At 41.5% G+C, this 72,089-nt stretch overlaps 2 protein-coding genes across 3 annotated transcripts in view; both read right to left on the bottom strand.

The window, feature by feature from the left end:
* Positions 1–22,007: 22,007 nt before the first annotated feature.
* On the bottom strand, positions 22,008–56,928 carry RASEF (RAS and EF-hand domain containing). Of its 2 annotated transcripts, XM_077344691.1 has the most exons (17): positions 56,153–56,926; positions 46,047–46,193; positions 44,171–44,261; positions 40,852–40,947; positions 39,649–39,726; positions 37,929–38,044; positions 37,764–37,832; positions 37,192–37,276; positions 35,719–35,810; positions 34,023–34,257; positions 32,804–32,941; positions 31,622–31,769; positions 30,424–30,505; positions 29,357–29,471; positions 28,729–28,848; positions 28,334–28,410; positions 22,008–25,299 (listed from the first exon to the last, which is right to left on the bottom strand). In XM_077344691.1, exons 1-17 carry the CDS (start codon positions 56,569–56,571, stop codon positions 25,191–25,193), a joined length of 2,217 nt encoding a protein of 738 aa, XP_077200806.1. In that variant the 5' UTR covers positions 56,572–56,926; the 3' UTR covers positions 22,008–25,190. The 2 variants fall into 2 exon arrangements, with proteins under 2 accessions (XP_077200806.1, XP_077200807.1); XM_077344692.1 differs by lacking the exon at positions 37,764–37,832 and having other exon boundaries at positions 56,153–56,928.
* A 6,770-nt stretch (positions 56,929–63,698) lies between these two features.
* The window catches only part of LOC143841928 (uncharacterized), a 32,109-nt gene continuing 23,718 nt past the window's right edge, over positions 63,699–72,089 (bottom strand). The window contains exons 9-10 of the mRNA XM_077346479.1: positions 67,991–68,101; positions 63,699–65,150 (exon numbers count right to left, since the gene is read on the bottom strand). Of these exons, the coding sequence (XP_077202594.1) occupies positions 65,024–65,150; positions 67,991–68,101 (238 nt within the window). The 3' untranslated portion in view covers positions 63,699–65,023. The remainder of the gene's footprint in view (positions 65,151–67,990; positions 68,102–72,089) is intronic.

Here is a 72,089-nt window from a genome sequence, read left to right as displayed (position 1 = left end):
CCAGACCCTGAACCTCATGCCCATGGGGTCACAAATCCTGAAGCTGTTATCAGAGTATGACCCAAATTCTACAAATGGGCAACCAGGTATTGCAGCTTTTTGTCCATACTATCATGGATCCCAATTTTGCACCAAATTTGCCAATAGTGGTGGCTTCCCCTGTTTGCCTCCTGATGCATTGGAAGAAGAAGGTTTTTATATCCCACTGCTATCGACCTTAAGGAGTCTCAAAGTAGCTTATAACTGACTTAACTTCCTCTCTCCAGAAAAGGCACCTTGTGATGTAGACAGGCTTCATGTAGAGGAGTGGGGAATCAAACCTGATTCTCCAGATTAGAGTCTGCCACTCTTAACCACCACACAACGTTGGCATCCAAGCCCTCCATTTTTGTAGCTGGTTCTGATTCTGGGGGGCAAGGAGCAGGCCATTTATAAGGGAATGGCATGTAGTGCAATGACAAAAAAGCACCAATAGGCCCCTCCATCCCATTTTCAGATTGACAGAATTTTTTAGAAAACAGGAAAATGTCATAAAATAAAACTCCAGAGTTCCTTGTTTTTTTTTAATGAAACCCAAAGTAATTAAATTTAGAAATGGTGAAAAAACTGAAACGAACCTGAGCTCTCCAAAAGTAGACAGTAAGTAGAATTTCAAGAATCAGCTATATCGCTGCTCCTTCCATGCCAATATATTCAATGCATCTGCCAAACCTCTTCCCTTATTTTTCATATTATTTCCAAAGGAAATTGTTCTGTTCTTAGCTAAAAGGCAGAGGTCTTTGCCATGGATCCATTGCAAGAAAATTAACAGAATGTTGATTTCAATTAATTTTTGCTTCAAATATACTTTTACAACTTTTGGTTGATTCAGATTTGATTTTATAAACTTTAAGCATGGTGTATAGAATTGATATTGTAATCAAATGGGATGAACTTTTAGGTCTGATATAACAAGCAACATTTATTGTGCTTATTCTATTAAGGATATGTCACAGTATATATAAAATTTAACTCTAGTGATCCCTCAATCTGACTTGATGAGAATACTGACTTTTTCATCTCCATAATAACAAGGTCTATGTCACTGATAGCATGTGTCCTCTATTGAAGTAAACTCTGTGTCAGAGTTTACTTCAATAGAGGACTCTGTGTATTAAAAGAGCAAATTCTTTAGGATTTGAGGTAAAGCTCAAGGTCCTTTCTGATACAAATACTGATCTGGTAGCTGCTGCTTATCTCAAGTGCTTCACCTCTTCATCTAGCACAAAAATAGCACTAACTCTGGACTCCAGTTTATACATAGCTATACGAGAGGATTAAATGTGGATTAATAGTAATTCTACTATCTTAGAAGTTTTGGAAGTTTCCAGAAGAGAACTATAATAAAGTATGCTCACAACTGTCACCGAATTATTGTTTTATTTTATGGTATTTTAACATCAACATGATGGATACAGTCCCAAGATAGACGGGACAAGAGGGGCAGTCCTACAAGTCTAATTATAAATAACTCAAGCAAGCAAGCAATCTTAGGAAAATAAGACAAAAGTTTGTGTCAAACTGCTTCATTCTGTTGATGGCTGAGATTTCTGCTTGTGCAAAAGAGTCTCTTCTCCAGCATAATGGAGTTTATTAATTTTAAGAATTTTAACTCATATTTCTCCTGAAAAAGACCAGGAGTCTTAATAAATGCTAAGAACTCATAAAAGGGCAACTGAGATATTCAAAACTCAGCTATCACATCTACTAGCCAAAGTTCCTTCTAAACAATTCTGCCACATAACATTTCATCAAAATTAAGAGCAATTGTTCTACTGATGTGTTTCCTAGCTTTCCAGACACCTTCCAAAGCATCAGTAGAGTTGCTCTTTTGACTCTTAAAATCCCCACAAAATTCTGTAATCCAGCAAGATCCTCCGGGGTGGGGTACCATTTTTCAACTCTCCAGCCTCCCTGCCAGGTTGGGAAGAGGGTATCATGCAGCCTATTGTCTGTTCCACATGATAGTTAGGACTGGAAAAAAAATTGAAAACAGTGATGCAGGGCCCAAATGTGTGGGACTTTTGGACACAGAGACACAGAGCTCCAGAGTAACAGAGAAAAGTATTCAGTTATTATTATTATTCAGAACCTTTGTGGATGAGGCACAGCTCCAGACTCACAGCACTTTGAGGTTTAAAAGAGAGAATTCTTACTGGAAAGATTATTTACAGAAATATATCATATTCATCTGCTTCAGTGTCCTTATTGAAGCAGATTACAAAAGTTTAAAGAGTAGATACAATAGCAACACACTGCAAGCCTCTTGTAGCTAGGCTGCAGGCAGACTACATGCCAAACATCAGCAGATGGAGAGAGAAAACAGAGCCTAATGGAATCTGCTGCTCCTCCTTGCTAGCAGATCAAAGTGCTCTACTCTTTCTCTTCCTGAAGAAACAGGAAGTGGGCAGGAGCCCAGTTTAAACAAAGACATCTCCCAGGCATGTGCCAGAATTTTTCAACTGCTCTTGGCTGCATTCCCAGCACTGACCACCTGGCAACACTAGTAAGCACACAGTTGCAGCTTAGTTGATTAAACATCTTAACAATAGCCCTTCAAGGCTGACTTCACCTATATAATTGCTGATTGCTGTTCCAGCACTAAATTTGATTGGCGCAGCTTCAAACTGGGCACTTTACCCCATTTCCCCAATTAACTCATACCCCTCCAAACTGCTTAGCTTTGCAGGGGGAAATTAATTTATTATTTAATTTATATCCCACCCCCCCAGACAAAGTTGGCCTGAGGCGGCTTACAAAAGATAAAAAGGTAAAATACAAGAATCCCCATAAAAACTGAGGTTTCTAGAACAGGATATCTTTAAGTGAGGGAAACACCTCTTGAACTAGCACTGATGTTTTGATAAAATTTAGAACTTATCTAGTAGGTTTAAAATATTGGGAGACTGCATCACAGAATGTGCATTTTGGACATGTGCATTTTGCACATTTGTGAATTTTGGACATCAGTGCATTTTGGACATCAGTGTATGAAAGGGGGGAAACAAGCCATAATCAGCTTCTTGGTATAAGTATTTTACTATAAGATAGTGATTTACCATGAGGTTTTGTTCATGTATTACAATTTACTCATTTATGCTAGAACTAAGAACTACAACTTAGTTATTATTTTCACTCCAATATTTCTTTTTTACTGTTATACAGGAAAGAATAGATCTCTTGGAGTCAGGATCACAAAGACAAATAGCTAGAAGGAGGTGCTTTAATAAAATGAGATGCTTTCTTCAGGTAGGACAATCAAAAATCAATTAGGACAAGGCAGCATTGCCAGGCCCTGAAGATGTAATAAGTAGCACTTGGCTCTCCTCTTCATTATCAAAATAATCAAGAATGACACTGCTTAATTGTTTGCAATGATCCTACATAATTTGTTTCTGAAGTATGATATTATGCTGTTAGGCCACCTCTGCTTGCCACCACCAACAGCTTCTTTCCACACAGTTTATTCTAATGATAATCTAGAAATATAAATTAAGTTCTCTGCAAGTTTTAAAGTGCCTTGACTCCCCAGTCCTTGGCTTCTTTAAATTACAAAGAAGACATTTTAACAGGCCTGCAATGACTCAGATGAAACTAGCCAAAGAGCTGGAAAACCATTTACACACCTTAATAATCTTGTTATTAAGAGTAGAACCAGTTTGGTGTAGTGGTTAGGAATGCGGACTTCTAATTTGGTGACCCAGGTTCAATTCTGTACTCCCCCACATGCAACCAGCTGGGTGACCTTGGGCTCCCCACGGCACTGATAAAACTGTTCTGACCGAGCAGTGATATCAGGGCTCTCTCAGCCTCACCCATCTCACAGTGTGTCTGTTGTGGTGAGAGGAAAGGGAAGGTGACTGTAAGGTGCTTTGAGCATCCTTCGGGTAAAGAAAAGCTGCATATAAGAACCAATTCTTCTTCTTCAAGTGGGAGAGCTGTGCGGGAGAGAAAAAGGGCTCCATTGTTGTTCTTTTGCAAAAGTCAGTCCCCCAAGCTATTTTATCCCACTGGGGAAAATGTATATGCCCCTAAAAGTTTTCTTGACAAAGTGCCTTGTGGCTACCTTTTAATCAGGAAGACACAAGTCTTTTGACTGGCTAATCCCCCAATGTGTAATTTAGCAACCAACAGTACCTTTATTGGCCCATCTACCACAATACCAGACTATCTGCAGTTTTTAGCCCCCAAAGTCCATGAGCTACCAACTGTATTCCACTGCAATCTTCTAATACCTGTTAATCAAATAGGATCAGAACTACTAGAGCACAATGCCTCAATTGGAAGAGAACCATAACAAATTTCATCAATGGCTATCAAGAGGTCCAGAAGAACCAACAAGATATTGTTGTTTCTGTCCCCATCAAGGCAAATTCAAAATATACTACATTGCCTTACACTTCCTTTTTGGTTGTTTTGCAGTGGCCATATTTTAATTTGGAAAAAATATACACTTTTTTGTATAAGGCATTTGTAAAGGCCACTATGGGTCCTCATTGGAGAGAAAGACAGAAGGGGGGGGGGGAGAGAGAAGCAGACACTAGGGGTGCCAGTCTCCAGGTCATGGCTGGAGAGAGATAGACAAACAGACAGACAAGCAATGGAAAATCTCGTGGCCAGGAGCAAACAAGAGAGGCTTTTCCAGCCTCCCAAAGATGAAGCCTCTTAGAGAAGGGTTAAGAAATTCTTGGGAATCTGGGGTGGAGCCTGGGAAGCACAGAGTCTAAGGAAGGAAAGACTCACCTTTTAAAGGTGTGGTTTTCTTCAGGAAACTAAACAGGATTGGCCCTGCTCAGCACTAGGATAGGAGACCACCAAGGAAGTCCAGGGTCTGGATTACCCAAAGGCAGGCAATGGCAAGCCATCTTGGAACATCTCTTGCTAGAAAAATGCAGTCACAGCAGAAAGAGTCAGACCTCACCATTTTCCTACTGCCCCAAAATTCCTCACCACCCCCCTGGATCCTTCCACCACTCCTGGGGTTTGGAAATCCCTAAAATAAACTATTGGATCTAAGGAAGACTACCTTTACACAGCCACTCCATGCTTTAACACCTTGCCCTCAAAAAGTTGCTACCATCTAACAGGGATTTTCAGGAATAATTTCACAATCACATCCGTCAGTATCCACAGCTCCCAAGAAGCATTAAGTGCTCCCTGGACCAATCCACACAGTTCTAGCCAGGCAAAACAACCCTACATACTGAAATACTGAACTTCATCCATGTTTAGATTAAGCTCTAGTAATATGAGACTGACTGGCTACATTTGTACATCATAGTAAATATGTGTGATTTTTTATCTGTGAATCCTTGATGAATAATTACAAACAAGCTAGAAAAGCCCCCTCATCATCTGGAAAGCTCAGCTGGGGTATTCTGTGTAGATCCAATGGTGGCAGACAAGTATACATGGCTGTCATCACCACTCCAGTCTGTGTTTGGTCATATTCACTTGAGTTTTCCTCCATTTTTCTCTATCCACCCCCCAGTTTGTTCAATTATCCTAATTTGTTGGCGAGTGGAATGGGCTCTGCAAGATGAGACAGCTGGAGAGTGATTGCATTAACTTGTCTGATTTACCTGAAAACTGCAAGAGATCTTATTTGATAGGAGAACTAACTGTGCCAACAGAAAACTCCCAGAGAGTTGTCAGGAATCCATCTGGATCCATCAACTTCCAGAAAACAGACAACCTCAATTAATTCTGAGCTTCAATTAGTATGAATTTCAATTCATGACAAACATTTCCTGTACTGCCAGATGCCACCATGTGGAGTTTAAGATATTTAGAATAGCCAGTAGCTATCATTGTCTCCATAAATTCCTGAGCCACACCTGCTAAAAGACCTTAAGGTGAAAATATATAATGAATTTGTGGAGGAGAGGCTGATTCTGTGAAGGCAAAGGGGTGGCAGGTTACAGTAGATGAGCGATTGGGATGTGAGTGTCCTGCATTGTGTAGGGGGTTGGACGAGATGAGGTCCCTTCCAACTCTATTATTCTATGATTCTATGAAGGGCATTTCGAATAGAATATATCGCAGGATACCAAGGATCATTTATAGGAACTTGGATTGTGCTGCTTCCAATGAGCAAATTCCTTTGTAAATGAAGAACTTGGAACCATATAAGAGCTGAATGATAAACTTTCATTGGATGTCCTTGATTTCTGCAAGGATAAAGGAGCCAGCTTGATGTAGTGGTTTAAGACCAGTGGATTCTAATCTGGATAACTGGGTTTGATTCCCCACTTCTCCACATGCAGCCAGCTGGGAGTCCTTGGGCTAGTCACTGCTTTCTTAGAGCTGTTCTCACAGAGCAGTTCTCTCAGAGTTTTCTCTGCCTCACCTACTTCCCAGGGCGTCTGTGGTAGGGAGAGGAAGAGAAAGGTGTTTGTAAGCCACTTTGGTGCTCCTTCAAGTAGTGAAAAATGGGGTATGTAAAACCCAACTCTTCTTTTTCTCTTCCTTTTTAGAAGTGGAATCTTCGAATGCAAGGGATACTCTGTGGGCAATCTCTGCAGCATTCCCTGCCTGAGCTCTCTGATATCCAGAAGACTGAAAGATTATACCTAGATAATTAAAGATATTGGCTTCTTTGTCAAGTGAAATCTTATTGGAGAGATGGCCTTGAAGACTGCATCTTACTTTTGAGAAAGTTTTCTTCATAAAGCAAGTGAATAAGTATATATGGAGTCTTTGGTCTATTTAGGAGTTCTTATGCTTTGCCCAGGTCCTATTCCTTGGTATGCTTTCAAATGCTGCTTTGAAATCCACAAAAGCAACAGAGAGCCAATGGGCTTAGAGCTGTACTTCTCTGCATGATGGTACAATATCAAACAAAGGCCTATGGTAGAGCGGTCAGCTCTGAAACCTGCTTAATCATCCATTAGTATGTTATCTCAAATTACCCAGTCAAGGAATTTCCAATATAAGTATGGGGTATAATTTACTAACAATGCTGTGGAGACTGATGAATTGGTAGTTGGTGGGATTCAATTTTTTTCCCTTTCTTATATATTAGAACAATTGTTACAAGACCCCACTTGTTACAAGTCTGAGGAAATATGTGCTGACAGATCACTGTGAGTAAAGACTGCCATGAGCATTGGAGCCTACCAGTCAATATTAGATTTTATCAAAACTGGAGATATATTTTCAGGAGCCTTGCTGGATCTCACTTATTGATTAAAAGACTAATAAGTCTTTTAACTTCATTAACTGTTACCATTAGCCATACTGGAAGGCTTTATTGTTCAATCTCCAGAAAAGTATGTGGGTCTGTTTCAGATGAATAGAGCACACGGAAGTGAGATCCCTAAAGCCAGAGATATTGCATCTTATCTATGAGGACTCTGTATGGAACTCAGCCCTAATTAAGTGCCAAGAGGTTGGAGGGTTATTTGACATAAATGCTTGGATAATCTGGGTCCAGGACTCTCATTGTGCTCTTTGTTTTTTCTCTGCTAGAAGGTTTTTGTAGCATTGCTTTAGGGTTTTGAGCTCTCAGCGAGTTTTGGATACATTACTTAGCCTGTACTGCTGGAATTAGGCCACTAGATTGCTCTTCGCTGAGCAACTGTCTGCATCAAACCCCATCTTCGATTGGTTTTTCTTTAATCGTTGGCTATTGCAGTCATGAGTTTTTCTTAAGAGGGTTTGTATCCAGCCAAGAATAAGATGTTGAAATCATCATGTCTGTGGCATTTGCTGAGATCACAGTATTTCAGAGCTGAGATGCTTTGTCTGAGGTAAAGCATTTTTGGCATTGATGCTACACATTCTCAGAGCAAATTAATCTTCTGTCACTTGGAACAAGTTCTAGGACCTATAATCTAGGTCAACACTGAGTTATTAAGAGGTAGGCTCTTCTGGAAGGTTGCAGGTGTTAAGCTCCAGAGTGAATGTCAATACCCTACTTCTAGGTATTTGTTGTGGCTGAACAAATTGTAGGATGTCAAAAATAAAATCTATAATCACACTCATACCTGTATGTATGCTTCTTAGGGAAATCTCTTTGGATAGCCCCATTCAGAATGAAAAGTTTTAACCTAGATACAAACCACATGCAGTATCATACTTCTATGTCTGGGTAAAATTCTGCTATATTAACCAAATATCACTGTAGTATTGGATTTAATTCCTGTTATTACAGATCCACAGGAGATTTTCTGTTAGGGAATCCTACAGCTACAGACTTAAAACACAATAGCTGGCCTTCACATATGGCTTAATTCAGTTCTCCTTTAACACTACCTTAAATTGAGTGGATTCCATTCTTATTCAGTGATCTCTATAATTAAAATTCCATTTACGATATGAGCTGTAAACTTTATGATAATGGTTTATTAATACTTGACTGCATACTCCCCCAAGTATAAATTCTGGAGTTGTTTTTAACAGTGCTGAAGCTAGCACTATCTATTCAATGTATTTGTTTATTTTCCATGAATATTTATACAAAGTAAACTCTCAATAAATTGACAGTCCTAATGCCAGTATCCACTGTAAATCATTTCACATAAATTTACAGTTAATTTGCTAGAATCTGATGCACAGTCAAACACAGTAAATTAAATGTTATCTCTTCCAAACTATGTTTATGGCTTGCACTCAGTGATAAATGGACTTTAGAATGGTGGTATTTGGAAGGCGGAAGTGGAGACATGTGATGCTTATAAATAATCAGTACATGGAGAGAGTAAAAGAAAAAAGAAGAAACGGGGAGAGTAGGAACATTAAATGGAGACCAGTGAGGTGGGCAAGAACACATCATACTGGATCCAGTATTCTATGTCTCTTCACCTTGACTTCCAAGAAAGAAAGTTATTAAATATACTCCTGTTCCACGATTATTTCAGTCATTGATATCCTAGCTAAATTTAGGAAGTACTTGAATTGCGTCTGCACTTTATAGAAATGAAATTGTAAGAACTGCCATGGTGGGCCATCAAACTTAAGCTCTATCAAGCTCAGCACACTGGCAGATAGCTGTGGGAAGCAGGATGAGATGCATTAGTGATGTGCATCAATCCATTAATTTACTATTCATTTTATTTATTAAAAATGTCATTTGGATTTGTTAAAATCATTCTAAAAAGCGTTATTTTTAATTACTACATTTGTTTCCATTGGTTTCAATAGGAATGCCAATAAAGGTCATGAATTGTAATTGGAAACTTATTTCCAGCTATAGCTCCTCAAGTTTCTTCTCTGCTGAATTTTAGACAGATAAGAGAAAATGTCCCTAAAACTTCTCCAGTAACTGACAAACCTACCAACAGGAGGAAGTGCCATTTGGCATCACATTTAATAGGAAAATATGTGCCGCCTTTGGTTTGAGTACTGGATAAAAGCAGGTTGCTGCCACCCTACCTCTGTGGTACCTCTGAAAGAAAGAGTTTTGGGAAGGGGGTCCTTGGATATTTATCCTCCTGCTCATGCATCAATGTGTACATTTGGGGGGTGTTATCTTCCAGCAAGTCACTTCTGACTGATGGTGACCCTATGAATTAATGACTTCCAGAATGTCCTAGCATTAACAACCATGGTCAGGTCTTGCAATCTGAAGATTGTGGCTTCCTTCATTGAGTCAATCCGCCTCATGCTGGGTCTTCCTCTTTTCCTATTGCCTTCAACTTTTCCCAGCATTATAATCTTTTCCAGGGAGTCTTGTCTTCTCAGGATGTGACCCAAATACAATAGCCTCTGGTTAGACATTTTAGCTTCTAGGGAAAGTTAAGGTTTGATTTGATCTAGAATCTACTTGTTTGTATTTTTGATGGTCTGTGGTACCTGTAAAACTAACACCACATTTCAAATGAATCAATTTTCTTCCTGTCAGTTTTTCTCAGTAATGGGGGGATGCCATAGTATGAATTATTTTGAATTTTGTCTTCAGTGACATTTCCTTACATTTAAGGATCTTTTCTGGTTCATGGTGACACTTCCAAGTCTCAATTTCCTTCTGATTTCTGGCTGCAGTCTCCCTTTTGGATGATGGTGGAGAGATTTCAGTCAGGAACTGAAACTGTTTTACAGTTGAGCTGTAAAACAATATTAAAAAAATTATAACAAATATTTATTAAAGTGCACCAATATAATGTTAAAAACAAAGTAAAAACTATACAGATCTAACTGCACGTGAACAGACTATATGTGTTTTGACCCTCATGGGTCTTCCTCATTGGTCAATATTATTATACAATGCACTCCTATCTAAAACCAATTCTGAAGTTTAGCTGGGTGGTCAAGGGAAATCTGTTCGGTGTAGCCCCAACAAATACCTCTATAGTGTTTCTTTTTGGAGCCCACCTTCTAAGATATGTAATGTCTAGGACCACCACTCTCAGCTATTGTCCTATTCTGCATACAGAGTGCATTACATGTGTGTCAGAAAAAAGCTTTGTCATGGCAATGCTAAACCCAGCTAAACCTCAGAATTGGTTTTAGAGTGCATTGTATAATAATATTGACCGCTGAGGAAGACCCATGAGGGTCGAAACACGTTTGGTCTGTTCATGTGCAGTTAGATCTGTATAGTTTTTACTTTGTTTTTAACATTATATTGGTGCACTTTAATAAATATTCATTATAATTTTTTTAATATTGCTTTACAGCTCAACTTTTGAGCTCCTGACTTTGTAAGGTTGGGTTTCCATTCCCTTTTTGGTTTTGTATTGGAGAGATTTCAGTGTCTTCATTGTCAGTTGTATATTCCACAGTAGTCATTACTTTTGGCTTCTTAATGTTCAGCTATATTCCTGCATTGGCACTTTCTGCTTTAACTTTCATCAGCAGTCCTTTCATGTCTTTACTGTTTTCTGCCAGTAATGGGGTGTCATCAGCATATCTCAAACTGTTAATGTTCAACCAATTTTCACTCTACTGTCTTCTAAATCTAATTTAGCTTTCCCTATATGTTCTGCATATAGACTGAATTGATAGGAAGTTCAAATATATCTTTGTCTGACACCTTTGCCAAGTGGAAACTATACTGCATCTCCATATTCTGTCCTAACAGTAGCCCCTTATCCAAAGTACACATTCCACATCAAAACAGTCAGATGTTATGGCACACCCATTTCTGTTAAACCCATACATAGCTTTTCATGATCCACAACAATGGAACGTTTTCCTGTAATCTATAAAACACAGCCTCAACGAGGGGGTGGATATTATTTAAAGCAGGGGTAGTCAACCTGTGGTCCTCCAGATGTTCATGGACTACAATAATAAAAAACATGCTATGATACTGCAACATGAAATGGGGGAAACAATGAAAGAAAGTGAGCACTGTAAGACTCTGGAGAGCACTGTAAGTTTAGTGCCTTTTTGCTAAGTACTTGATAGTTATTTTAAAATAGATCTCCACTCTCCTACCTTAGATAAAAATGTGAGGACAACTGAAGAGAACACGTGCAAATTCATCCAATCTAGTTTGGACTGTAATTATGAACCAAAAAAGCCACTTCTGACTTATACCCTGTTATGGCTAACAGCACCTTGTGAAATGGATGTAACTTCTATATTAGAAACAGCATAGAGAAAAATGTCTGCCCCTCCCCCTCCCCCCACCAGTTTAACAATATCACAGTAAAAAATGCCTCACATTTTGTTTGGTTGACTTCAGGACTCTCGGCCTAATTGCAGTGCAGTTGCCAAGCATTATTGAGATGCTGCTTACCTGGTTGGTATCATCAAGGGGTGGTCCAAGCAAAACGTTCACTGTAGATGTGCCACTCATTACTGAGGCAGAGATTATAACATTTCCCTGCGTACCCTCCAGCTCTTCAGCAGTGTTTGTAAGCTACCAAGCAGAGCACCAGACAACAGATCCTCTCTGAACACATAAGAGTTAGTGATTACATAAAAACAAAGCCCTTCCCGCCAAGTTACTGAGCCTTCAGTTTTACTGGAGATAACCCAGATTAAGCAAACACCTATCAGGGAGCTTCTCTTCAAGGGCAAAGTCTGAATAACTCTGCTGAGAGGGATACATTTCTGTCAGTTACGTGTCTGTTGGATCAATCCTAAGCATCAGTGAACTCTAAGCCAAGCAGCCAGGCCCCAGAATACATGACCAGACGAGACAGTTTTCAGAGAGGTGTTCTTATTGTTTTGAAACTTATTTGAAATAATATTTATAATTAATGGGTAATTGTTCATTCATGCATATCCAAATGCACATTCCTAACTTCCACACCAGTTTTTTGGCTTTAATGTTAGCAACCAGATCCCACCTCAGGTTCTTTTGGCTTTATTTTGCACACTCTGTAAGTGAGACGCCCGTTCACCCAGCTGAAAACCCTCATCCATCTGACAAGGAATAGCTGGTCCCATCTAGGCTGCTTAACCTTGCAGACTCTCAATCTTGGTTCGCTTTTCTGTTCTATTCTTCTCCATATTTTAGGCAGACCAGAGTCCCCTAAAACTCTATAGAGGAGCTCCAATGGACATGGAATTGGTTCCTAAAATTCAGGAAAATGACAGTCTACTCTAACCAGCCAGAAAACTTTGCAGGAACATGAGCCCACTCAATGGCATCAGTCTTTTTTGTCCTAACTTCAGTGCCACTGGCCTTTTGCCCCCAAACAAAATTGACAGCTTGGCTGTCCTCATTTCTATCTGATGCCTTATTTATCAGCCCTGCAGCTCTGGCTGTATGGGCTTCTCTCTAACTACTTCTAAAGTCCCTATCCAATCTGCAAGCACCCAAAGCCAGATCCCACCAGCCTGCAGAGTGCATTCATTCCCAGGCATTCCTGGAAGTACTCCCAGGTTGAAGCCATCACTTCAACCTCCACCTGTCTACAACCAGTCCTGTGCAGCCAGCTGCAGGTCTCTCCCACAGCTCTCCAGACATGATCCTGGATTCCAGAGGGGGGAGGTTGCCATCAGTCCTCTTAGTCTTGGATTCATGAGGGTTGACTTAGGATGTATATGCATATTTGCATTATGACCACTTTGGATTCTGGGAGGAGGTTATCCCTCCTCACCCTTCCTTTCTGTACTGATCTCACTGAAGCTATTTAATGCATTGCTCAATTCATGTGTTTGGCTTGTTCTAATTAATTTGCTTTACTGCTCAAATGTTCAGTTATACACTTCCGTTGCTCAAGACATTTTTGCATTCTCTTATCTGTTACCCTACATCCAGTTAATTCTCTTGCTTTTTAAAGTTAATTCCTGTGTTTATTTACCTTTGTCTCTTTTTGCTATTGTTTAGCTTAGTTAATTCCCCAACTCTTTTGTTATTTAGTTAGTTCTGCATTGTCTTTTGTTTATGAATACAGAACCCTTACCTTCCTTCCCTTGGTTCATGGAGAAGCAGCTCAAAATCATTTTATTTTACACATCCACAAAACTATTCTTGATTTTCATTGGCTTACTTTCAAGTCTTTTTTATAGTTGATGACCGTCTACCTAATTCTCTTCCCTTATTCTCTATTATTCCTTCCTGCCCTCCCTATCTTTCTTAGGACCTGCTTCCTATGTGAACTTCCAATTACTGTGGTAAATATCCATTTGCAGCACACGGCCTGGCTGAAATTAATACTGAAAAAAATGTACATCTTGAGTACAAAATGCCTGTTCCAAACAGGACACATCATGGACACCAGCCAGATGTCAGTCTCCAGGGCACATCTGGACATTTAGTTTAGATTCTGAACACAGGGGCTGACTCACAAATTGATTCCTTCTCACCCTGGGGATATGTATAATTAGAACAATGGTTTTCTTGGGAACTGGCAAGTAATCTTGTCAATTTCTCAATTTTTCCCTTTCCTCACACCCACTTACCTAAATTAGCAATTCTCCACCTTAATAACTTTCCATCCAGTACTCAAGGGGTCATCAAATAACCTTTTTCTCCTATAGTTTTCCTCAGGTAACACAATTATATGTATTGTCTGTTTGCTGGGAACCAATCAAGGTTCCTCCCAGAGCAATGTCCTCACCCAACAAAGCCCATCACATGTCTCCTAAAGTCATTATCAAACTCAGGACATATCATTGTTTTAGGGGCTAGCATGTCATACTCTATAAGAATACTATACCCAGCTCCAGTAATGTATGTGCATTCTTGGATCCATACACGTATCCCTACTTGCATATAAGTCCTCTTCTCTCTGTGAAATGCTGGATGTTTTGCTGCTGAATTCATTATTTGTTTGTTTGTTTGTTTACTGCCCTATCCTGAGGCTTATGGACCTCTTTTTACATTGTGATTAGTAAATATTGCTCCCCCCCCAACAAAGCTCTCCCTTATTTTCCTAGTCAGTCTTGTGACTGTGTTTCATGTGCCTTGTGTGTTCTTTATACCTCCTTTTAATTCTCTTTAATAAAGAACATTTCTAGTTTATATCTGACTGGTTTAATTAGGTTTTCTTAAAAGGAATCATCCCCATAAATGCTGCTGGAGATCCTGTAGTTACCCCCCTCACTAAGTCTCCAATTAAAAGGCAATTTCCTTAGTTAAATAAGGAGACCTCCAATGTGGGTAACAGTACATCTGATAAATGGAAATATGCCCTCATGAGTAAGGAAGTTCCATGCATAGGTCACTGCTTGTGTTATGTCAGATGGCATCAACAACAGTGGTATTTGGCTCTGGGCTATCTGAGTCTTAACCTTTACCTGAATATGACCAGCTATGTTGTTGGTTTTCTGACTTAATACTTATCTCCCCTCAGTCCTTGCTTTTTGTATCAATCCTTTGTTGGTATATTCTACTTTCTTTTCCTTATTTCAAGACCAGCAGCTTTAGCATTCTCCAGGCTCCTAATGAAACAGAAAATTATTCTTAGACACAGATATGTTACCCTATGATACACTTGTACCATACACAAATGCATTTGACTCGTGTTGGTTGATGCTTCAAAGAACGAGGGTGGCTGATTCTGAAAGAGAGTTTTCTTGTACATAAAAGGCTGGAAAGAAAACTTTTTTTGAAAGGCAGCACGCTCCAAACTTCATTAGTCATTTCAAGGGAATATGGAACACTTCCAGCATGGAAACAAACAAGCAAAAAGAACACCAGTAATTTAATTCCCAGTGAAGCCTCAAGTAGTATAGCTCATACGGAAGTGAAGATGTTTTGCCTTTGAACCAATGTTGTCTGAAAGGGTAGGTGTGAAACTTCTAATTCAAAAGTCTCAGGCAGGCAGAAGTGGTATAAAGACATCCAAAGCAGTACAATTAGGAAGTCTGTTTTGACTGACAATATTCAGTCATCACTTAGACGAACCAGAGGAATGCTCTAGATGCAACAGAAATGCTTGCCGCCCCTCATCTTTTGATCCATACCATCAGCTTCCATAAAGTTATTCCTGTTCAAAATGACAATCAACTGCCTGCATAGATAACATGTGGAGACAAATGCTTAAAGCTGAACTTAGTGGAGTATCTTTGTGAAGGCTTCAAAATAAAATGGTTGTGTTCGCTCCATATTTATGTGCCAATAAATTCATGTTGCAAGCCCAGTGTGACAAACAGCAACATTTACATGTAAACAAGATTGTTCAGACTCATATAATTTTATATATTAAAGTTAAAGCCTAATTAGCCTTTCAAGTCAAGCTGATTATGTCTTGTTTGCTACAATATTCATTCAGAGACATAAACTATACTAAGCAGTATTCCATCTGAATCCTATCAAGCGAAGTTACTGAAGCATGAGGCCTAGGCATGCAGTGAAGCAGAAGACCATGCTATTACATGGATAAATGCTTCAGAGTTACTGAAGCAATACAAAAACAATCACGGAACATGCCTTGCTGAGGTCTCCAGTGCAACTCATTTTAAAAAATAGAGAGAAACAAGAAAAAAGGCATTTGCTACCCAGAGGCCTTCAGCTGCCCCTAATGCTAAAAGTGAAAAACAATCCTACTTTTTAATATCAAGTGGTACGAAGACAAATAGAAATCAAACATGCACAAGTGTTTTTCTTTTGTCCAGACCAATTGGTCTTGGCATAAAGCTATACACCAAAACTACAGGGCTGTGTTGAAAACGCAAGTTACATTCTGAAATGCATGATGCAAATGAAGCTGAAAAAGGAATAATTATCTCGGCCAAGTTCCCCTTGCCAGCGCATTAGAATATTTTCACAAATGGGAGAAAGATTTTTAGCCTCTCATCCTGTACTTTCAAACAACTGTAATATAATAGATTGTATACTACAGCAAAGGTCTGCAACCTTTTTGGGCCTGTGGGCACCCTTGGAATTCTGGCCCAGGATGGTGGGTGGAAGCACAAAACAGCTGCCACCAGAAGCAGGGGCAGAGGAGAAGAGGGGTAATTTTAAAATATACTGGGAGAGAGGCATCAGAGAGGGAATCATACCAACAATGCGGTAGCCATCAAAACAATGTTGTTTAAATCAGCATAGCCAATCAGAGCCATGTGGAGCAAGATCCCTACCTGGCCCCACCGACTTCCTTAAAACTCTCGACAGGGGCCAAGAAAGCTGTCAGCAGTACCATGCTCCCCATGGGCACCATAGCTAGAATAATAAGACTAACTTATTTTTTTTTAGGCTCAGAGTGGGCAACATCAAAGACCCATGTTGGAGACCCCTGTATTAGAGACTAATATAGAATCATAGCATTATAGAGTTGGAAGGGGCCATACAGGCCATCTAGTCCAAACCCCTGCTCTACACAGGATCAGCCCTAAGCATCCTAAAGCATCCAAGAAAAGTGTGTATCCAACCTTTGCTTGAAGACTGCCAGTGATGTTCAGTGTTCATCAGGAAGGAAGGGATGAACCTACCCAGTGATGAAAAACTGCTCAGGAGGGCCTGCTGAGGATACCCACACACTTCCCTGAAGTTCACTTTTGTTGCACCAGTATTATGCAGTGCCAACCTCTGTTACCTGTTTTAAGAACCAGGTAGAAACTTTCCAATTAATTTCCCCACTGAGTTATGCTGTTAAGATGGGTTTCTGATCATAGGTTAAGATGTTAAAATAGGTTTCTGATCTCATACTTAGGACTTCAAGTGTGGCCTCCGAGCACAAACCTTCTGAAATGCTTTATTAAGTTGGCCTCTGCCCTTCTTTCCATGAGGCAACATTTGCTGTGGGGCAATGGCTAGGGGAATGAACAGATGCTCAGATTGGACAGGTGATGGTGTCATCTGCAAAACAGATCCTGAAAATTCATGAAATGATTTTAATGAGAACAGCCCTTAAAACTGACTGCTCAATCCACGTTTCAATTAAAATTAAAGGAAGGCTGGTCGGACTGCCAGGCAACTATCAACACTGCCTCAATAAGGAATTAAAATAAAATAAAATAACAGAACTACCAAGAAGCCCCTGCCATGTACAAGAATGACAGACATGCTTCTGTTCTGCTCACATGTGGACATTCAGTCAAAGCTTAATCAGATTCCTGTAGCATTTTTCTGGTTTAATGAGCTGCTCTCCGTTATGGACAACTGGCCTGTAGCCATTCACATCCATAACAAAGTGTTTCCCTGTCCTCCATTTCCGAAAAGCATTCCAATAATGAAATATGTATAGGGTGTTTTTTTTTAAAATAATGATTAACTGTGACTAATAAGCCAGCCAACTTGATCAAATATGATTAAAATAGCTACTTTGTGGTTCAAATCTTCTATGACAGGTTTTTGCCTACAGCATCTTTGAGAGCCCAAAGCAAAAGTCCCTCTTAAAGTAGGATAGCCTGCCATTCTTTTAACTAGTTTCTTCAAGTGATCCTGTGAAATAACCTACTTTTAGAATTACATTTATTTTTAATGATTACTTTTCTTTTATGGCAATGAATTTTCAGATATTGTTATTGTTGGAAGAGAAGAGGGTTGAGCTGGACAATGCTGCCCTCTTGTGGCAGTACTAAACAAGAAGCACTTGATTTTCTGGGATTTCTTGTTGCCACCATCTGCAGTCAGACTCTTTATGATCACGATGCAAATTCTCTGTCAGAAAGTTGACAGGAGCTTTGGTTTGTACAAGCAATAAAAAAAGCAAATATGCAAATATGATTTAACAATTGCAGCATTATGACACAACTGGGTTCAATTGTAAGGGAGCTGACATGCAAACTATTCTGTATTACATGTAAGTAATTCCTGGCATTTCTGAAGACTCTCTTCCCCTCCCCCCCCCCCCAAGCATGGTTATTTTCATCACAAGCACTGCAAGGTGAGATTTGGGAGGTCTGATGTGCTGCTGCCTGAATCATAATGACAGAAAATCATTTGGAATTGATTGCTCCAAACTGCTGAATTACTCCATATAGTTTGATCTTTGATTTGAGTGCAAGACTTGGGGGTGGGAGGCAAAGAAAGGCATATAATCCACCATCCTCAGAGGAACAGTTTGCACTACGATGACTGCAGATTTGCAGAGCATCTGTGCCAAAAGAAATTATTCAAAGGAATCTAATAGAATGTACGTGTTATAGGGCTTCCAGTCTCCAGGTGGGGCTCAGAGATCTCCAAGAATTACAACTCATCTTCATATGACAGAGATCAGTTTCCTCTGGAGAAAAAAAGCTGCTTTGTCAGTATATCACACTGCGCTTCCTCCCCTCTCCAAACCTCAACCTCCCCAAATTTCACCCCCCAAAATCTCCCAGAATTTCCCTTCCCAGAGTTGATAACATTAGTGTGTACTTTGAGAGCAAGAAAAAAAAATTGTAAAGATGAACAATGAATCAGATTCCATACTATATTGGGAATCAGGGTGACAAACAGAATACACAGAGGGGTTTTGCATCACAGCTAAACCCACTACCGTAATATATTGTGAATATTGCAGCAACATGTGATAGTGCATTCCACAGCAAACTTGATCTTCGAGAAAGACTCTGTGCACTGCAACAGGAGCAAGTTTCTCTTAATGCTATGTTAATGGTAGCTCCTATCCTGCCTCAGTGGGGTGGTCACTTTAGAAGGTTGGCGGAGATGGAGATCTTCCTTGGAGGAGGAGGAAGAGGAGATCCCTGCTTATTTTTCAAATGCATGTTGCAGGCTACTTATGCCGGCTGGGAGAGAGCCTGCACATATGTTACCAAACACTGGTGTGGAGAAAGAAATAACAAATTCTTGATATTTAAAAACTCACATTTCTCTTCTTCATAGATTAGAGGGAGCATTTTCTGTTTAAAGAAACATTTAAAATACTAATCACCTCATTTGAAAAGTTTAAAGTAGGACACCCCCCTCATTTTTAAACCACCTGTTTACTTGAACTGTGTGAGTGAAAAACCTTTTTGTGCCTTTGGTTTCATTTCTTCATGGGGGTTAATTAATATGTAGATATTAAAAACTGCATCTACTTTGATCACTTTCAAAATGTTTAAATATTTAGAAAAATAGCTTCCCCCTGGGCTTAACAAGCACCATGCCAATCACTGTTTACCTTTTGAAAAGTGTTTTGAAAGACTTTTAAACATCATTTTAGGGCGGAGACATGAGAGCCACTGCTTTGGCATACAGAAGGTCCCTGGTTCGTTCCCTGATATCTCCATTCATTGTCTGATTACACAAGGAGCTGTCTGCAGTCAGGGATCAGGTAGTGGAAGGGGTGCTATCTTGTAAGTTAGAAGTGGTTCTGTGCTGCAGACATTTTCTCCCCCGCCCTTTCAGCACAGTCCCTCCTCCCCACCAAAACCCCAGCAAGTAGAATAGCACCATTGGGAAGATGCTGGAAATCACAGAGCTGCCATGTAAAGAGCTCCAAATCAAAGTCCCTGTTGTGAGACTCTAAGCAAATGATATGTTAGGTGTGTGCCAGGTGCTTTAATGCTATATTTCAGTTACTTTTTGCAGCCATGGCCCCCTTTTCCCAGGACTAATTCTGAATAAGGAATAGTTCCTTGAAAGAAGGAACAGGTTACAAGTTTAGTTTGTGGCATGTCCCCTCCCCCATTGGCTCAAATGTATTAAGGAATTTAACCCAATGAAATCAAATACACAAGGCCCCACTGCTTTTAATGCCACTTGAGCCACATCCAAACAACACCGGGGATTATGCAACTGAATTGTCTTGTTCACACAGGGAACTCCAGTTGCAAAATGATTGCAGTAATATGATAGTACAACATCTAATGATGTGCAGATGTAACCTTGGACACCATTATGTTCAGATGGGTCATGGTTTCTCATGAATCATTCACCAAACCTTCACATACCCCCCACCACACACTTACATTAAACTATCATTTTCTACTTTGCTTTTAAGCTATGTACTGCCTCTGGATTATGACCAAAAATAATTCATATACTTAAGTTGCCTGTTTGTTCAATACACAGCAAGTTCTTCATGCAGAAGAGTCTCAAAGTCTTGATTTGATAGCATGCTCTGTGGGGATATTGAATTAGACAAGAAGCTGTCCTCCCCAGTAGTCCCTTTCTTATGAATATGCTTCTGTACCCACTAAATGTGCAGGCCTTATTTTCTTTTTAAACAGGAAGAAAACCTTCTCTCTCAGTGTGCACCTATATCAAATGAGCCGTGTTCCTCTTTTAAGGAGCACAGATTTCATGCCCATCAAAGCACTTCACTCTTCAAATTATTCATGTTCCTCTATAAAGAGTGCAGTTGTTCTGGGTGGGGGCAGGGGTGGGGGATACAGTTCAAATGATCCATAAAGTCTTTGAGGAAGCGACTATTTCTTTTGGCTTTCTTAACAGGGTAGTTATCCACGCTGTCCTCTAAGAAGCAGCAGAAAGGCCTTTATGTCAAAAGAGATCCACATTTCAGTTAAGAGCACAGATCCGCATCACAGATTGCTGAGGTAGTTCTCTCCCTCTCCCTTTTTCCCTTCTTTCATCTTACCTTCCTCCATCCTTCTTTCTTCCTTCAAACCTTCTTCCCTTCATCCCCCCCTCATTTTCTTCCTTCCATTTTCCACCTTTCCTTCCATCCTTCTGCCTTCCTCTTGTCCTCCCACCTTCATCTCTTCTGCCCACCTTCCTTTCCTTCTTTTGCCTTCTTCCTTCCCTCGTCCCCTGTATCTCCCATCCCCACTCTCCCTCCCCATCGTTCCACCTACTTCCTCCCTTCTTTTTCTCTTCCCTCACTTCCTTCCCTTCTTGCTGTTTTCTCCCTCCCTTTCTTCCTTCCTTCCTTCCCTCCCTCCCTTCTTCCCTTCCCTTCTTGTTCACTTTTCTCCCTTTATACTTTCCTTCCTTTCATTCTTCCCTCCTCTATATCTTTTTCTTCTTGTCTCCCTTTTCTCTTCCTTCCATCTTCTTTCCTTTGTTCCCTTTCTTTCTTTCCAACCTCATCCTTTATTCATTTCTTGCCTTCTTCTTTCCAGCTGCTTTCTCCAGAGGAACTGGTGCCTTGAAATCAGTTGCTAGTCCTGAAGATCTCCAGGCCCAACCTGGAGGTTGGCAACTTTACTTCCTGCACACGGAGGGGGGGGTTAGGCCTGGCCCTTGATATTAGAATCTGCTACTCTTTAACCACTCTATTCAATTATTTATTGGGAGGGTCAATTCACAACTGAGCCATGGCACTTGGAACACAACAGTCCAAATTTGAAAGAAGAAATGGGGCTGTTAAGCCACAAGGCAGCCACTGTGGTGTCACGGTAAGACTCCAGTTCAAAGCCTTATTCTGCCATGGCAGCTTGCTGGATGACTTTGGGCCAGTGACATACTCTCAGACTCATCTATTTCACATGGTTGCTGAGAGGACACAATGGAGGAGGGGGAAGAGGGAACCACCATGAGCCGGCTTGGTTCAGGTGGCGCTTAAGAAATCAAAGAAAGAAAGAAGGATGTAAGCCACCATGAGTCTCCATGGTAGAGAAAGGCAGGGTATAAATGAAGGTGAAGCAACATGACCATCAGCTCTTCAGTGCTGACATGACAAAGAGATTGGGGGGGGGGGGAAGAGACAAGATACAGGGCATTGTAGTAAGCAACATTCAAAATACTGCCAAGCTGAAATTTTCAATAAATGCAACATCTACTCCTGTGTTTTATATATAAGTTTATTTCTAAGAAATTTTATGGAGCATATTTTGGCACACAAACTCATACCAAGATTAACCAGATGACTATCAAAGCACAAGATAGATATGTAAGAACACAAAGCACAAAGACAAAGTAGTATGTGCTCATATTTTAAAAGGAAGACAAAAGACAAATACAATGTGTTAAATGCATAAAAAATAATCTTATATACAGATTTCCCCAGAAACAAAAACATACAACATTTCCCTTTGAAAATAAATACACACGTATAAAGGTCACATGGCCACTAAATAAATAAAAAGACTTCGCTGATACTCAAATCAAAAGACATATCCTTACAAGTGACTGCTAACAGCCACTCATGCTGGCAGAAATACATTCAGGATCTATTCAGTGTCATTTGTGCCAGTCCAGAGCCCCACACATAGCCCCTTCAATATGTACAAGAACTCCCTGCACAAACTGGCTCCATACATCCAACCTTGCTGTAAGCAGGAGACTGCTCCTTCTATAACTCTTGGGAAATCCACATCCACCAAGGATCACTTGGTGGACTTAATGGCATCAAAAGTGCGACTAAGCTAGTTTAAAGTTTGTTGACTGCAGCAATGGTAAAAATCAAGCTAGTATTTATATAATTTTTCCTCTCATACAATTAAGTGCTTTAATATTGAAGGCATTTAAATGAATTACCAGAAGAACTCCAAACTCCATTAAATTAGTCCTGATACAGGCTAGCACTGTGAGGTTCAAAAGCAAAGACTGTACATATTATATATTACACACACATACACTCAGCAAAATTGCCGGCAACAGATATTTTAAAAATTAAGTACATGGTTAAAAAAAATCTCAGACTAGAACTATTAAAAATAGTATTTTGTCTGCAAACAAGACATGGATGCAGTAATACCTTAACTTTTCATCTATTGATACTTCAAGGTAATTTCTAAAATAGCAAGAAATAACGTACCAAACCATGAAATAGGGCAGCTTGTAGTGATGCCCACCTTGTAATATGTCAGCATTTGTATGCATTTTTGAAGAGGGAATATTCTGCAAACTACATGGGCATGGTTCACTGAAATGAGCATTCAGGTTGATTTAATTACACAAGCCCCATCTACCAATGCATCTCTGCTTGCTAAACCTGTGTTAAGGTTTGCAGTGCCTCATGAATACCCTTCCCCATTCTGTATTTGCTAATATGGCATGTTTTAGGATCAGCTTAAGACCTTATTTAAGAGTTCCAAGTCCCAGGCCTACCAGAGGGAAACCATAACAACCCTAAAAATGCAGAACTGAATAGTACATGATGGCTGATCCAGTATGAGCCTCTATTAAGTTACACTACACATCCTATTGTCACATTCAGGATAATAATAGGACACAAGAGCCTTCTCCACGACTTAGAGAACCAGGACTTCTTTTCAGGTTACTGTAAGTTGCATAGACAGCATATACAAGGGCAAAAGCTAAATAACCCATGTTTCAACAATGGACATTTTTTTCTGATTTCAAAACAAGTACTTTTCTATGATAAGAAAAAATAAAATCCCTAAATCTGTAAAAATATTCTAGTTTTATAAATTAGTTTCAAGGGGAAAATATGGATCTATAAATTTAATACATAAAAACAGCCCAAGATGCAGATTTAAGGGCCAACAGACCCCTGCACCTCCTCATTACTACCAGCTTGCTGAGAAATTAACAACCTTTTTTTTTCTTTCAGCATCAAGCAACAAATATTATAACACTCAAGCTCACAGTGCAAAAATCACAGTGCTAGACATTATAGAGAACGTACTTTTGTGATTGCAAATCTCACGTCTTAAACTCAGTATAAGCTAATGGTTTCAAAAGGGCCAGGAAAGTCTACACAAAAGTGGTCCTCAGAGAAGCAGCCAGAGTGTGAGACCCACCCTTGGATCCCCTCTCAGCAGTTCTTGAGGGGGCCAAATGACAGTGTGCCTCTTCCTCATCATCAGAACAATACAACAGGCTAACATACTTCCCTTGTCTGGTTTGCCAGCAGAGAGTCACAGCAAAAGCTCTATTTTAGGGAGCTGCTTGCAGTTACTTTATTTTCCAGTAATCCCTCTTTTAAGACCGTACACTTTTCTTTGGTTTGTCTAAACTAAGACCAGCCCAAAGGTATTTTCAAATGAGATTTCCATTTTGTCACACTTCAGGAGGTTAGGAAGGAATTGTTTGTGCAATACAGGCACCAGCTGACTTATGACGCAGTTTAAGAAACCACCAGTTAATTAGCCAGGACTATAGGCCAGTGCTGGTGTAGGTTCACTGCATACAGCCATCGTTTGCAGTGTGTCAATAAACCCAAGGATAGGCTATGCAGACTGAAGGCACAAGTTCACAAGAATAAATATATCTCTATGTGAGAAAAGTACTACATGTCACAGGCAAAGGTTCTAGATTAGCCTTTGGCCTAAGATACTTGTTTTCTGCAGGCTGCAGTGGAAAAGCTTAGACTCATGGTTCAAACCCAGTTGGATGTAGACTTATTCATCCCGTCGACTAATATGCACAGCTTTATACAAAGGAAGCAAACTTTTGTTAATATATCCCATGTTAAACATAGCCAATCACATGATTCCATATTTGACAGCTGCTCTCTGAAGAGGCAAAAGTTCAGCTTTGAACAGCGTCACATTTTTCTTTTCTGTTTACATTCAACTCCTTGATTGCAATTGCCACTGTGTCCTCCATGATTTTGGCACAATACAGAACACAGAAATTCAGAACTCCGGTAGCTGTCCCAAGAATGGTATGAGTGTCACTTTGATAGCGAAGTTTCTTGAAAATGAGACAATGCAGTCCAGCCAAAGTGGAAGCCAATGCTCAGTGCCAAAGTGGCACTGAGAAGTACCAAGCAGGTCAACACAAAAAGGCATGTATGGTTTGAAGCAGAGTGGACCTACATTTAGCAAATGATCTTAATGCTGCTGATCTTGAGATCTACCTCTTCTTTACTTGGTTTGGCTCAGCATTATTCTGGGGAGTGTGAAGTTGCTGAGCAGCCTGATGGACCAGGCCACTGTAGGGTAATGATCCTCGCTGTGCCCTTCACAAACGCTCTGGCATAAATCATGCCTGAATCCTTCATTTATTTCCTTGGATTATGTTAGATGAAGTCTGTTCCTTTGGGGCCCCCAAAAGTTTTGATTGTCTAAGCACTGCAGCAATTCTTAGTGAAAGCTGACCTCTTTGTTGATGTCCCCGTCAGGTCAGTTACAGACACGTTGTCATCTTCGCTATCGCTTCTTTTTCGCACTTCTCTATGAAACAATTATTAGCCATAATTAAACAGAGTAATATCAAGCAGAAATGAAGAAGGGTTGTTTTTAATACCTCATCTTCTCACTACACAAAGGAGTCTCAAAGCAGTTTACAGTAGCCTTCCCTTCCTCTCCCCACAACAGATACTGTGTAAATAGGTGGAGCTAGGAGAGCTCAGTAGAGCCTCTTGTGGCGCAGAGTGGTAAGGCAGCTGTCTGTAAGCTTTGCCCATGAGGCTGGGAGTTCAATCCCAGCAGCCGGCTCAAGGTTGACTCAGCCTTCCATCCTTCCGAGGTCGGTAAAATGAGTACCCAGCTTGCTGGGGGGTAAACGGTAATGACTGGGGAAGGCACTGGCAAACCACCCCGTATTGAGTCTGCCATGAAAACGCTGGAGGGCGTCACCCCAAGGGTCAGACATGACTCGGTGCTTGCACAGGGAATACCTTTACCTTTACCTTAGGAGAGCTCAGATAGGACTGCTCTGTGAGAACAGTACTATCAGGACTGTGGCTGGCCCAAGATCATACAGCTGGCTGCATGTAGAGGTGCAGGGAATCAGATTAGAGGCCTCTTGTATACTGCATATTATCAAATTTGAATAGCTGCCTGTAATGCTAATTTCTGGATACGGATGAGTTAGTTTTATGTAAGTTTTTTAAAATTAAAAATGCTTGGGTCTAAGTTGTGCCAACACTGTATTAAAATATATTAAAATGCCCCAGAGAAACAGGTTTCCATTCCAGGGATGAGCAAAACAGTTAAAATGGTAAAGTGAAGAATATTTTAAAATAATCGTTTAATCAAAGTTAGAGCTAAAGGCCTATTTCTATCCATTGTTCGGCTTCTATAATTGTTCTACAGAAATCCCTAATGCACTGGGTTATTTAACTGGGTGCATCTGAAAATTCTTGGAAATGAATCATACATGGCAACCATTAATTTTGAATGAACGTTTCCAGATAAATGGCTGTTTACACCTATGCTGCACCTGTTGCCACGGGGAGATAAGAGAAATAAGCAGCTATGCCTCTTTCCAGGAATCCATTTTCTTTTATTTTTTTTCCCAGTTAGGGCATCTGAACTCAATACAAAAACCACAACTGTTATGTGAATTTAAAATGGCTCCTCTCTCTCCCATTTTCTCATGACATACCCAGAAAAAGTCTTGCATCTGAGTAAATACAGCATGGTTAGTTTTGCCAAAATCGCTTCAGCATCACATAGTTTTGATTTGAAACATTTGATTTGAAACATCGTATATTAAAAGAGGAACTAATATTTCATGTAGGTTCCAGAAGTGAAAAAAACCAACAGCGAAGATTATGGCTTGCAAATTACTGAAGGCTTACTGAATGCGAAAAACACTCTTGCAGAATCCTACAGCTGCCTTTCGACTGGAACACATTAGACTTGACACGTGAAGGCCACCATTAAATCAACTTCCCTGTGAAGACTAATCAGTAGCCCCAGCATACTATCTACAATTTGTTCATACCATGGATCTCTCTCCGTCACGTGTATGGCTCATCTCCATTCTCTGCTGCCACAAGCAGAATGGAGAGAATAGGCTGTGCCCACACCTCACTGGATACCAGGCTGTCACTGTGCTGTAGAGCAACCATTTGCAACTGAATTGTCTTATCCACACAAGGAAAGTGTTGCAAATGACACCTGAAGCACAGCGATAGCATAACATACAAAGTAGTCAGCCACAGAGCCTCACAAGCAATGAAGGTCATCCACGTAATGGAATCTGTCTTACCACAAGATGGCCATTTTTGGTAGCATCCGTACAGGCTCTGAGAATTGAAGGTTGTCAAAAGCTGATTGATGTTACAATATTCCTTCACAGAAAACAATCCCTACATGCAGGGCCTGATGTGAAATCATGTAGTCATGTGAAATCATATAGTCATGACTACATATGTATTTCTTGCTCACTTCCCTCATGATATGCTTGTAGCCATGCTACAAGGTGGCCCATGGCCCTCCTGAAAGATGGCCCAATGATCTGCATAGGCTGGGGTAATACCAATAAATACCAATAAAATAGATTAAATTACTTCATGGCATATACATACTGTGAAGGTATATCAAGTCATGGTTTCTACATCATGAGCCAAAAGTGATGAGCAGATATAAACTCTGAACCAAATCCTTTCACTTTAATACAATATATAAAAATAGTAAAGCTAAATAAAGCAAGTACTCCGAAAGACAAGTCAAATAAAGTATTGAAGAAATATGAAATGGTCACAAATATATTTGAGAACTCTGATTCTCAAGGGTTATTGATCACAACTCTCAGAAAAATAAAACGTCACACATAATATGCTATGGGGCCTCTTGTCAGATGAGTTGTGAATGTGGAGTAAAGGAATGATGCCCACTCTCCTGATGCTTGCACACCAATGTCTCTGAAGTTTAACATACCCATTTGCAAGCTCTACATGCATGGACTTGATGATGAGATGACTACATGACCACTCAAAGATGAGATGACTACATAGAGGTCAAAAGTGAATGCAGTACAAAGAGCTTTATTTAGAGTCAGTTTGGCGTAGTGGTTTATTTAGAGCCAGTGGTTTATTTAGAGCCAGTTTGAAAACCAGTTTGGTGTAGTGGTTAGGAGTGCAGACTTTTAATCTGGCATGCCGGGTTTGATTCTGCACTCCCCCACATACAGCCAGCTGGATGACCTTGGGCTTGCCATGGCACTGATAAAACTGTTCTGACCGAGCAGTGATATCAGGGCTCTCTCAGCCTCACCCACCTCACAGGGTGTCTGTTATGGGGAGAGGAAAGGGAAGGCGACTGTAAGCCACTTTGAGACTCCTTTGGGTAAAGAAAAGCGGCATATAAGAACCAACTCTTCTTCTTCTTCTACAATCCCACATTACCAATACCTACATCTTCAGCTATTATCTGAAAAGAATTGTGCGTATTTTGTATTCATTTTGTGGCCTTTAGTGGACCTGAACTTTTAAAACAACAGTTTGAGACTAAATGTAATCAATTAATTTCAACAAACCGAGCAAGGTGAAGAACGGCCTCCACAATATTAGATCCATCTTTGGCACTTGTTTCACAGAACAATGCACTGTAAGCCTAAGAGAGAAAAAAATAATACCCATGGAAATTCAAATGAATTTATTACGATATATCAACCCAAAACCAGTTTGAAGAAGTTCTACTTCTCTATTTACATTTTATTTTGCATGTCTTCCTGTGCTTGACTTAAAAGCCTCCAACACGTTTCACAGGGGCAAATAAACATCCACAAGACAGTAATTCTTTTAAAACTAACCACCCCTTAAAAGTCAAATAAATACCATTTCCCACCAAAATGAATTATGCCGGTCCTTAACACGTTCTAGACAATAATATTGCCTGTCTTCTTTACACTGTTCACTCCATAGTTCTTACCATGGCCAGCTTTTCTCCATAATTTACTGGTACACATTTCTCTCCTTGTTCATAAGCCACTGGACGAAGGTCTGCCTTGTTTCCGACCACCATGATTGGGATATTTTCATGTGTTGCATCCTGCAAAGAGTACAGTTTTTGGCCTTGGGGGTTTGAGATTGTTTGTTTGTTGGAGAACAGCAATAAGACATGATATTAAAGTTAGTAGCATGAGAAAGAAAAGCAAAATATTAGAACTTCTGCTATCAAAACAAATTCACAGGTATATTCCAACCAAAACTATCTAACAAAATTAAGGATAAGGCAGGTTTCCCAAGCAACAGTTCCAACCACAGTGCCACCACACAGGAACTGGAGCTCTCATTTCATAATGGAACTTAACTCACCCTCTGGCAGAAGAAGAGTTGGTTCTTATACCCTGCTTTTCACTACCCGAAGGAGTTTCAAAGCAACTTACAATCCCCTTATCTTCCACTCCCCTCAACAGACACCCTGTGAGGTAGGTGGGGCTGAGAGCTGAGAGAGAACTGCTCAGCTCTAACAGGACTGTGATTGGCCCAAGGTCACCCAGCTGTAAATCTTGCAGACACTGAACTACAAGCACACTTGGAAAGTTTGAAGTCCTTACCTCAATCATATCTATCCATTCTCGTACGTTCAGAAAACTTTTCTCGCATGTAACATCATATAATAGCAGCACACCATCTGCTCTTCTGAAGTATGATTTTGCAATGCTCCGGAACCTTTCAATAAAAAAAGATTGAAAGACACACTTGAATAAAAACGGATTTAAGACTATGTGACTTCATTACTGTGAAGGGTATGCCACACAAACATCAGTGAGGGCCAATGAACAGTTTTACTTACTGATGGAAGCGTCTAATTCAAATACACATGGAACACATGACTGTTGGGGATACTCGTGACTTTTTGCTTGCTCTGAGCAACTGAGGATTAGCTTTGTACTTCAAGTTGCCAATGCTAGACTTGGTCAATGCTCCACAGGAGTCCAAGAAGGAGCCAGCTAGATACAAAGTCGCCAGCATCTCATCTAGCATGCCCCTGGCTATTATAAAAGCTGACCAAGGAGCTGCATATGTGCAGCTTTGCCCATGGAAAACTCACCTTTCTACCTGTAACTTCAACCAAGCAGCAATTACCCTGTTCCCAGCCTTCAGCCTTCAGTTACTTAGCTAAGCTAGAGGTCCATGCGGCCATACCTTGGATGCACCAGCTGCTTTCTTGCTGTTTCAGGCAGGGGGTGCTTTTTTCTAAGCAGAATTAGTAGAGTTTTGTGTGGGAAATCTTAAATCAACAAGTGGACCTTGCTGTGCAGCTTTAAAATCTCTACACATATTCACACCATTATTACATTTTTTGGCCTGCCCTTCCCCAGAACCACCAGACAACTTCCTCTCCTCCTCTGTTTTATCCTCGTAGCTACTCCATGAGGTCAGCTGGGCTGAGAGAGACTGGACCAGTGTCATCCAGAAAGCTTTCTGGAAGCATATTTGAAAGGCCAGCTCAATCCTTGTTTGAGACTCTTGTCACAACAACATTCCAGGGCAAATTCTGATTTACTCCTGCAGCTTTAAGCAAACATTCAAAATTGATGAGATCTGAGATTATAAAATTGCAGTACATAAGCGTGTTGCCTGCACAATTCACAAATAAAAATAATAGAATCATACTAACCTCTCTTGTCCAGCTGTGTCCCACAGCTGCAGCACTGTAGGTTCACCATCAACAATAAGCCTCTTCATTTGAAAATCAACTCCTTAAAACCATAACAAAATCAAGATTTTAAATCAATATGAATAAAAGTTGCACTGATGTCAATGCAGCCATCTTCCAACCCATGCAATTACAAAGCTATAGGAATTTTGTATCCCAGCAGTGACTCAAGTGAAATAGTATGATAACAGAATGCAAATATGATTTTAGAAACATGGAAGCATAGATTTACAAGGGATCATACAGGCCATCGAGTCCATCTATCTTTGCACATAATACTCTGTATTTCTCAGAATACAGAGATCCTGGGATACAAAAATATATGACCATTCAGTCCGTTGTGGAGGAAATATATAAATTCTGGCTTGTCACAATACAGACAGGCCCTGAGGTGAAACACAACACTTTCAGCTTGGACACAGGTAAGTCACTATCCACAAAACTTCAACACTTAACAGCTATTTCAGAGAAGGAAGAGAGGGTTATCTACCTCAGGCTGCTGAGACCAGAAGAAGGGAAAGGAGCTAGAGAAGCAAGAAGTTCCTGATTGGGGGACACGGGAACACAAGCATTTGCAGCTCTGCACTTCTTTGAGCACCACAAGCCATGGCACCCACAGCAGCAGTCTGTTGCCATCACTATGCCACAGATCTGAGAGGAAGGAGGACTCCCCGATGCAGCCAGTGTGGAAGTTCTCCAGTCAAATTAGGGGAAAGGCAAAGGAACTGGGTAAATGCATGCCCCATGGCTGCCACAACCAGCAAATTATCCCCTGTGGAATGTTCCTTTGCAGGGAAATTTGTTCCTATGCACCGTTTCAAGAAAGGGCAGAATATAAATCCATCCAATAATTTAAAAAATAAAAATAAGCAACCTTGAAGGATATATGTGATGGAAATGGGAGACAGATACGTTTTAAATATATAAATACACCACCTCATAGAGATGGCAATGACAAACTGAGATGATAAGCTAACTTTTAGGAATGGGTCACTACCAACAATATGTATTTTGTTCATGTCTGTTCTTTATAACTGAGGTACTGCAAATACATTTTTATTGCAGGATCTATTTCCTCCCCAAATACAAACTCACAACAAAACAGCTCTAATTTATTGAAAAGAATTGCTCATAAGCTAGAAAAGTGTAACATACATACCTAGAGTCGCACTGGTGTTCCCTCGAAATTCATTTTTGCAAAGTCTCAAAAGGAAACTAGATTTTCCAACTGCTGCATCCCCAGCAAGAACTATCTTGTAAGCCTTCTCTGAACTTGGGTACCTTGAATTGCAATCCATGGAGTCTGGCTAAATTCAACAAACACACACCATATGACATTATGAGAATATGCAGATTCTTCCAGCATACAAATGTCTCTGCTAAATCATGTTTCTGTTCCTCATTTGAAATACTGGAAGAAAAACCTTAAGCATATATATACTTGATGGGATCCAAACTGGCTGGAATCAGCCAGAAGTTCTTGGAGTCATGTTGGAGAGTGGAATGAAACATGAACTCAGAGCACGATGGGAATGAAAAAGGAAACTCCATGTTAGGGAATATTAGGGAAAACTTTGAAAATAAAAAGAGCAGTATCCATAATCCTTGTACAAAAAAAATGTCATTCAATGGTATTTAGAATACTGTGTGCCAATCTGGCAGCCCACATCTCAATACAACATATATCCTGGAAAGCTGTAGAAAAAGATCAGCTAAAATAATGGTGGGGATTCTCTTCCTTTTTAAAGAAAGACTAAAGCTCTGTGATAGAAACAGAATGTAGGACAAGATAGATCCTTGGCTTGATCTAGAAGTTTCTTCAGATGTTCTACAATATTACCATAGCAGTACATTTTAGAAAATGGAAAACTATGAGGCCAACCAAAACAGGAAAAAAGTAACTGGTTTTTCTATTAATTCCCCCAAAATAATTTGTGATTACTTTTTCTGCCATAGTTTCACTCATTTTTCTACACAACTAATCCTTAGACCTGGGCATCCACCACATTCTGTAAAAATGATGTCAAATGCCATTAAGGTATTAGCACACCTTTCAGATGATTGCAAACGCTTAAGATATAGCATGTAGTTTGGAACAAAGGGTCTCACAACTACTCTCACGTGCCCAGTACAGTCCATCAACAGTCCCTCATACTGCATGTCAAACTTCTTTTCAAAGGGAAATATTTCAAAAGCAGCTCAAGAGATCGTCTGGGAACTGACCATATTAAACAAAAAAAGGCAAATGTTTCTCAAGACCTCACAGGTCTCTGAAGTAGTTCTTTGCATCTCAGTTTCTGTGTTTACAAAGGCTTTAATGTGACCACTTAGCATTAATTACCTGAGGAGAGATGGCAGAGATGCACTTCCTTGTGGAAGCTCCAGAACTGCTTCGACTGATAGGCTGGCATGGTTTCCAATCTAGCACCGTACTGGTTTCATCAGGACTATACACTTCTTCATCTCTGATATCAGGGACCTACACAAGCAAGCAAATGTTCTTATTTTCTATAATTACTTAGTCTAAGCAGGGGCCTGGTTTAGGCCAAAGATATGTGTGCTTGGAAACCTTCCAGAAATCACACCATACAAATATGCCCAAAGGAGAAAAAGTAGACAGCCTTCAGAGACCTATACACCGGGGACCGGGACCGGTCCGTAGATCAGTCGGTACCGGGCAGCCTCATTCTCCTCTCCAGCTGCTGACTCGGGAGCTGCCCTGCCACTCTGCCACTGGCTCACCTTTGGTGCTCTCCAGCAGCTGCCATGGCTGGGGCTCCCCCTTGACATGGCACTGCGCAGCTGCTGCTGGAAGTGCCCCCAGCGGGCGGCGGGAAGTCAGGACCGCCAGCAGGAAAGCAAGTGGAGTAGGGGCTCAGGTGGCGGTGACATCCCTCGGCAAAAGACTACCCCCCCCCCCGGGCCTCAGTAAAATTGTCAAGCGTTGACCGGTCCCCAGTGATAAAAAGGTTGGGGACCACTGCTATACACTGTGTGGTGTCAAGTGTTGATTTCCAGAACTCCCACCTGTTTACATGATATCAAGCTCATTTAGCTTTATATACCAGATGAAATATTTGCCAGGTCTTTGGGTAAATCTTATTCTGATCTTCCCCCATCCTGATGACTAGAAATGTCCCTGTGTTGGTTTTTGAAGAGTTTACTTCTATAGCTTTTTAAAATATTCATTTAAGGCTGTTGATTCATTGTTTCATTACTAATTCTTGATAACCTGTGAGCATTCCAGGATATACATAAAATAAACTTTATCTAAATTTTATTCACTACAAGTTGAAAGACCGTTTTTTCCAAAAACAATGACATCCAGTCACAGAAGTATACCTGCACAAATCACTAAAACATTGCATTCACTTACATATGCTGAACCTTTTCCTGTATGTGTACATTTTACCTTAACTTTTAAAAGCCAGATTAAAGCTCTAGGCTGATTCTGACCTATATGAAGAGAATAGTTTCACTCTACAGGCAGCAAGAACTTATATTTTACATCTGAACACAAAATAATAATTTATAAAAAATAGAGTAAGCCTGGCACTTACATCTGTATCAGAAGCATCTCCTGCAAAGCTTTCCTGTGGACACTGTGTCCTTTGAGAAGTCCTTGGATGCTTGCATTCCACTTCTGAATCGTATTCATTGGAGTCTCTCAAGGTAGACAGACCACTGTCAAAGCAGCTTTCCGGCAAGCTGTCTACCTCACAGTTTATCCTCTGCATAGGATCACAAAGTGCCAGAGAATCACAGTCTTCATCCACATAAGAAGAACGAGATGACCTGATTGGAACAAAGGGAAAGAGAGCAATCGGTTGCCAGTGTTACTAATCTAGGGGCAAACATGTCTGTGTACCTGAAGGATGCATAAAACATGTTCTGTTACTTTTATGTCTTTTCCTGAATAATCCCCATGACTGCTCCTGCTTCCCCTGACCCCCATGAGAAAACCTTTAACATTGTATCACTCAAGGCCAGGCCAATAGATTTCTCTTCTTGAACTCTTTAACAATTATGCTGCTGTCAGAAACATGCTTTCCTGTCCACAGTTCTACTTTGTGAAAGTCCAAGAACGAGAAGACCCTATTGGGCATATCAACCACAGATGTTTTTGCTTTTAATTTTCCTTCTATTTGTTTCCTTAAGTACTCAAAAGCTGTGTATGAACTATCCCAGAAACAATTCTTAGCAGTATGGCCACTGTTTAAAATTTTTAAAGGTGATAATAAGGTGAGTTTCATAACATAAATCTGAAGCAATCAAAGTGCATATGCATCTGTGGTTCCTAATTGACTATGCTAAACAGGTAATACAGATTCAATAGCTAACAAACACAGTCAATCCATCTTCCAAGTGCACATGACTATTTCCAAGTTCCCATAAGTATCTTTTTATGGAATCCATAAAGGGAACCTAACAGTTGTTGAAAACATGTTTAATAAATTACTCCATTTTCAAAAGGCTTTCATATCCTACATCTAACATATGTGACATGCACATTTTACCAGAGATACAGAGATGTTTTAAGAGCCTCATTGTGAGATATGTAGAAAATTCAAAGCGTTTATCTGAAATTAAGGAAGCTTTCCTATGATATCTTACCAAACTGAACTATGCCAAATGCAGCTGTGCAAAGTTATTCATTTAAAGTAGGACTTCAATTAAAGAACAGTTAATGCAGAAAAAACATTCACTTTATTCAGTCTATATTCAAGTGGGTAGCTGTGTTGGTCTGAAGTAGCACAACAAAAACAGAGTCCAATAGCACCTTTGTTGGTCTTAAAGGTGCTACTGGATTCTATTTTTATTCAGTCTACTCTTCAATAGAGCAACATATAGAACAGTAACAGCCAACTGGCAGAGGACTGCCTCTGGCTGCTACCTGATCATATAGTCCACCAGGGAGCAGCATGGGGTAAGCAACCAATCAAGGCATTAGTATCCTTCCGTAGTGCAGATCTAATGGACTCTTCATTACCTGAATACATATTCTTTATATATATATATATATATATATATATATATATATATATATATATATATATATATATATATATACCCAACAAGGTACATGTAAAAACTGTCACATTTCTACACCAACCCAATCCTACACAACTGCTTGGAAATAAAATATCATTATTTTAGTTGAACCTGTTCATACTTGTGCAGCTTAGGTTCACAACTTAAAATGTTAGTCTTCTTTTTCAAATCTTATAATTTAAGTGACAAAAAAGTCAGGCGTACCTGTCATATCGTGTATTTTGGGGAGACTGACCACCAATGCATTTGGGGCTGTTTCTAGAGATCGTGTTAGCTGGAGAAGAGTTGGTGAGACGCTGAAAAATACACACAAGTAGTAAGGTTTTCAGTATAACAAGGCAGTATTCCAATCCCCCATTTTCTGTAGTCCACATTGCAGTGGTTCTCCCCGACCCTTTAATACAGTTCCTCATGTTGTAGTGACCCCCAACCAGAACATTATGCAAGTGTTCTTTCACAGAAATTAAATCGAAACAGCCCAATGGCGTGAAGATCCATTGTTCATGATTGTATATAAATTGGTTTTCTTTCCAGGGTTTCTCATTTCAGTTCTGCCTCTTGTTCTACCATGTCGATCTCACTCTTTTCCCACTGCTCTGGACAGATGAACACTCTCTCGATCTACTCCACAAGGTTGCTGTGTGGATGGCACACCCACCCCGCCCCCCCTCGGCCAAGCTGCTTGCCCTGCCATGACCCCTGTGAAAGCGTCCCGACTCCCAGGTTGAGAACCAATACCATATTGCCTTCAGCAGCAGTACAAAAAATGAACAATAGGAGAGAGCTGTGCCTCAGTGGAAGAGCCTCTGCAAGGTCCCAGATTCAACCCCTGGTATCACCAGTTAAAAAGGACCAGGTGATTTGAAAGACCTGTACCTGAGACCCTGGAGAGCCACTGCCAATTTGAGTAGACAGGACTGACCTCAATGCACCAATGCCCTGTTTCTGTAAAAGGTAGTTTCATATGTGTTTACGTGTACATAACCACATGTAGGAAGATATGGGAGGAGTAATTATTGTTGAGGTTAAAAATAGAGCTGTGTTGACCCTTTAAATTATTTCTGGCTCCCAAAGATCTGAGACATCTGTAACTCATAAATTCAGGTTTTCCCAGGCCCTGTTGTGAATCATGACACAAATCCAATCTGGGGATCCATGGTAGCTACATACATGTGCTTCAACCTTCCTCCACAAAGGAAACAGAGACATTTCAGGCTACTCATTCCATAAAACTGACTACCAGGGCTTGTCAGAGGGGAGGGGAAAGCCCTGTTCTCCCCAGAACAGATTCCTGGATGTGCTCTGAAGTCATTACATAATGATAGCATTGCACATACTGAAAGTGAACCAGGAAGGCAAACTGGAACAAAGTATAGAGACCTTGAGCAAAGTTTTCCATCTTACCCTATAGCAAAATATTTTAGTTTATTCAACTACAATTTATTAAATCAAACATTTAGACTGCTCCTGAAGAATACATAAACTCCATGATATCCAGATATACAAACAGAAAAATATATAGGCAGTTGAGTTACATGCCAGAATGAAAATCTGCTCTTAGTAACTTTATCATAAAATAGACTAACTATATCATTTCAGTGACCTGGCTAATAGCCATGAGCAAGTATTTATGTATCAAACAATTAAACGCATTAGTTATACAAAGTTAATAACTACCAGTGATCGGTTATATGTGCTCCAGCTGTTCTCTAATGCACTTCGTAAGCCATCGTTACTGTCATGAAGTTTCCTGTTTGCTGATCTTAAAAAAACAAACAGGAAAATAACACACATGTAAAAAACAGATCAAGAACAGTATTTCCAGCTTTAAAATCGAACATTAGGACATCTAACAAAATGAAGGAATTGCAAGGCATTCTTTCACCCTTGAGAAAAATCTTATAAAATGGCCAAAAATGGATACTGAAAAGACAGGAACAAGAAAATTCAACATCTCATCCCATTTATGATCCCACCTTCTGTATTTGGGTCAGACCAAAAAGTGTCAGAAAAAGTAAAGTCTTTCCCGTAACATATCTGATTTAATATTCCATGTGTTTTCCTATGAGGGGGCTGACTGTTCTCATGAGGGGATTCACTCTCCCCTAATTCTTTTTACATTTTAAAGTTTTGATTTAAGGACAATGGGATCTGAAAGTTTACTACTATGTTCCTTTCTTACTTTACAAGACGTGTCCAGCTTTTACATATTAATGTTCATATATAAAAAGTAATTGAAAGTTGCTTACTGCAGTATTTCTATCTGCCTTTCCAAGCTATCTCTGTCTTCAGTGTATTCTCTGATCATTTCTAGGTCTCTAAAAGCCAAAATTAATATAGCTATGTTAGTTATGATATATATCCACATCAGTAAACAACTAATTTCTATCACTGTCATTGTTAAAGAATCATACCTCTCTGAATTCAAACTCTGGTCTGCAAGGTCACTTTTCAAAGAATCTAATTCGCTTTGCAGGAAAGCTATATTTGTTTGTGCTTCCATTAGATCTTTTTTAAGTTTCTGATTTTCCTAAAAATAAAAGCAAGAAACTTTAAATTATTCATCAGACCACTTTATAATGAAGCACTGTTGATTCAAATACTTTCAAAACTCAAGACATCTTTATTGGTATAACATTCAAACACTTTTAAAAGGAACTGAACATGAAAAGCTGTTTTTAATGAAATAGTAATATAAAAACACAAACTGTGTTGATGCTCATGAGAATTGGATCTCCACATCCAGATAGTTTACTTGTATTTCCAATATGGGAATAACAGAAAATTCTCCCTCCCATGTGCAATCATAAAAATATATAGTGAAGCATCAAAGATCAGCTCTAAATTCCTAGCTAATTCCCTGCCTGACCTTCCTCAGTTCTGCAGGGCCTGCAAGAGGGAGCTCCTCCACCAGGTATTTGCTTGAGGCCAACACCTGCTGGTCCCCCCAGACACCCTCGCATGACTGCAATAACTGATCTCCCAATGTTGTTGTTATTTATACTACTACTAATGTTCCTATAGATTATTAAGATGTTTATTGGAAATAATGAGGTATGTTTTGAAAGTTGTTTGAAAGTTGTTCACGTCTTCCATGTAAAGTTAGATAATGTTTCAATGTAAACCACCCAGAGCTGCAAAGAATTGGCGGTATAAAAATCCAAATAAATAAATAAATACATAAATAATGGTGCAGATGTCAATTGCACTCCATCCAGGCAGGGGAGTCATGCTTCCTGATCCTGCCCTCTTCTCCCCAGCCACAGGACCTCCATTTTGGAGGGGTTGAGATTCAGACAACTCTTCCTGATCCATTCAGTCACTGCTTCCGAACAAATGGCAATTGTTTCTGGAGAGAGATCTGGCCATCCGGCCATCCATTAGGAGATACAGCTGGGTGTCATCGCATATTGATGACACCCCAGCCCATAACTCCGGACCAACTGGGCTAGAGGGCACATGTAGATGTTAAAAAGTGTAGGGGAGAGGATCGCCCCCCCCCGTGGCACCCCACATGAGAGTACAAAGGAGTCCGACAACTCCTCCCCTACTGCAACCCTCTGTGACCTGTCCTTAAGAAAGGAGTTCTGCCATTTCAAGGCCGTTCCCCCCGTCCCTGTGTCAGCAAGGCAGTGGGCCAAGAGCTTGTGAATGACCACATCAAATGCAGCTGATAGATCTAATAACATGAGAATGGTCGACCCGCCTCAATCCAGTTGGCGCCAGAGATCATCCATCAGAGCGACCCAGCACAGTCTCCACCCCATGGCCAGGACGGAAGCCAGACTAATATGGGTCCAGGGTTGAAGAGAGATGCAGGAGACTGGGGTTCAATTCCCTGACAGGAATTTGTTAGAATTTATTCTGATAATATTAGAATTTATTATCAAAAGATAAGAATAATTTATCTACCCGTTTAGACCCACTTTAGTCACTTGTAGCTAAAATGAAAGAAGCAACAGCCTTTCAGTTCTCAAACAGTAAGCTGCATGGGATCTATAACTGCCACAGGCAGGCAGCTGAGTGACTTGTTTTCTGGCTGTGTCAGGCATTTAGACAATACAAAACATCACTTAGAAATATCAAGTTTTATGTTTTTTGTCCACTGTGAGGAGGAAATTCACAATGTCGTACCAATGTCAAATCATGTATCCTGGTTTTTAACAGTGCCAAATCTCCTTTGTGATTGATGCTTTTAGATTGTTCTTCAAGCTGAAACAATAAAGAAAGTATGTTTGTTACAACAATGCAATTTTAACTGCCCTGTTAAAATCCACAGAAATCACAAGACAGGGACCATGCCTTGCATGAAAGTACAGTGTATATCTTCAAGTGAATTCTATGCATCATTTCCCCTCATATTGACCCCTTTTGCCCCAGGACTTCTGTAGAGACCCCCTTCCATGCTATCCCTAAAGGTTCACTGACCGAGGAACAGAATTTTGGTAAGCATAGTAAGCTGTTACAGGAAACTGGGAAATACCTTGTTTTGAATCCAACCCAATATTCTTATGACGTTCTTTGAGTCAGCTTTGAATACAAGGCATCAAAATGTATTAGGCAATCAAAAGATAAGGGTAATTTATCTGCCTGTTCAGACCCACTTTAGTCACTTGGAGCTAAAATGAAAGAAGCAACAGTCTTTCAATTCTCAAACAGTAAGCTGCGTGGGGTCTTTAACTGACACAGGCAAGCAGTTGAGTGACTGGGTTTCTGGCTGTGTCAGGCATTTAGACAATACAAAACATTACTTAGAATTATAAAGCTTAATGCGTCAAGATTTTTTTCTTCTAAATTTAGCTACTACAGTTGTAACTTTTGAGGAAAATGAATAATCAAACAATCAAATTTTGCCTCAAAGATAAATGTAGTGCACTTGTCAGTGGGATACTTCATTGGCCCCACAGGGGAAACAATTATAAATGGGGAGAGCAACCTTCAGTGCTTGACAACACCCTTTTGCAGCCCTTTTGCAACTCCAGTTTGAGAAATTCCTGGAGATCTGGGGGTGGAGCTAGGGAAGGACAGGCTTTGTGGAGGACAGAGAGCTCAATAAGGACATGAGACCACCATTTGCTACATGGAAACTGATTGCCATAGCCTCTGAAAAACTTTTGTAATTTCAGATCTCCTGGAGGTTGAAACCCCTATTTGTGGCCCAAACAATTTTTATTTATTTAAATATTTATATCCTTCCTTTCCTTGCGGTTCGAGGTGGCTTACAGAAAGTTGGATCCCAAACTTCATACACTGAAGCCTGATACCTCAGAATCAGCAGTTACCATATCAGACCATACGCATTATTGATGATCTGGTCCAAAAGTCACTGCTACCTACCATTTTAAATTTCTTTATGGTCACTTGGAGGTCATCAACTTCAGCTTCGTACTGCTGCTTGAGATCATGCAGAGCCTCTTCTGCCTTGCGTTTCTCCTGCAATATTTCACATTTGTGTTAAATAACAAGGCACCCTTAAACAAGATCACTTACTCTCTATGTACTGGGAGCACATTTTTTCCAGCTGAAGCATAACAAAATGGATTTCAAGCTAACTCTGAAGATTGTATATTTACAGCAGGCTTTCTTATCCAGGGTTTTATGACAGAGTTTCTTGACAGATGTGGTAGGGGATCCTGAATGGGTGGGAGTTAATTTTTTTTTTAATTTGTTAAACATTTATTGGGTGATATGATCATATATGGTCATGCTGACCCCCTCTCCAAATGGCCAATGATGGGCCTGGAGGGGGTGGGAAGGGAAGGGGCTCCAGCTGGGTGTGTACACAGCTATGCTTCCCAACCATATTCTGCACAACAGTACCACTTCTAGGGTTTCTTGAAGCCTGAAGAATGTTTCAGGGGCTTCTCAACAGTAAAGAAGTTGAGAAAGGCTGATTTACAGGAATATATTTATAGCAACTGTATACGGTTGCTGTATACTAAACTATTGCAAGCCAGAAAGCAACCAAGAGCAAGGAAATCCCACAGTACTGACTGGAATGTAAAGTACAATCTCTGCATCATACGTCAGCACAGGATCAGTAATAACTGAGTGCATAGCAACCATTAAAATTTATACTACAGCACTATCCCACAAAGTAAATATCACATTGACTTTGCATTTACATTTGGGGTGTTATACTTTTGAAACTACGTGGAACTGTGAATGTAGAACTACAAAGCAAGATAACCTACTAAATTTCAGAGAATAATAAAGAGAAATATTCCACCTGTATATTAATACCTAGATAGTGAACTGAAACATAGTGGATATTTACCTACTGAAACATTCACTGGTGCTTTTAATACAAATACATTCATAATAAAATTTAGAGTCATCATTTTAGACCATTGCCTGACTATATTCACCTTTCCAGAAAGGAAAGGAGAACAGCTACTTGACCCTCTCCCCATCCACAGCAGAAAAATATTTAAAAAGCCAAGTAATATTCCAAAGCAAGTAGTGAAAGAATGTGAGTCTGGTATTCCCCCTGCAAAACATGAGAAGTGTCACAGGGCACAAGACCAGTTCTCCCCAACTTGTAGCACTATACCCTCCCACTGCCCATCAGTCTATTATCCGCTCAGCCAAATGCTCTTGTGTCATTGTGGGCAGGCCTATGGAGACCCTCCAAGGCTATATGGCTTAAGGGTTATGTTCACCAGCTGGGCCAGAGCAGCCTTGGGCATTTCTGCTGTAGTTCTCCTGATCAAGGCCACATCTTTTGATACGTTAGATCCATTCAATGGCTGAACAAGATAAGTAGGCTAAAGCTCTGTTAATGTTACACAGCATTCAAAAAACAGTCACTTGAATGCAATTCAGGAGATACTGAAAGTGTGAAATTATTATACCTTCTGACATAATCAGGTTAGTAGTTCATGAAATATGGAAATGCAATGGCTTAATTTCCCCATATTCTTGTCACGTTTAGAAAATTACAACCACACAACACTCCTTGGCTTATGAGAAAGGGCCATGTTATAAGCTGCTACTTACAGCTACCTCATACAGAAAATAGTCTTTATATGGTAACTCCACATGCAAGTTATATTTAGTAGTCCTGAATGATAGGAGACTTATTTCAGCATAACGAGAGCAGTTCAGAGATAGCTACAGGCATCCTTTTTCAACAGGTCCTATGCCGTTGCAAAATTTTGCAGACAGTTTCACGAATAGTTCTGTTTAAAACTATTCCTAGTTTCTGTTCTGGAATAGGTTATCAAGTAATATTTAGATCACGTTAAAAAAATCTCTAAGTGCTAGACATTATAGCAGTCTTAGGTTTCCATTACTCCCAATGAAACCAGTGTAATAAACACAGTTTGGATCTAAGTATCCCTAACTTTATCCAGATTATGCCCAAACAAAAATTTGGAAAGCAATATCAAGTCTTTTACATACTGTGTGTTTCGACAAAATAGCAGACAATAAGATCTGTCACAACAGATATTGTCTGAGCCCAACCATTATAGCCGATTATAACCATTACTGGCCTCCCACCCAAAAGCCTGTGGCAGCTAAACAAACTGCAAAGATTTCATTCCTTTTACATAACATCAGGGACCGCAATGTTAAAGACAATGTGAAAGTTGCTGGACTTGCTTTCTCAAATGCTTCTGGATTGTGTTCCTTGGTTAATAAGTAGCATCATTAACATACATTATTGCAACAATGAGTATTTTTTTTCTACAGAGACAAACTGAGCTCTTTAATCACTGTGTGATCCACAGCTAGCTAGCTGGGGGGTGGGGGTAAATAAACTCTAAAATAAGATAGTTTGGTAGGCTTCCCATTCAAGTGACAGTGACTGATGGTAAGAGTCTGGTGGGTAGGTACACCGTAATCAGCATTATACCAACATGGCAATGTCACTTTTGGTGCGAACCAGGAAGCAATGCTCTAGAAATAACCTGAAACTCTATCCCCTCCCCATTTTTTTGTCTCCATATGCTCCACAGAGCAGTAGCATTGGTATTAAGTAAGAAGTTCTCCTCCAAATCTGAAGATCTGGCCCTCACTTCAGACTGAGATTCAAGCTTCACCAAGCAAAACATTTTTCTGCACGTCTTCTCAATTTCTTGCAATTAACTGAGTTGAATTTTTGCATGGAGAAACATTCTATCACATGAGTCCTACACGAAGTTCACAATTTAGCTCACAGATAGTCTGACCACTTCAGTGCAAAGTAGTCCTGATGAACACCTGGTTTTCATAATTTCTACAAAGACCCATCTGGAAGCTGGCATCCCTATATGCCCTTCAACCATGAACTGTCCTCCTCTACCCACATTCAAAGCTCTATGGAACAGCTCTATTTTGCAGCCTTACACCAAAACCAAGTGCATGAGAATTCCTCTTAACCTCTTTCAGGAAGCTGTTCAAGAGACATAGGGTGGCCACCGAAAAGGCTTGAGCTCAAGCTATTGATGAATATGCCCTGGACTTTTCCCCTCATCACCCTCTGTTACCATCTTTCCCCTTATCACTCGTTGTCCTTCATATGCTCAAATTAATGGCAAAATGAAGAGGAAAATAGTACAAAGAAATATTTTCACATGACACTTGGACAGTACAAGTCAGAGCCCTGTAACTAACTTCACCAAAAGGAGAGAGCAATCTTAAATATGCAAATCTACAGGTATCAATTATTCACCTCTTTCTTGATTTTATGTTCTGTAGCTTGTATTCGCTGGTCCATCTCCTCTTCTAGTTCACTCAGCTGCATTGCCGCTTTGTCCTGTGCCCTAGAATGTAAACAGTAATAAACATGTTCACATAAAACACTCTTAAACATCAAAGACAATTGTGGAAAATATGTTTTGTTCCACCATGACCCCTGAGAGATGAACAGAGATATTTCAAGTTGGAAAATCAAGAAGTGAATAAAATCAAAGCTTCAATTTAAGGTCACCCGAATCTCAATATTCAAGGTACTCAATTAAAATGATACTATTCTTGGAATGGAAAGGTCCATTGTGTACTTCAGGTGTGATAAAAACACTGGGCACTCACAGATACCATGCACTGAGATTGCTGCACAAATTGCCAAGTTTGACCACTAAACTATGGGTCGGATGCCATCACTCACTGGAGGAAATGGCTCCACACTTAAACTAAGCAGAGTGGATAGAACCCAAATGTTTATATGGATTGGCTTTTTTACACAATGTTTTGCACATATAATGAACATTTGCTCTGTAACCTCAGCATGTGGAGCTGGCTTGCTTTATAGTGACCTAGAAACTCAGAAGTCTGCATATCTTATTCTGAGTCCGTGGATCAAAAACATCTGCACTGCGGGGCCAGATACAGGAGGAGGAAGATGTTTCTACAAATCTAAGAGAACCTCAGGTTTGGGGTGGGGGGCTCTTAACAATAAAACAAAAAAATTAAAATGGGGAAAACTCATGAGGTATTAGCAGCCATTCTAGGTTCCCTAGCTAACAATCTTAAGTTGCCCAAGTAATCCAAAATGGGTAGTATAAGAAGTCAGGAAAGTTAAGAAGATAAATGAGAGGGAGGAAACAAAGCAAGAAGGGAGGGAGGGAAAGTGAAGTAAGGGTAGAAAAAGTAGTGGTGGCGGGAAGAAACAAAGCAAGCTGGGAAAATGGAAATGCTGCGAGGGCTATGAGAGAGAGTGTGGAAAAGAGTATGAGTGGGAGGATGAAATTTCTTACACATATATGTTCTCACATATCCTCTGTTAGTCCTATGTCTAAAGATGAAAATGGTGGTGCCTGGAGATCTTCCAACATTACAGCTGATAACTAAACACAGATATGCATTCCCCTGGAGAAAATGGCTGCTGTGTACTATAAGCATTATACCCCTCTGATGTGGTCCCTCCCCTCCCCAAATCCCACCTTCCCCAAGCTCCCACACAAAAATCCCCACAAGTTTCCCAAGCCAGATTTGGCAACTCCAGTAGCATGAAATTATAGAGCAACCAGGCAATCCAGCACAAAAACTGATGTATAGACAACATTCTTTTTTTCTGAACTAACACAATCAAGGGACAATTAATTTAAAATATATCAAACATGTCATCTTAATCATCTGGGCCTGGACATTTTCTTAAAAGGCTTCATTTCCACACTATTTTAATTATTCTGAGCCATCTCCAAAAGTTACTAGTTTGGCTACAGTCAGGGATTTTTAAATTACAACTTTGAGTTGCAGACCAGACATCTCTGAGATGAAGTAAAAAAGTCATGACATCCTGTCAGGATAGAAGAAGTAAAAGGACATTACAGAATAGTGGGCAAAGATAAGCACAGCATGCAGATATGTTTTCTTAGCAGTAATTTGACTTTGAGTTATAACCACTTCCATCAGTACAGATTGGAGTGGCAACGAATACTTACTTATGCCATTACAGAGATTCAAACATTGTCCAGTGTGATACCTAGTGCCCACAATTTCCAAAGTCATGAAGAATGGAAACTACACATTAACACATTTTGCCAGAAGCAACAATAAGCAATTGCATTCTGCATACAAAAATGGTAATTAACAATGAAGTATGCTACCTTTTTACAGCTATGGCTAAGTTTTCCATCTCTGCACTCTGAAGCTTGATCTCACGAATGAAGTTCTTAATAACATGTTCATAAGGCTGAATTAATCGTGGTTCCACTATGCTGATGTTCTGATACAGAACACTGACCTGTTCCTGCCTAGAAGACAAAAAGAGAGCCATTACAGAATAATCAGAATGCAGTGAGAAATAACAACTTGTACATAGTTTATCCCCACATACACGCACCCCAAAAAACAAACATGCCCAATTTTAAATTAACTGAAGACCATACCCAAAAACAGAAGTGAAATGAATGGCCTCTGAAGGTATCTTAGAGACTGTAAAGTCCACCATCCATGGAAAAATTAACAGTGGGCTGAACCAGACTAGCATTTTCATAGATGCAAGGATTTGCCTATTATTTCCTGCCTGCCCCTTTCAGGGGAGTCCAAAATTCCCCCACCGAGTCCTCTCTCTCCCCTAAACAAGATTTCTGGTGTTTTTGTGAGAGGGAATGGGATAATTGTGCAGAATGAGCAGAAATATTTATGCCTTGGAAACATCTAATCTGGATCCAAAGTATTTATGTACTACATGCACTGTCTAGGGCTTTTAAACAAACAAACAAAAACCCTTCCTACATTCTTAAAACCTTGATCAATCCATGTAATCAATTCCATTTTTTCCTACAACCCCAAGTCTCAGCCACCCTTAGACAACTTTGCTCTCAGTAAAGAATGCACTCATGTACTCAGTTTCATGTTCACTGAAGCACTGAAATATGTCACACAGTCATCAACCCAAATCATCCTGTCTATGGGGGACTTAAAGTCCTTCATCCACCCACTCACCTCTGACTGGCTTGTTTTCATGTCTCTCTTAACTGGTATATTTTGTCACTTTCGATAAAAAATCCCTATATGCCCATTCTGGTTGCATATCCTATGCATAAGAAGTAAAGTAGGCATTTACTATGTTTTTTAAGAGCTCCCACCTTTTCCAACTAGCTTCTAAGACAATGCTACAGAGGCACAGGGGGTGTGTGAATTTGTTTTTGAGATACCATAAAGCTATCTCTGGTTTGTTCTGTGTTTGTGTGTGTATATTTTTAAGGATTCAACAAAGATCAGTCTACAATTTGGGTAAATTGGAAACACACAATTAAGAATCTTGTCTTTTTCTGCCTTGATGTCTTTTCCCTTTTAAGAACTATATTACTTTTAATACCACATCAATTTCAATATTCCTTATAATAAATATGTTTACTACTTTAAAGCCATAATGTTGTGCCTTATGGAATTTCATCTACTGGCTTGTCCTGCTTTGTCAAGGCCATACGCGGTCAGGGCCCAGTGTACCTGAGGGATCGCCTTCCCGCCTATGCCCCTAAAAGAGCTCTGGGCTCCACTGCCACCAACCTGCTAAGGATCCCTGGCCCTAAAGAAGTCTACCTGGTCTCAACCAGGGCCAGAGCATTCTCCATTCTGGCCCCTACCTGGTGGAACGAGCTCCCGGAAAAGATCAGAGCCCTGATGGAGCTTAAACAGTTCTGCAGGGCCTGCAAAAAGGAGCTCTTCCAGCAGGCATTTGGTTGAGACCAGACATAATCAACAGCAACTGAAAGGCCCCTGCTCCCCCCCCTGCCCCCCCCCCCGAATTCCACCAACATGCTCTGGACCTGTTTGTATTGTTGCACTGTTGTATTACATTGTTTATATTGTTACATTGTTCTATGGTTACAACCATTAGTTGTTATTGTAAAGTTATTCACATGTTTATAGATTGTTTTATGTATTGTTGTTTGTTCTTATGTAAAGCGCCCCTGGGGAGGGCGGTATATAAATATAATAAATAAATAAATAAATAAATAAATAAATAAGTTCTCTGAATTAAATTCAGACCTCATTGAAATTGTTTCTGTCATTCATTGAATGTCTCTGAAGACCTTTTAGCATGCAGAATGTGGCAGCTAATAGATACTGGACCCTTGGGCTAGGTCAAAGAGAAGAACTGGGGCTGCAAGGTCAGAAATAACTGTCCATTGTCCTTGCATTGCGCTTATCTTTTCAATTATAGAAGTCCTTTCATTCATACAGTGAAAAGCAATGTCTGGACCATATTCCATTATGCACAGGAAAACAATGGAGATGCTAAATAATTAATGGGTGATATAACAGACATCAGATATTCCTACTCATAATTTTTGTTACACAGGGAAAGTAGATGGGTAGAGTCCTTGTCTTTATTATTCTTTTTTAATTCCCCCATCTTTATAATATTAATAAGTGTTGCTCATTGTAAAACTAAATTCCAGAGATACTGTGATAGGTCCTACCTCTATTTTATAATTCTTCTGAAATGGAATCTGAACATTCCATTTCATAATGAGAGGCAGTTTATAAGCAGAATGAATGAAAGAATTCTGGAGTCTGAAGCCTTCCTTTAGCATAAAAAGGAATCCTCCAATTTAATTGGCTCTGAAGTTGGAAGATCTATGGCAGTGGCTTTCCTAAAATGCAAGTTCATTGCAATACTGAGATCTGAAGTAGGGGCTTTCAGCACAGAACTCCAAAGTGAATGTATGCAACCCATGTCATTTTGTTTTAATAATTTCAATCAAACAGTTTAGGATTTAGGTTTAGGGAGGCAAAGGTTACTGAGAATGAACAGTAAGTTAAATTGCTCACATATTATGAGTTGCAAAAGCCTCACCCCTTTGCAGGTATTTGGTGGCCCTAACAGCCAGGGGAACGTTGCACCTTATAATTTCCCCTTTCCTCTTTTTCAACCTTGTGGTGATTTCGAGTACGTCAAAGGCTCTTACCCCTCAGTCAGTCTGGCCTGCAGCAGGCGAGAAGGCCCAAAGCTTGACTGGGGGAAACTGCTATTTCCTTTGCAGGTACAAGCCAGGGAACAAATTCATGAGCAGCAGACAAGAGGCAGCAGCTGTGCACTTCTATAAGTTCAAGTTTGGACTTTCTCTTTTCCTGTGTTTGTTAGGACTGAGTGCCCTTTTGGAAGGATTTTGTTTCCATTAATGTTGCTATGCTCATAGTCATATGATCTTGTTATATATCTAGTTATAAAGTTCTGGGGTTGATGACAAATATTGTTATATTGAAAACTATTTAATATCTGGAATTTTTTTTTACTTTTGAAGTAATTCTGCATCTTGTCAAGCCATAAAGGTGCTGTCATTTATTGATTTGAACCCCTCCCCATTAGAAAGGGTTACATGTAAATGAATGATTATTCCAAAATTTATAAAATATGGGCTTCAGTCTTCCATCCACTGTCTCATGCATTAAGTCGTTGTCTTTTATGGAGGTGGCGGATCCAGGTTTAATTTTGGTTTTAGTTTTTAAAAGGTTAACCACAATGATGGCCCATGGCATGCATAAAAGGGGTGGATACACTTGGAGGCTGGCTGCTACCCACCTTGTATAAATATAAATATCATAATGTGTTTCACTCTCTTGAACTGGCTAATCAGGAAGCACATCTCTGCCCCCTTTTTCTCCCCCCTTTGTAATGTTATCCTCTGGAGTTTGGAAGAGAGCTTTGTGCTGTACTCTGACAGTACTACCTTTTGTTCTGCTCTCAAGTACGTCACAGCTGCTGTTTTCAGAGAGTTTTGAACTTCAAAGATTAAACAAACAAGAAACCTGAAAGAAGGAAGATGGAAAGCTATACCTTTTTACCCTTGCTTTTCAGCCTTGTCTGGCATGTTGGGCCTGGGAAAGCCACTTTCTGTCATAAGCATATGGTTATAATTGTGGTATTACATTCAGATTATTTCATCCCTGAACCCACCGTATGTTCTCATTGTTCCTCACAGGCCCTGTTATGCATGTCAAGAATTGGATTCAACCAACTTTGTTGGCAGTACAAGTCAGGTGTGAAAGAAAGAGAAACCAAACCTGAGGCAACCCAGAATGCACGCCCAGAGGAACACCAGTAATTGCAGAAAAGGGATTTATGGAGAAGAAATTCTTCATTTGTTATTTACTCAGGTCTTACTTTTTAATTGTTTGCTTGTCCTCAGAGTCTCCAGTAACATTACCTATAGATACTGAGCCAGAACAAACTAGGACTAAGCCATCTAATTCAAAACACCTAAAATCTTAAGAAAATTCTTATTGTTGTTAGCTCTGACCCATAATCTGATCATATCTGAGCTAGCATTATGTAGCCATTAAGTCCGTCAGACATGTATCCAGAAGACCTGGATTCAAATCTGCACTCATAGGGTGTGGCCTGGGGCCAGTAATCTCAGACCTGGCTAACAACCTGTATTTTTCCACCTACCGTGAAAGACTATTTCCCTAAAGCTTCTGGCTGGATTGGCATCCAGTTACCACCAGAAAACAGCTCTTCCCAATACATGCAGGTGTAACCAAGGAGTGAATGATATCAGACATCAAGGCTTTGAATATGCGCTTCTAGGATTTTGTTAGGAGCCCACATACAATATCTCGCCATTTTTATCAGACAACTTAACATGTCGCCCTGTTCCAGTCATACCTTAAATAATCAGTAATTTTATTATTCCCATTATGAGTCTAAAATGTCAGAAATGGTCAGTGGGTATTATCTTTTTAGTACACAGCTGCACTTTCTGGGCAAATATATAAACAAAGGCTCAAGACAGAATACTACAGTGTCATTTTTTGAACATTTAAATTTAAAACAAAAAATAAGTCCTTGTTCTAGGACTTGTACTGACTCAAAAGGAGTTCAAAGGAAAAGAGAGGCTAACATATCTTTTAATCTGAATTGGGAATGGTCTGTTTTGTGCCAAGCTTCTAATGTTGTACTATTTCTTTCATCACCAGAATCATTTCATCTTGACCCTGTTCTGTCTGATTCAATGTATAAGAACTGCCACTCAGCAGAATCAAGCCACATGTCTGCACACTCATGACAAACAAAGATAACTGCTGTTTTCTACCACCCTATTATAAGATAAAGTAGCTGGATTACATTCAAACATGGTACTGAGATAAGTGTTCTGACTGAAAGGAGACAGATGTTTAAACAAACTCTCACTGTACACACCTTGTCACTGTACACACCTTCACTTCCCCACCTAGGTAGCAGTCCTAACAGCAGGGTGTTGTCCTTCAAAGGTACCCAAGTGGCCTTAGTTCTATTTGTGAGGACCATCACCACTATAAAATATAATGTAAAGAGATGGAAATGTGCTTAAGTGCGAAACATCTAGAAGCTGGGCAGAAAAAGTTCTACAGAAAAAGAAGTCCACTTGCAATGAAACAAATCAATTTCATTAACATTTCTGGTTCAACAAAGAAAACAGGTAGTTCTACATTGATTGCATAGGAGTCTACTAAAGGAGACTAGAAATCAGCACCATTCCGCTCTTGTAACTTCAGGCCAACATCATTATATGCTACAGAGATGCAAGCATATTTCTTTTTTGTCTCAGAATATACCCTATTCAGTATAGAAAATTTCTCACTGAAATGAACAATATTTGTGCAGAGAGCTAAGAAGGCAACAGCTTAACTTCCTGGATTTTAGGCTGTCAGTTTTTGTGATTCTTCCAATACCCTCTTGACTGATAACATATTGCACATGATGATGATGATGATGATGAAGATGATGATGAAGAAGAAGAAAATGAAGAAGAAGAAGAGTTGGTTCTTATATGCCGCTTTTCCCTACCCGAAGGAGGCTCAAAGCGGCTTACAGTTGCCTTCCCATTCCTTTCCCCACAACAAACACCCTGTGAGGTGGGTGAGGCTGAGAGAGCCCTGATATCACCGCTCGGTCAGAACAGTTTTATCAGTGCCGTGGCGAGCCCAAGGTCACCCAGCTGGTTGCATGTGGGGGAGCGCAGAATCGAACCTGGCATGCCAGATTAGAAGTCCGCACTCCTAACCACTACACCAAACTGGCTCTCATTAAGACATCTGAGCACCAAAAACTCAAGAAAACACTACAGTTTAATCCTATACAGAAGTAGGCCCTTGTCTCTCTTGCACATGTCTGCTAAAACCCAACTCTAAATTTTAGTTCATAACTATTTAAGACAGCCAGTGTGGTACAGTAGTTAGAGTGTTAGACTAGGGTCTAGGTGACCAGGGTTTGAGTCCCCACTCTGTCAGGGCTAGTTACTCACTACCTCAACTAGTTCGCACAGTTACCATTGGAAGGATAATGTGGCAAAGTAAAGAAGAATACTTTTAACTGCTTTCAGTCCCCTATAGGAATAAAACTAAGATACACATTGGAACAAATATTCACAATTTAACTGACTAATCAATTTCTCTATTACCAAAGACTCAAAAGTGTGCCCATTTGAAGGAGGATAACTTCATATTTATTGTTAGAAGGAAAAGTCATATTTTTAATACCATTGAATCAGTGTGGTATGAAGTGATTAATGTCAGACTAGGATTGTGTGAAGGCCTGCTCAGCCATGAAGCCACCGAGGGACCCTGGGCTAGACACCTATCTTTCAGGGCTGTTGTGAAGACAGCATAAGGAAAGTGAAATTCTGAGCACCTTGAAGAGGGGGACATAGATTTATAAAAGCCTTTTAAATAATGACTATCTATATTCTGTTCCACAAAAACACTGACTGCAGAAAGCACAGCCACTCAAGTATGTGACTGTCTGCCAGTCACAGCAAATCAAGTACTCAGAACAATGTACCCAATGCTCCACTGGTTAACTATGCAAGTGAAACCAAATGCCAGGAAGGTTTCAGATTACAATACTACAGCTGAGAACAGCTAGCCTTTCGTGAAGAAACATTTCTCTTAGCCAGGATTCCCCTTTTGACAGATCAAGATTTTACTCTGTCATGTGAGACAATTTGATAATTACACAACATTAATTTGGTTGTAGGAAATGGCAGATCAGCTATCACCAAACTGTTCTCATCTAATTAACAGGACACATTCATGAAGGTGACCGTGGTATTTTTACAACTGCAAAAGACAGCCCACAGCTATGACATGAAGAAGAGTTGGTTTTTATATACCACTTTTCTCCACCCGAAGGAGTCTCAAAGAAGCTTACAATCACCTTCCCTTCCTCTCCCTACAACAGACATCCTATGAGGTAGGTGAGGCTGAGAGAGCTCTGAGAGAACAGGTCTAACAGGACTGTGACTAGTCCAAGGTCAACCAGCTGGCCAACCACCCGGAGGAGTGGGAATCAAACCTGGCTCTCCAGATTACAAGCCACTGCTCTTAACAACTATGCCAAGATGGCTCTCTCATGTAATGCAAGTCTTATGTAGTATTTTTGCATCATCTTTAAACCGCCTGCGGCGCCACAGGCGCCGCGGACTAAATAAAACAGTAAGGGCAGGTGGGGAGGAGTTAGGGCGGGCTCTGTCCGGGATAAAAACTCAGAGAAGCAAATCAGGAGCCGCAAAGCGGCTCCTGATTCGCTTCTCCGAGTGGCACTCAGGGGCCAAGTGTCCAATTGGGAGGCGCGCAAAGCTGGACACTTGGCCCGTCTCCCGAACGCCGCGCCTCCAACTCTTCACTCCTCCTGAGCCGCCATCCTCGCCGGATGGCCGCCAGGGAAGAGGCTCGCCCCACGCCGCTGGAGCTGGGGGAAACTACTTCCCCGCCGCCCAGCGACCACCCTTTCACAATGACGCCGCTCCTACCTACGCCGCCTCCCCGGACGCGCCGATCCCCACCCTTCCCACCCCCACCCATGTCCGTCGCCGCCCTGCGGCCTTCCCACCCCGCCCCACTTTACACTTGCCACTTCACCGCCTCTCCATCGAGTTCGTCGTTGCCGCTGTGCCGACGCCCCGAACTCCTGGAGCCGCCTCCCTGCTTTGAAGCTGCCCCATGACCTTTGTTTTCGCTGCTGCCGCCAGGCCCCAAGTTCCAGGATGCCGCCGAGCACTGGCAGCCTGCCGCCCACCCACTCCGCTGCCAACGTCCCACGGACGCCTCGCCGCGCAGCCCCAAAATGGCCGCTGACACAACAACCCCATTGCTGACGCGCGCAGACGCCCACGGAAACTCCTCACCTCGCCAGCCGCGCCTCGCCGCTTGCACCACCGAGCCCCAACTTGCCTTCTGGCCGCCGCCATTGCCCTGCGCCGCGCCGCAGCCACGGTGAGTCTACCCAATCAGAGCCCGGCCCAAGACCTACACCCACCAGCCCCGCAAGCTATGCTCACCTGCCCAGCCACCTAGCGCCCGCTGTATTTATCCGACAGTGGGCTAACTTTCTAGTCTGATATAAACTTTCAAACCAGTCTACATAATCAAATTACAAATACACATTCTACTCTGCCATTAAAAGGAATCCTGTGTCATCAGAGAATGTGAGGGTGTGGCGGCTGGACAGGTCAGCACTGTAGCCAGGCAGGCCAGCACCACTGCAAAGGTGAGGAGGGAGCAGGGACTTCTCGCTGGTGCGGAGGCTTCTGGGGACCAGAGCACAGGGAGCACAACTCCTGGGGGCGGGGCAGCTGCCCTCCAGACCTGGAGGGGCAGCACGTGACACCAGTGCAAGCCCAGGCTCTGCCCTGCAGGCCAGAGCCCTCCTAGGAGATGAGATGAGGGGGGAAACTCTGTGTGTGTGTGGGCACGTGCTCACAGATTGCTGGGGGGTTGGTTGGGGAAGGAAGAGGGAAGGGAAGACGAAAGGGAAGGGGTTTGCAAGTGTGTTTGTGAGGGAGGGAGGGGGGATGGATGGATGGATGGATGGATGGATGGATTAAAGAACTCCAGAGCAGGTATGAGTCCCACCACTTTCATTTATTTTTGAAAGCTGGGATCTTCAAAAATGATACATTTAAATATTTACCTTGCCTTTCCTTGGGACTTAAGGGGGCTTACAGATCACAGCTGAAAGCATACACCAAGAAACTCCAAATAACCCTTCATCTTTAAAAAAACACATTTCTTCAGTTGGTATTCCATTACAAGGCTTGGCAGATGAAATGGCATGGCACCCCACAGAATAGTTATGCTGTTTTAGAGCAATAGATATTCTCTCTTAAAGTAACAGGATTCTTCTTGAAATTGGAGAAGGAAGTCCTGCTTGTCTAAAGCAGCAAAAGAGACAAGAAGCTACGTGGCAGCTTACAGTTTTGCAGCAAGAGATTTCAAAAGAGCGCGCCAGCAGAATGCAGATGCACAAAATACCACACGTTGACTTTTGCTAGAAATTCTTCAGCACACTTTGGTGTTGCTCTGTCTCTCAAAATAGCCCTTACCCTGGGTCTCTGACCAACAGTAAGGGCCCTAGCACCCTGGCTACAGTTGCTGTAAGAGAACCTACGTAAATCCCCTTCTTATCAACAACAATGGACCCCTAACAGAGACATAAGGCCAGAAAACAGCCGACACAACACTCAGATGTCAGCTGTGACCCAATACAAGACCTAATGACATCACCTACTCCATCTTTGGCTTATCCTCAAAGGATGTAGCAACCATGTGCCAACAATACTCTTCTATTGGTTACATTGGACAAAGAACTAAGTCCCCAGAAAATAATAAAAAGACACTGAGCATCTTAAAGTAATTCTACCTTGTTTTTTAAATGTTTTACCTAATTAATTCACTGTATTTTTAATCACAGTTAAAAATTTGAATGCAGTGTTGTAAACCACTCTGAGCTGACATACCAAAAGGGCAATATAAAAAATATTTTTAAAAGCTGTCATTAAAAATAGGAATATTAAGAAATTAATAAAGTAACATTTAATCCTCCTAGGACACACTGTGTTGACCATTCTTCAGCAAAAATTAAATAAAGGGGAGCTCTGCTATCCATCCACACACCCCACTAGGCTTGGTTCTGCTCCACGCAGTTTATGCTGGAATAAAACAGAGATGGCCTTTAAATTGCCATTACAGTTCTATTTATCAGTGTAACTGAAAGGTCGAAAACCAACAGGTGCAGCCCCCCCATCGCGGCATTTCCGAGCAGGCAGCCATCACCGGCCCTCTGCTGAATCCGCCGCGTCTGGAAGGGCTTTTGAAGGCACAAGAGGTCCGCGAAGAATGGGCGGGAACGCTCGGCACCCTCCTCGCCAGAGCTCCCTGCGGAGGGCCCGGGCCAAGCAGACGGGCGGCCTCCCGTCGGCCTTCCGCGCCCGGGGCTTACCTGGGGATGTATCCGGCTTCCTCGCCGAGCCGGAGCTCGAATTCCCGCCAAGCCTGGCTCGGCCCCGCGGCAGCCAACCCGTCGAGGGCGTCGCTGGCGCCCTGCTCGCGCCCCTCTTCGTCCATCTCCTCGGCCCGCACTTCCCCTCGGCCCTTCCAACGCCGCTGCTGTCTCCGCCGCCGAGTGGCGCCGCGGAAGCCGCGAGCAAACTCGGGGAAGGTGATGGCGCCGTCGCGGTCGGTGTCCAGGCGCTGGAAGACCGCCTCGCCTTCGGCCGGCCGGACCCGCAGTTCCGCGCACAGCAAGCTGAAGTCGTCGCGCTCGATCCGGCCGGAGCCTTTCGCGTCGCAGGCGAGGAAGAGCGAGCGCAGGCGGGCCAGGTCCTCGACGTCCAGCTCCCCTCCGTCGGAGGACCCCATGCCAGGGGGGGTCGGGCCGGACTGCGGGCGCAGGCGCGCGATCGGGATCCGGCTCCGGGAAGGCGAGAAAGGGGACGCTGCGAGGCACGGTGCCACTCCCGCGGGAGCTCACCCCACCTGCCGCGCCCGGCCCCTGCCTTCGCCCCGCCCCTCACCCAGGAAAGTTCTTCCAAGACTCGCAAACCGCTGCCGCTGCTGCCGCGCCTTCCCAGGCGACAAAGAGCGCCGGTGGGCGAAGGCGTTGACGACGGAGGAGCAGGAGCGTCCCCCGCGGCCCGGGCTCCTCTGCAGTCGGCCCAAGAGTTCTGGGCCCGGACAGGGGGCGGAGACAGAGAAAGGCCGGCGTAATTTACTTGTCGTCGGCCCAGGAGGTTACATTGTTGGCGATCCGTTGACTAGCCTTGATGCGCACGAACCAAACGGCAACTCTGAATGGGCTTCCCAGGGCTCACATTCCCAAAGTTATTTTTAATAAATAGCCTTTGCTCTCCCTGACAGACGTCTTGTGAGTAGGTAGGGCTGCTCCTACTTCTTATCTGCTTAATCTGAGACGAGAATAGCTACTTCTAGTGCTTCCTGTAGATGCATACCTGGAAAACCCCTCTTTGTGGTTGGCAGTAGCCAAGTTTTCAGGAGTTGCTTCCCTCTTCCCTCCACCCCCAAAAGAGATTGACGAGTTCTTCAGCAAAAAGTTTCTCTCTAAGCAAAAATGAAAAATCCATGTTGATAGCATAGAACATGATTGGGTCATATTAAATATAGAGATTAAATGGCAAGTGGGCACTGGAGATATTCCTGGACCGCCTCTGGAATGTCATTCTATTATGATCCTCACTTTTCAAAAGTAAGCAACAAAGACAAATGACACAAGTGATTCATTCCTAACTTTAAGTGGCCTTTTTATATCACTTGTAAAATGCTCGGGAAAGGAGTGGTCAACCATGTGACTTTAGACTTTGGGACTAGAATGCCAGGTGTGTTATTTGGCCCAAAGAGGAAAGGAGCTATGTGGGTCAGGGTCATGATACTGGAAAAGGGGGAAATGTGAACACACAAGAAGCTGCCTAATATTAAATGGGGCTATTGGCTCCTTAAAGTCGGTAGCATCTACTTCACATAGTCCAAAGTATACTTCAGGAATGCCATGGCACAGTGATATGTCACAGGACATCCCAAGGTGAGGGAGGGATTTTTAAGTACTATTTTAATGTTTTGAATTAAGAAGAAGAAGAAGAAGAGTTGGTTCTTATATGCTGCTTTTCCCTACCCAAAGGAGGCTCAAAGCGGCTTACAGTCGCCTTCCCATTCCTCTCCCCACAACAGACACCCTGTGGGGTGGGTGAGGCTGAGAGAGCGCTGATATCACTGCCCGGTCAGAACAGTTTTATCAGTGTCGTGGCGAGCCCAAGGTCACCCAGCTGGCGGCATGTGGGGGAGCGCAGAATCGAACCTGGCGTGCCAGATTAGAAGTCTGCACTCCTAACCACTACATCAAACTGGCTCTCCAGTTTGATTTTCCCCATGTATAGACAGGTTGGCCTGCTTTCTCCCCAAGTGGGGCTGGTGGGTATAGGAAAGGGAGGCCCCCTGGCCATTCAAACCTTTGCCAGCCTAAGCTTCTCTCACTTCAAGTTGACCAGTGTCACTGTGAGCTTGATGAGACAAGTGAGTGTTTTTGTTTTAACTTGGGGGGTGGCAGAGGGATCTGGCCTGGCCTAGCCCCTGGCTGTGACCTAGAGTTCAGGCCACCCAGGTGATCGGTGAGCTCTTGGGCTTGGGGGCAGCAGAGGGGCCTGGCAGGGAGGCGCAGCCAGATGACTTAACTTCTGGTGTGCTCAAAGCCTGAACATTGTTTCAGGGGTGCCTCCACAATCAAAAGCTTGAAAAAGGTTGGTCTACTTGAAGGGACAACAGCTCTTTACAACTTGGCAGAAGTCTTTCACATCATCTAGTCTAGTACCTCATATCTTTAAATGGGACTGATCCTGGAACCTCCTGCCTGCTCTACCAATGAGCCACAGCCTGGTAGATCTCACTTCTGTTTCCATGACAGAAATACACCCCACCTCCTACTATAAGCTACAATTGGGGGGGGGGGGGGATGACCCAGCCCAACAGATAGGTACCTGCTTTTTTCCTGGTTTTGATCATAGTATAGTGAGGATGAGGAGTGAAGTGTCCTCCAGGGCCATGGTCCCAATCCACAGCCTCACCCTTTTGTCACTGTTTTTAAGTCCAAGTTAACATATCTGTGGTCCAATGAAGAACTTTGGCATTATGCATATCTTGGCTCTCCAGAGTCTTTCCTGTGTTGCAGCAGGCAAAAATCCTTTAGCTGGATAAGGCAGGAAATGAATCTATGACCTTTATGTCTGCTGTATCAATGATGGAGATGTTAAGTTTTAGATAGTTTACAGCTTAATTTAGACAGTATTTGGAGTTTGTTTTCCCTTCATTGAGAGGGTTCATTTGAAAAATGTCACAACTCATCTCTAGGGTTGGATCCAGCCTATTTTTTCAGTAAATTGCACTTTTTTCTACATCCCTCGTCCCACATGGCTTTTGTCCAGGCAGATCCCATGAACCTCAGCATAGCCTTTTTGGTGGCAAACCACTGGAAAAACTGGATCCAGCCACAGTCTAGACCTTTTTGTAGGTGGATGGTTTCTAAAAATTAAACAGTTTGACCTTTCAGTGTACTTGAGTAAATGCCACTTCCCTGACAATCAGGGAAAGGAAGTGGCAGGTAGTTGTAACACTGGTTTTGTCAGGTAGTTAAGATTCACTTTTATAGACAGTGCTTCCTTACTGAACCTGTTCTCAGCTCATAGCCTTACTGTGACACTTTTTACAACAATTAAGATTGCAGAGATTGCATAAGAATGTATATAACATCCCTGTTAAAATGACAGAACCACTAATTTAATTTTATTGTGTATATTCACATAGAACGTATTGTTATTCATTTAAATTCCTAGGCCGCCTTAATGCTTAATGTTTGTTGAATCTTGTTTAAACTCATTTTACAGCTTTTCAAGGAGGAGGGGGATTTGAAAGCCAGCCTGTAATACCAGAACTAAATATGAATCCATGCCTTGCAGTTGCAAATTCAACATCTATCATGTGTCACCCTAGTGGAAATATAAGAAAATGTAAACCTTTAAAACCTCAGTCTTCAAACATTTGTCCCCAATAAGCAGCAAATTCAAGTAGAATACAATTTGCCCTCTAATCTGAATTTAGTACCCAGCAATGAAATAGAAATGGTGGTCATCTACTAGCTGTCACAAAGTACCAAAGCATATGGACTTCATGAGAATGCCACTTGTAATTTTGCTCAAGTTTTATAAACATTCGTAAGATAAATGTGATCTCTGTGGCTTTTCTGGAATAATGAGTTTCACAGCACAAGAAACAATGCTGCCAGGAGCCAAAATCAAATCATTGGCACTAGCTGTTGTGCTTGTGATACTAGTGGCAACCGTTTAAGATCCTGAGCACAACATGCATAGTTTCACACTATGCTATACTAGAAAACTAAAGAGGCTATTTGGGAATCAAGATGCCACATGAAAGAGGCAGAAATCCATTTAGCTCAGTATCAGTTCATTATCCGCAGTCTGGCCAAGGCAGGTTGCCCTGACCTGGCAAACAGCAGATTGGTTAGCTCCTGGGCTGAAGACAGAAGATTCGGTTTTCTAGCAGCCAAGGCACCACTGAAATGTGGGGGCTTGTGTGGTTTTTACGTAGGAGTCTCACTATGGTCACTTACAATTGCATGCAGAGAACAAATCCTTGTTTACTGTGCCGTTGCTGCTTGAATCATGCTCATTGGATTTATTCAGGTGAGTTGAAGAAGGCAAGAGTCTAAAAGATAGTCAAGTATGCTCAGGAAGACACTTGCCTTTGGCTTCATGAGCAGAGAGGGCTTTGATGGCTTTCTACAGGGAGTTCTTCTGCGTAATTATTGGCAAGTAGAGTGGATTAGTCATAGCTGCAGGCAGCTATAGATGCTGTCCTAGAGCGTAGTTCAAAATATTACTCAAAAGGGAAATATTCTTCATGGGTAGAGTGGCAGCCTTCCCACACCGGCTAATACCAGGAATATAACTTACACCAGTATAATGCTGCATTTTGAAGTGCTGCTCTGACATGGCCATTGGAGTATTCCAAAGAAGGCTCAGGATTAGGATGCAGGAAAACCACAAGACTGGGGTTTTATTTACCTTGTGACAGTCCAGCTGTGCTCTCTATTTCTTTGGCTTGATTCTTAAGATCAAGCATGCTTTCATTTAGCACTGCCACAGAGGAAATGTAACCTACAAAACAGATGGCACCTGCTAAATTATTCAGACAGCCCATTTCAACCTCAGCAGGCTTGGCACCTCTGTGGCAGCTACAGGTGCCACCCATGCTATTCAAACAGTTGGCACAAAAAGCACTACACAAAAGATGATTTATTTTATGAGCCTTAACTAACAGTGGGCATAGAAAGCAGAGCTCCCAGCTTTAAATGGCAAAACAAGCCTTTGTTCTGAAATGTCTTACGTACTTCTTGTTTTTTTAAGAGATGTATCAATTTGAATGCAGCTCTATTTAAAATTAAATCTTAACAATCCATCCAATTTAGATCCTTTGAAGAACACTGTGTACTACTTGAATTCAGTAGCTGATATGATAGTATAAACTTACCAGACCTTAATATATCCAAGATGTTTGTTAATATTGTTTCACTGTAATAGAATATCCAACTTGAAAATACAACTAACTAGATAACTGAGTGCTGAATAACTACAATAATATGTAGTTACGTCACATTAAATCAAGGCATTCATTTTCCAGTGCTGAAATGAAGAAAGAAAACATGGTTCTGGATAGCACTTGGTTGCTGGCTTATCTGTCTTATTTTTATTTATTTACAAGTAGGGCACCCACAGGGACTTGTGGGGGGTATCTCATTTCCCTTTACACCACTATTTATTTATTTATTTACCTACCTACCACCCTCCCTTGTGGCTCAGGGCAGTTTACACTAAAACTTTCATAATACAGTACAATATATTATGTATCGTGAATTGAACATGTAACATTTTCAACAATTGGAATTTGCACCAAAGATAGAAGTTTAGAATTTAATGTTTAACAATGTGTAGTGGTTAGGAGTGCAGACCCGTATGCAAGCTCTTCATGCATGGACTTGACTGGAAGATGAGATGACTACATAGAGGTCAAAAGTGAATGCAGTACCCACAGCTTTATTTAGAGTCAGTTTGGCATAGTGGTTTATTTAGAGCCAGTGGTTTATTTAGAGCCTGTTTGAGAACCAGTTTGGTGTAGTGGTTAGGAGTGCGGACTTCTAATCTGGCATGCCGGGTTTGATTCTGCACTCCCCCACATGCAGCCAGCTGGGTGACCTTGGGCTTGCCACAGCACTGATAAAACTGTTCTGACCGAGCAGTGGTATCAGGGCTTTCTCAGCCCTACCCACCTCACAAGGTGTCTGTTGTGGGTGGAGAAAAGCGGCATATAAGAACCAACTCTTCTTCTTCAACTACACTCTTGTTCAGTTCTTCATCTGCGGGTGCAGTTGATGGTGGGAGAGGCTTCTGAGCTCTGGTTGGTGGGTTGGTTCACTTGTCTCAACCAAAGGCCCTGCAGAATTGTTTTAGCTCTGGCAAGGTCCTGATGTTGCCTGGGAACTCATTTCACCAAGTGGGGGTGAGGACAGAGAAAGCCCTGGCTCTAGTTGAGGTCAGACAAGCTTCTCTGGAATTAGGAATCACCAGCTTGTTGATGTTAGAGGAGTGTAATACTTCCGGGGGGGGGGGGGGGGGGATACATAGGCAGTTTCTCAGGTTTCGTAGAATCAGAGTTGGAAGGGGCCACAATGCCATTTCTTCCTTCTCTTCCATGAAAATCCCCATAGCCTCTCCCCTTTTCGTTTCCTTCTATTTCCTTGTGCCCATCAGCCAACCTACCCTTCTCTGCCTTCCTCTTGGCAGCCTCTGTCCAGGAATACAATGGACTAATTGTGCAATGTCAAACCCACGAAGACATTTTCCACTGTATCCTCCCCACACTATTTCTCTCTTCCTGGCAACCTTCATAGCCCTTTCACCGCTTCCTTCTCTCCTTCCAACCAACCCACCCGCCCTTTGCTCCTTCATCTTCAACTATATATTTACTTCATTTATAGCCAACTGAGTTTGCGCCACAAACTGGGGATTCAAGCTGGGATCTTCCAGCTGATATTTTGAAACTCTGCACCACATTAGCTTTCTCCAAGGGTATTAAACAGTGATAAGCTCTGCTGTGGAAAGTGGCAAGCAGACAGGCCTGATGAGTCCCACAGGCCTGGCTGTTTGCCACTGTTCAACAGCAATTCTTACCACTGTTTAATATCCTTGGAGAAAGCTCGTTGTCCAGTGGGTTCTGGCCCCAGTGAATTCTTCCTCAAAGGAAAACAACCCTGGAAGGGACCCTGCCCTCTTTCCCTGCCTGTGGGTATTCATTTCATAAAGTTAGATACTTGCATAATTTTGGAGGGTTTTTAAATCATCCCCACCCCCATATACATTTCAGATTTTTCTGGAAGCCTGAGGCCCTTTTCATGTTCATAAAAAGATGTGTCTTGTGCATTCGCAGCTCCTGGTTCCATTTTTAAGTATCTACAGATTTGGCTGCACTGAAAATTAGATATATTGATACCCTACTTCATTCTTCTTTGGGAATGCAAAGTGGCCTACAACCTCCTCCTCCTCCCCTCTTCTACCTTATCCTCATCATAATGCTGAGGAGGAAGCTGCACCAAGAGAGTGCCTGGTTCAGTCACCCACTGAGCTTATGTGGCAGACTAGGGGGTTGGATTTGAGCATTCCAGGTCCTAGCCTGACACATCAGCCACTACACCACACTGGTTCCAAACGTTTGCAAAGCTGGTTCTTCGTGTGCTGTCCATTCTTCTAAAAACTTTCCATTTCTACCATCCATGGTGAACAGAATCATTCATTATATGATGCTTACTAGATTCAAACATCCCAAGACAGCACCAGAAGATTCAAATATCTGATTGCCCCACAGCTAGTTGGGTAAAAGAAGTATGAATAATTAGCCTGATCCAGTCAACATATTTTAATTGTTTTATTTGGCTTTGATTAAAAAAATACCATTAAGCAAGAATGTCAAGAATCAAGTTCCAGGAGATATATATAGATATATATAGGTTGTATGGATACACACATGTGCAGGTTACTCAAACTCTTTTTTGGACCATAACTGCACCATTGGTACCACTGGAGTTTTTGTTTTGTTTTTTTTAAGAGCAACAAAGTATTGAGCAGATATATCAGCAGCCTAGTCCAAGCATTGTAGATTTTTTGCTCTCTAAACAGTTGCAAAATTATCTGTTGTGTGTAGTCCAATATTCTAGAAACGGAGTTTCCACCATCCATCCCTCGATTTCAGGGTTTATTGGCTTTGGGTCAACAGTAAAGGATCAGCTTTTCATCCCAAATGCAGTCCCTTTCATCAATATCTGTAGACAGAGCATCAATCCGTAGCAGCAGAGCATCAATTTTTCATGTCCAAATTCAATCCCTATCATCTCCAGTTAAAAGAGTCAATTAGTCATCACTGGAATAACTTCAGCTGAGATTCTAGAAAGCTGCTGCTAGTCAAAGTGGATAATACTGATTCTGACAGACCAATGATCTGATCCCCATAAGGAAATGTCAAATGTTCATGTGCTGGCTTCCTGAACTTGTAGTTCCTCAATAAGTGTGGCAGTCCAGAATTAACCTTGCAAAGTGACAGCCAGTGATCATTATGTTAAAGTTAACTACTATGTTTCTGTATCCAAGCAACAAATTAATTTATTCAGCTGGCCAAAAAATTCCTCAGATCTTATGGACAAATGAGTGAGATGTCATTATCACAAATTATAGACATTTCTCGATGGGACTTAGAAGTGGTTCATCAATTACATGCTACAGTTGACTGCAGGTATTTCACATTGATAATTTTCTCCTTATTAGCCTGCATATCTCTTAAAGAAATTAGTAGGGGACATAGGTTTAAATCATATTTTGAATTTCCAATTAATTTCTACGTATGTTTAGATTTTCGCCTCTATAATTTTGCTATTCACATTTCATGAACTTTATTTATGTTTTACTGAGCATTTCATATTTTAAGCAAAATAGTATAGCAAGTTTATTTTCAGATGTGAAACTGTACTTCTTTCGCAGCCCTGAAAATGAGACCTTTGTATTCTGTTTTACAGCTATTGAAGATAACTTACAGAGACAGTAAGAATCTGGATGGAATATCTGCAGACGCAGACCTTGCCCAAATTAAATTGTATATGTCTTTTAAATTAAGTGATAAAATAGGTACCAGCAAATTGATACAACCTCTTTTTTGCTAAAACAGTGCTTTATGTTGAGAGAATTCCTCATTTGGAAGACAGTTTAGCAGCTGGTACAGGCAGGTCGTGAAACACTTCAACATTTTTATTGATTTTTTTAATGGACTCTACATCAGGCGTGAAACGGCAACCATATAAATGAAGTATCTTCAGTCTGATGGAAACAAAATAGAACATTAGTAAAATAAATAAATGTGCTGTCCACCAATCCCCTGGCAACAGCAGAATAAGTCCTTGAAACTCAGGTGGTTTTTTTTAATGCTTGAGAGCCTTAAATAAAAGGTCCTGAAGGATCCTGATAGCTGGATGAATGCAAACTCTGTGGGACAATACTTTTTATCTTAGTACTTTCAGCCCTGAACAAAATTGTGACTCTGGCCAACTGAATGCTATGAATGGGTGCCAGTGTGATGTGGTTGCTAAGAGCACTGGACTATTATCTGGGAGACCCAGGTTCAAATGCTCATTCATCCCATAGAAGCTCGCTGGGTGACCTTGGGCCAATCGCACCCTCTCAGCCTAAGCTACCTTAACAGGGTTGTTGTAAGGATAAAATGTGGGAGTGGAGAATGATGTAAACTTATTTGGGTCCTTATTGGGGAGAAAGGCAGTGTATAAATGAATGAATTAAATAATTAAATGAGTCAACTTGTTGTAGTGGTTAAGAGTGGCAGCTTCTAATCTGGAGAGCTGGGTATAATTCCATGCTCCTCCACATACAGCCAGCTGGGTGACCATGGCCTTGTCACAGCTCTGATAATGCTATTCTAACTGAGCAGTCCTGTCAGAGCTCTTTCAGCCTTACCTATCTCGCAGGATACCTGTTGCAAGGAGAGGGAGGGAAGGCAATGGTAAGCTGCTTTGAGACTCCTTCTAGCAGTATTGGTATTGACCTTTAAGGCCATCCACAGTCTGGGCCCAACATCCCTGAGGGACTGCCAGCTGACTATAAACCCCAGAGAGCACTTCGCTCCACCAACATGAATAGACTGGGGATCCCTGGCCCTTAAGATGAGTACTTAGCCTCAACCTGCCAGTCCTGGCCATGATCTGGTAGAATGACCTCCTGGAAGAGCCTTACAGGAACTGCCTCCCGCAAAATGGAGCTCTTCCTCCAGGCATTCATTTGAGGCCAGTGAGCTGATGGAGCATCACAAGGGCCCTCCTCCATAATTCTATCCATCTTGAACCATTGACAACCTGGCAGCCACAGTGATCTGTTATATTTTAATGGTTTTAATGTTGCTTTACTGGCTATTGTGTATTAAATTCCATTGTAAACTGCCCCAAGTTGGCTGTGCTGAGAGGGGTGGGTATAGAAATCCGATAAAATAAATTATGTTAAGAGTTGTTCTTTAATGCTCAAATTTCTGTTCATCCTGTCCTAGATACTAGGGGTGGGGGGTGGGATTGAAACAGGGGTTAGCATACATTTGTAACTATTATTTTCCTAGAGGTTGGTAGTCCCTGAAAGACAGTAAATAACTTAAGTCCTGGCTGTCTGCGCAATTCTAGTGATTGTCAGGGTGATATTTTAGGCATACGGGTAAGCCAAGAGAGTAATGCTAAGAGCCCTTGATGTTTTGGATGACATGGTGCAGGTACTTGGGTGGCAGCACCTCTCTAGCTAGCTTTTTGGTTTTTTTCTAGTAAGCTTGAAGGACAGAGCACTCTTCACCAATCCTTTCTAGACAGACTGCCAGGCTGGTCACAAATGCAAACAGCTTCCATCCCATCTCTCCTGCAAATGCTGCTGGGACAGCTGTGTGTCCTCTCATTTAATTTTCAGCTTTTCGCTCTTTTCATACAGTGTTCCAGAAATTCACTTGGCATCCACAGCAAAAATATTGTCTGCCTTCTTTCTTACTATAAAATAAAAATAAATTACCCTTGCTTCTTCCTCTATGCCCCCAATTAGTCTATGAGCTATTATGTTGGTAAACAGAATTATCTGTACTAGAAAAATCTTAATATAGGATTATGTCTATATGTGCACAGCTAATTATTTCTAAATCCCTAAAAAGACAGCATAATAAAATCACGTGGCATGATTGAAAGCTTAAAATATCCATCAAAATATTAACTGTATATAATTACACTTGCTTTACAGTGAAAATAAAGGTACATCCTTGAATTGATCTGAATAAGATAAGGTAGACAGGCATTTATGTATATTTAATACACAATTATGTGTATAAAAGCAAATGTTTATTTCCAATAGATACTTGTCCAATGTGCTTCCTTTTGGAGCATATATTTATTTATTGTTGTACTTATAGACCGCCACTCTCGGCCCGGCCAGCTTGTGGCTTTTTACATAAAAACATAGGGCTAAATGCATAAGACTCAATAAAAACCACAGTACATCCAAAATGACCTCAGCAGTCAACAATCTAAGATTTCCCCCATACCCATCCTCAACCCTTCCACTATCATTCGCCATTACCCTGGTAGATGGTTGCAGGCAATGGTTAGCTTAGGGGGCTACAGACTACAAAGGCTCCAGAGGCTATAGGGGGAAGGACCCAATCTTACTACCCCAGCCTCAACCAAACCTGAGTTTGTACTAATACTATTCCTATAGCCTACTTGTGTATATCCTGTATCTCTACATGAATGGAATAGTGATGGGCATGAACCTAAACATCTCAGTTCACAGCAGACTCTGAACCAGCCCCAAATTTCCCCATACCAGGCAATTCATATCTCCCTTCCTTTCAGCCCCAGCTTGCCATGGCCAGGAGAAAGGGGCCAATTGCCCAGGAAAGGCTAAATGGCCAGCAGCCATTTCAGCCTAACAGTAGGGCAGGTGTGCCCATCCTGCTCAGATGTTAATTAAATGGCCCAAACAGCCAAACTGAACTGGACAAAACTCCGGTAAACGTTTGGTTTGTGCCCAATCCCTAGTACAGGATTGTTTAATTGGGTTTCTTTATTATCTTCAAGTAAAACAGCTATTAGAATTAATGAATCTGTATTACTAGTTGTACTCACCTTTTGCAGTTTTTACATAGTTTTGCAACTGCATCTGGAGTTATAGCCTTGCAGAAACTAATCTTCACACATTCCAAAGTACTGAAGCAGAAGTTGGCCAACAAACAAACTCTAAAGACCAAGAACAAGAGGCAAGTTACCTTCCTCCTTATTTTGCCAATAATCTGATCAGCAGTTTAGTTCTATGAATCCGATCCTCATATTGTGCATTTAAACGATCCAAGATTACTTTCTATAGCATCAGATGAATACCCAGAAAAAACTCCTGTTTCACTCTTGAATGTAATACAAGTCAGTCATTATGCTTAATACATGTAATGTACAGTATACACGGTTTGCAGTCTTCAGTCTAAGACTTTGCTAGCTGGTCTATGATGAGTTAGTTTCCATAGCTGTCATTTAGGTACAACCTGTATAGGGATCTCTGCTTTCAGATTTCAGGGGTTCTGCTCTAGCCCAGCAAGTCTGATCTTTCTTCCTTAGGATTCACAAAGGGGAGAGTCTTCACTAACTCCGATAAAAGTAGGTGAAAATTTACCCCAGGAAAATTCTGAGTGATCATTATCAGCAGCAAAATTATCTTCAATGTTACCTATTTTTTAAAAAAAGATAAAAAAGTAAGACCACCATAAGTGGAGGACAAAAAATTCCCAGGACCTCTTGAGCCAGTGTTAAGCTGCCTCCAGGCAAATGCCTTTCAATTTGAATGCAGTTCTGGCTGGGGCGCAGGGAACCCCCAGCACAGTAAAAGGCCCTTTATCACCTAGACTCACCTTTCTGCTAGATTGAAGCAAAGTTGCCTGGCAGACCACACTAAGCCCATCAAGAAGCCAGCATTGAAGCAAGACGAGCCAGCTGGGGCTGATGGCTGCTATACTAATTGCCAACCTTCAGCCTGCTAATAAGGTTGTTATCTCCAGCAGACTATCCTTCCCCTCCTTTCCAGCTGCATGGTTTTGTCTGACAAACATCTTGTAAAGCAGTAGTTGTAGCAAGAAACAACACTACACTCTTGCCAACAACCTGCAACACGGCCAGCGCAGCAGAGTCAGCGACCTGGGGTGGTTGAAAGGAGCAGGGCCAGGGTGTTCACGGCGTGGTGGCTGCGCTCCTTTCCCGGCCGGGCTCCCTGCAGGGGCGATGTTTCAGCGGTGCAAAAGGAGCAGGGCCGCCGCGTCGAAGACGTGGTGACCCTGCTCCTTTCCCGGCAGCAAACCATCTGGGCAGCCAGTCTAGGGCGGGCCAAGTGGCCAATAGGGAGGTGCGCTTCATGTACCTCCCAATTGGCCACTTGGCCCCCGAGTGGCAGTCGGAGGGGTCCCCTCCAAGTTTTTATCCCGAACTGGTCCCGCCCTAACTCCTCCCTGGGAGCTATTAGCCTTTTCTTTAATCTGCTCCGCAGGAGTGGTTAAAGATTTGTTAACCATCACTTTGTTTTGGTTTACTCCATTTTACCTTCATATGAATTTTATTTAATGCTGCCCTTACTATTATTAAATCATTTGCCCTCTTTGTGTGGTTGTTGTTGGTATTTTAATGACAGTGAGCTGCCCTGAGTGTTTCAAATGGAAACACCGTAATTTTTGGAAGGATGGGCAGGCAGGGGCTGCATGACCTCACTCTGGATGGTCAAAGAGGTTGGGCTGTGTAGCCTTATTTGCCAGCATTTTTCATCTAACTGGCTTGTGGAAAGAAAGGAGAAGTGTCTGGACTTTGTCTCCCATTACTGGGAGCATCCGAAAAAGTGTGAGTTCAGTGGCCTCTTTAAGACTAACAAAGTTTTAATAGTGGGAGCTTTCATGTGCATGCACACTTCTACAGACATTTTAATAATAATAGCAGCATTTTGGTTTCTCTTTGTAGAGTACACTGAATTCTAGCGGATTGATTGGCTGTTTTGACAAAGGATTATCATTGGCTGTATTTGGTTGTGACACAGTCTACTGATGTAACAGTAGACTGGCCCGGCAGGGGAGTCACCGCGCAGACACTGAAGTCCTCCGCCCAGGTTCTCCTCCCATTGGGGAAAGGAGCAGGGAGGCTGGGTCGAGGACGCAGCCTCCCTGCTCCTTTCCCACCCCAGAGCCCTTGCTCGGTAGCCTTCTGCCGGCCCCAGGCTACCTTCGCAGCATCCAGGACACTGAGAAGGTGCCCCTGGGACCACCAGAAGGCCGCCCCGCCCACCACCACCACAAAGAGCCTTCTGCCGGGCCCAGCCACTCCCTGCCAGCATCCTTGATGCTGCTACGGAGCTACTGGGGCCTGCAGAAGGCCGTGCCGCCCCCCCCCCCCCCGCCCAAGAGCCTTCTGAGCATCTGCTGGCGGGGGCTCATGGGAGCTGTAGTCCATGAACAACACAGGTTGACTACCCCTGCTCTAGCGCCCGCTGTATTTCAGTGACAGCGGGCTTAATTTCTAGTCACTAATAAAATGCTTGTTAAATAAGAAGTCAGTTTCATTTTTGTGTGTGCAGTACTTTGCCTGAGGAAAACAAGGAAGCATTCATCTCATCTCAGCTGTCATAAAGCAGCAATTCTCAGGGGGAAAATATCTGGAGATCATCTGTAACACTGGAAGATCTCTAGCACCACCAGGAGTTTGACAATCCTAGCAAGACCAGAGAATATATTTTCCCAGGGTTGGAAATGGCTGCCAGGACAAGGGGAAACCTGGGAAGAAAGCAATCCTTGTGCAGGCTGTGCATAGTACCTTTTATCTAGGGATGCCAGCCTCCAGGTGGGACCTGGGGGTCCCCTGGAATTACAGCTCATCTCCATACCAGTTTTGCTGGAGAAAACTGGCTGTTTTGGAGGGTAGACTCTGTGGCACTGGGCATAGTCCTCTCCTGGTTGAATATCTGAATCTCTTTGCTTGCAATAGACTTCCTCCAGACATTTTCTGCTGGCAGGGCTCTGAAATGTAATTTTGAGAGAAGGGAAATGGAAGGAACCAATGGGGGGGAATTCAGCAGATTCAGCTCTTCCTTCCTATTCCTTTTTCATTGAATGTAAATTCAACAAGGCCACCACAGGACAGACAGATGAGCAGAAAGCCACTCTGGCCTCCTCCCCAAGTTAGTTATCTTTTAATATATAGATACATATTTAAAAAACTAAATACCACCCCCCCCAACTAGAGTAACCCTTCTAGGGCTCTGGAGTACCATGGGGTTACTAATAAGCCTGGCTGAGAATAACTTAGCTAGACTGTCTGCTGGTCAGCTTATGGTTTGCCTTCTTTTGTAATATGCATGACTCAACTGAAGCCAATTGTACCAAATCTTTCAGCATTCAACTGTTCTCAGGTTGTGGCATATCATTGTCTGGGCTACCTGCACTGGTTGGAAGGAGACTGATTAATGGATGATAAAGTCTTGCCACAGAAGGATTTAGATATTCATGGTGTCTTTTGAATGTGTGCTTCATGCCAGGGTACCAGAAGACAGATCTGCAAGTCTTTCATTTCATGACATCATATTACAAGCTAATGATTTCTAGGCAACTACTAGAAGTGAAAGGCAACAGGAATCAAGGAAAATTCTTGCAGTAATTTATATAATTGTGCTGCCATCTAAATAACTGCAATGCAAACATGTATCAGTACATAAATCCCTTTCTGAGTAGAAGAAAAATTGCCATATGAGAATCAGTTGGAAACTTCACTTAAAATAATGGCGTCAAAGATAAATGGACTATACAGATGTAGCCAAGATAGACTGAATTAAAATAGCACAAAAGCCCACAATTATGGAGATGTTACCATAGCTACCTAGGAAACACTATCTTAATGGCCTACAATTCAGAAAGGGAAACTGAAAAAAGCCCTTAGACTGTTTTGTCTCTTTTCTGCTCTGTTTCTTAATTAGCAGACCCTTAACTTCTGAAAAGCTGCAGCAATGATGCAAAAAGAGCTCACTTCTGACAACTGTCATGTTGTCTCAGAAGTCTGTAGCTATAGCCACCGACACATTAACAGACTCCAGCAAGAAATATGCTTCCTTCTCAAATGGAAATGACCCACTAATTAAAAATGTACCATATAAAAGTCTACATTGGTAACATCCATCCATCCATCCCTAGTTCAAGTCCAGTAGCACCTT

The sequence above is a fragment of the Paroedura picta genome, chromosome 7 (assembly GCF_049243985.1).
Source record: "Paroedura picta isolate Pp20150507F chromosome 7, Ppicta_v3.0, whole genome shotgun sequence".
In the NCBI taxonomy this organism is placed as follows: Eukaryota; Metazoa; Chordata; class Lepidosauria; order Squamata; family Gekkonidae; genus Paroedura; species Paroedura picta.
This window is presented reverse-complemented; position numbering and strand designations above follow the sequence as displayed.

Coding starts and splice junctions, on each gene's coding strand:
- RASEF (XM_077344691.1), bottom strand. CDS start 56,571: ATGGGGTCCTCCGACGGAGGGGAGCTGGACGTCGAGGACCTGGCCCGC. Junction 39,727..40,851: donor CCATAAAGAAATTTAAAATG/GTAGGTAGCAGT, acceptor TTATTGTTTCAG/CTTGAAGAACAATCTAAAAG. Junction 28,849..29,356: donor AATGGATAGATATGATTGAG/GTAAGGACTTCA, acceptor TACTCTTTGCAG/GATGCAACACATGAAAATAT.